The 72,089-nt window shown below is 39.4% G+C and overlaps 2 protein-coding genes and 1 long non-coding RNA gene across 5 annotated transcripts; 1 reads left to right on the forward strand and 2 right to left on the reverse strand.

The window, feature by feature from the left end:
- Positions 1-3,837: 3,837 nt before the first annotated feature.
- LOC143211182 (uncharacterized) lies at positions 3,838-44,918 on the forward strand. The gene is made up of 2 exons (XR_013009407.1): positions 3,838-4,250; positions 44,618-44,918. It is a non-coding gene; the product is annotated as an uncharacterized LOC143211182 (long non-coding RNA).
- Positions 28,685-43,310, reverse strand: LOC143211179 (fatty acyl-CoA reductase wat-like). 3 transcript variants are annotated; one of them, XM_076428643.1, is made up of 11 exons: positions 43,162-43,310; positions 35,653-35,939; positions 35,297-35,481; positions 33,891-33,984; positions 33,572-33,817; positions 32,730-32,875; positions 32,506-32,666; positions 32,367-32,403; positions 29,538-29,819; positions 29,188-29,451; positions 28,781-29,106 (listed from the first exon to the last, which is right to left on the reverse strand). In XM_076428643.1, the coding sequence occupies exons 3-11, from the start codon at positions 35,458-35,460 to the stop codon at positions 28,890-28,892; spliced, it is 1,611 nt and encodes a 536-aa protein (XP_076284758.1). In that variant the 5' UTR covers positions 35,461-35,481; positions 35,653-35,939; positions 43,162-43,310; the 3' UTR covers positions 28,781-28,889. The 3 variants fall into 3 exon arrangements, with proteins under 3 accessions (XP_076284757.1, XP_076284758.1, XP_076284756.1); XM_076428641.1 differs by having other exon boundaries at positions 32,367-32,666; positions 43,162-43,307; XM_076428642.1 differs by lacking the exons at positions 35,653-35,939; positions 43,162-43,310 and having other exon boundaries at positions 28,685-29,106; positions 32,367-32,666.
- On the reverse strand, positions 43,320-46,899 carry LOC143211180 (fatty acyl-CoA reductase 1-like). The gene is made up of 6 exons (XM_076428644.1): positions 46,412-46,899; positions 46,053-46,237; positions 44,902-44,995; positions 44,293-44,538; positions 43,524-43,669; positions 43,320-43,460 (listed from the first exon to the last, which is right to left on the reverse strand). Exons 2-6 carry the CDS (start codon positions 46,214-46,216, stop codon positions 43,409-43,411), a joined length of 702 nt encoding a protein of 233 aa, XP_076284759.1. The 5' UTR covers positions 46,217-46,237; positions 46,412-46,899; the 3' UTR covers positions 43,320-43,408.
- Between the last annotated feature and the right edge of the window lie 25,190 nt (positions 46,900-72,089).

Consider the following 72,089-nt stretch of genomic DNA (forward strand, 5'->3'; position numbering starts at 1 on the left):
TCAAAACAAAGCAATTACATTACGATCGACAAAACGGAATATTTAATAATAATACACCAACATTCTCACAAATACGAAAAGCAGTCATACTTATTACAACTTAATTGTTTGCAAGTACAATAATTTTTTTTTTTTTTTTTTTTTTTAACGCGGGAAGGTGGAAAAACCTTGAAAAGGCACGAGGCAGGGTCCGCACTGCCAAGTAGTGTGGGATTTTCAGCCACTAAAAAACCACCACCCGTTCTCCCGCTGGTTTTCCGCGACACTTCCGGTTGGAGCCGTTTGGTTCTCACTTCAATATTGTCGCTACGCCGAAGTCGGCGCGCCTCCTCGTCTCTGTTCTACTGGCGAATAACAACAACATTAATAATAATAACAACAACAATAATAGTAAGAATACTCTGATAACAATAACAATATAATTGATAAAAGTGATACATGCCTTTGCAGTACAATCTATGATTTCTGGTTGGCAGATACAAAACATAGTTGCTCCACTTTCTCCGATAATAGAGACGTCCTTCTCTCTGTAACTATATTGCCCGCTAGTGAAAATAGTCGCTCGCTATATGCCTGTGATGCGGGAATGCCAAATAAATTTCTAGCAACTACTGCTAACTCGGGAAAGCGTGTGGAATTTTGTCTCCACCACTCTAATATACAGGATTCCTGTGCAATCAGTTTTTCCGTCAAGTATGTCTCTATTTGGTGTTGCAAAATATTAATCGGTTGGCCTTCGTTCCGAGCAACATTTTTGAAGAAACTAAAAAGGCTTTGTGATGATTGTATTGATGATGCTTCTGCAAAAAAATATTATAAAATACGTACATAGTATTATATATTAAATACAATCTCGCTCAATTTTGTGATTCTTTTACACTCACCAACGTTTTCATCTGCAACGCCTGCATTATTTGTTATAGAAGATTTGCTATATTTTTTTGCAAATTTCTCTAAAATATCCTTTGCCTGTTCTTTCCTCTCAATTGGCAACAAGCGATTCTTTATTCGTGGATCCAAAATCATGCTCACTAGTAAGCTGTCCGTACTAGTTGCAAAATAAAATCTGCTGCCTAATTCAATTATAAAATTATTTTTTAATACTGAGATCTCGCTTGGATTGTCGTTCTCAAGCATGTTCATCAGAGTATCCCGAATTCCGTAGACTGTGGGAATGTATCGCGGGAGAGTAGGCGTATTTTCCACAGTCATGATTTCCGTGGCTTCCTTAAATAATTTCAGACACGTTGAATATTCTTCTATTTCGGCCCACTCGCGGCTTGTGATTGCGTCGGGCATCCGCGGTTCGCACAGTACGGTATGCAACGCTCGACGCACGTTCATTAATCTGTTCAACATATCGTACTGCGAGTTCCACCTCGTTTCACAGTCGATGATTAATTTCAACGGTGTCCTTCCCGGATACTGCGCCAACTGTTCACGTTTCAGTTTTTGATTGGCCGCCGACGACCGATGAAAATATCTAACTATCCTTCTACATTTTGTTAATAAAGTCACTAATTCTGAGCACGGCTTAATAGCATCCTTGATAACCAACTGAAAAAAAGTATTAAATTTAGCCGTTAAAACATATTGTTCATTGAGATAATGTCTACTTCGTTAAATAATTGTTATTAACATGTTTTTACTTGTAATGTATGAGCGAAACATGGAATTCGCTCCCATGTACGATTCAATCGTATAGCTTTCACTATATTTGCAGCGTTATCAGTTACAAAAAATGTATTGAATTCTTCATTATGCAGGTTCCATTCTCTCAGTGTATTCTTTAAAAATGAATGAATGTGTTCACCGGTGTGGGATTCCGTGACGTTGCTGATTTTCAGTGTCAAGTTTTGTATAACGAAATTGCTGTTCATATAGTGAACCGTTACGGACAGGTAATTTTCATTAGACCTTGACGTCCATCCATCCGTCGTGAAAGCAAAAGATTCCGTCTAAAAATTGAGAAGATTAATTAAAGATTACAAAAAACATATACACACTTCACTATTATAATTCAATAAAAATATTCTGACTTACAGTTTCGATATCTTTTTCTAGTATCGTCGCAATCCTTTTCTTCTCGTTCTCATATATGGTAGGTATAATGGTATCCGAGAAAGTGATACGACTAGGTAAATTGTACCGCGGCTCTAACAGTTTAATTAAATTTTTGAATCCGCTATCATTGACAATGCAGAACGGCTGACAATCACGTATGATCATCAAGGCAATGGCTGTAGTAATTGCTTTCGCCCTTGTAGAATTGCTATCCAGCATGACTAGGTTTTCATCCACATTTGTGACATCGCGTCTGGTGGGGACTTCTTGCTGCTGTACCGCGACATATACTTCACGATGCTGGCATTCTACATGCCGTTTTAGCGATGTTGTGCTAGCCCGCTTGCATTTAAATACCTTTTGACAAAGCTTGCACACACTTTCGTCCTGATTTATTTTGGTGAACCATTTCCAAACTGTACTTTTCCTTTGAACGCTGTTCACCGCCACATTTGCACTAGACGCAACTGCACCTATGTCTGCGTTGTCCACTTCCATCGCACTGTTTCCACTCGCGCTATCCATTTTGTAGAATTTCAAAAAAGACACAATTAATGATGCACTGCTCGTGATTCGGAATGACTGCACTCTGTGATCGTCAGCGAAAGACTGGCTCTTCGTTCGTTATTTCGACCATTCCTTCTTAAAAGTATGATACAATGTTGCACCGGCGTCGCCGAGTCGGCGATCATCGTCGAACTTCGATCGAGACGATCGCCAAGATAACATTGTATCGTACTCGAAGAGTTTAGTCATCACGAGCCGTACATCGTTAATTGACTTTTTTTTTAATTATACAAAATGGATAGCGCGAGTACAAACAGTGCCATAGAAGTGGACAACACAGAGATAGTTGCAGTTGCGTCTAGTGCAAATGCTGTGGCGGTGGACAGTGTTCGAAAGAGAAGAATGCATAGTTTGGAAATGAGTTACCAAAATAAATAGGGACGAAAGAGTGTGCATCGTGATGTATATTTCGCGGACTGGGAGGAAGAAGTTCACACCAGACGTAATGTCACAAATATATGTAGAGGAAAACTAGGCATGCTGGAAAGCAATTCTGCAAGGGCGAAAAAAACTACTACATCCATTGCTGAGATGATAATAGCTGATTGTCAATCGTTCTGTATGGTCAATGATAGTGGATTCAAAAATTTAATTCGAATGTTAAAGCCGCGGTACAATTTACCCAGTCGTACCACTCTCTCGGATATCGTTGCGACGATAATAGAAAAAGATATCCAAACTGTAAGTCAGAATATTTTTATTGAATTATAATAGTGAAGTGTGTATATGTTTTTTGTAATCTTCAATTAATCTTCTCAATTTTTTTGACGGAAACTTTTGCTTTCACGACGGATGGATGGACTTCAAGATCAAATGAAAATTACCTATCCGTCACGGTACACTATATGAACAGCAACTTCGCTATACAAAACTTCACACTAAAAATAAGCAACGTCACCGAATCATACAGCGGTGAACATATTAATTCATTTTTGAAGAATACAATTAGACAATGGAACCTGCTTAACGAAGAATTTAATATATTTTTTGTAACGGACAATGCTGCAATTATAGTAAAAGCTGTACGATTGAGTCGTATATGGGAGCGAATTCCATGGTTCGCTCATAATAATTTACAAGTAAAAATATGTTAATAACAATTATTTAACGAAGTGGACATTATCTCAATGAACAATATGTTTTAACGGCTAAATTTTATACTTTTTTTCAGTTGGTTATCAAAGATGCTATTAAGCCGTGCACGGAATTAGTGGCTTTATTGACAAAATGTCGAAGAATAGTTCGATATTTTCATCGGTCTTCCGCGGCCAATGAAAAACTCAAATGTGAATAGTTGGCGCAATATGCGGGAAGGACACCGTTAAAATTAATAATTGACGAACAGGTTAATCAACGTGCGTCGAGCGTTGCACACTGTACGGTGCGAACCGCGGATGCCCGACCCGATCACAATCCGCGAGTGGGCCGAAATAGAAGAATATGGAAAAAAATTGCTTCTTCCCAACGGAGAGGAAAGAAGAGGCAAAGGACATTTTACAGAAATTTTCGAACATATATAGCAAATCTTCTGTACCAAATGATGCAAGCGTTGCAGATGAAAACGTTGGATAGTCTAAAAGAATCACAAAATTGAACGAGATTGTATTTAATATATAATAGTATGTACATATTTTATAATATTTTTTTGCAGAAGCATTATTATCAGCATCATCACAAAGCCTTTTTAGTTTCTTCAAAAATGTTGCTCGGAACGAAGGCCAACCAATTAATATTTTGCAACACCAAATAGACACATACTTAACGGAAAAATTGATTGCACCGGAATCAATAGTTGCTAGAAATTTATTTGGTATTCCCGCAACACAAGCATATAGCGAGCGACTATTTTCACTAGCGGGCAATATAGTTACAGAGAGAAGGACGTCTCTATTATCGGAGAAAGTGGAGCAACTATGTTTTGTATCTGCCAACCAGAAATCATAGATTGTACTGCAAAGGCATGTATCACTTTTATCAATTATATTGTTATTGTTATCAGAGTATTCTTACTATTATTGTTGTTGTTATTATTATTAATGTTGTTGTTATTCGCCAGTAGAACAGAGACGAGTAGGCGCCGACTTCAGCGTAGCGATAATATTGAAGTGAGAACCAAACGGCTCCAACCGGAAGTATCGCGGAAAACCAGCGGAAGAACGGGTGGTGGTTTTTTAGTGGCTGAAAATCCCACACTACCTCGTGCCTTTTCAAGGTTTTTCCACCTCCCCGCGTAAAAAAAAGAAAAAAATATCATATTTGCACAGAATTAAGTTGTAATAAGTATGACTGCTTTTCGTATTTGTGAGAATGTTGATGTATTATTATAAAAGAATGTTGATATTACATTAATTACACATACGATTAAATAAATAAAAATTAATGTCCTAATAATAATTAATAACACTGTCCAACACCAAATTTGTTCCACAATTACGCTTATTCCGAATCTGTCCTTAATTTTTTTCCTAGACGCACAGTTTTTGAGGAACATGACTTTGACAAAACATTTTTCAACTTCGAACAAATATTCTGATATTATTATTAAAGATATTGAATTGTACTTTACAGCAAAAGATTCTGTAGACTTTCCCGAATACATTGATATCCAATATTAATACATTATGATTGTTTAAACATGTTTAGACAAGCATTAAAGACGGAGAGACACCACTTTTGCACAAATTTTTGAGGATATTTTTCAATTTATCTCAAAAAATAGGGGTCCAGCGGAAAATCGAACGATACCACGCGATAGAGAAGACTTTTATCTTGAGAAACCGCCCTATGAAGTTTGCAATGTCGACGTTTTTTTTCGAACCAGAAAGCAAGAAAATTTCGTCAAAATCGGTCGACGTTGCAATGAGCTACAAACGTTTAAAAAAGGTAAAAATGGCAGATTTCACGATTTTCAGCCTACATCTAAGAATTCTTACATCTTTCAATGCCTGTCGTTTTTTCTTGCATCAACCGATTTTGACGAAATTTTCAGAACATGTTCAATTGACACAGATCTACAAAACGTATTTTTTAAATTTTCAATACAGGCCCAAATAAAGAAGTTGTATAATACAACTTTTAGTATTTGTTCTACAATTCCGATCAGTAGCTATTTATGAAAAAAATTTGTTCTCAATCAGAATTTAATACGAAGTTTCAGTTTCGGAAGAACTGAACTGCGAATTCATATATCTACTGAAAACCACCAATAAAACAAAATTTTGTTTATAAATATCGTTTTTTAATGTTTAAATAAATACTATATTTATAATAATATCATATTGTGATTGCTCTCAATATAAATAAAAAAACCCACTTTGTTTCATGTCTCTATCATAAACAGAACAAAAGTTATTGAATTTTGTCCAAGAAACAGGCATTCCGGCGCACTGTGGATCGGTGCGAGCCGAGGTAAGCTCGACTGGATTGATCGAGCCGGTCGAGTACTCGCATCGATGCAAGTAACTCGCACCGATGCGAGCCGATGACGTCGGCGCGAGTAGCTCGCTTCGATGCGGGTAGCTTGCATCGATGCGAGCTACTCGCATCGTGCGAGCTACTCGCATCGTGCGAGCCGCTCGCTTCGTGCGAGTACTCGACTCGACTCGACCAATCGAGTCTCGACTCGACTCGACCAGTCGAGTTCGAGCTTAGCTCGGCTCGCCTGCAGCCCTAATTATAAGGCAATTACAGAATAGGTAATGTCAGCATTCTACTATATCATTCTTCTTCAACTTGACGAATATCTCGTCGATTGTGGAACTTTTAGCGCTGTGGTATATCAGATCACTGTAACTTTCACGTTATCCCCGCGCCCGTTGCGCCCGGTTACCGGGCTCGCTGAATAGCACAGGGGCTGGCAGTCTTTAATAGCAGAGAGTATATGAGAGTGCTCACGCCCGGGTTTTGGCCGTGCCCATATAGTGCTGCCCCCTAGTCTAGTACTTAGCCTGGATCAGCTCCTACATCATCTTTAGCATGGACAAGATCCTACATCATCTTTAGCTTGGATCAGATCCTACATCATCTTTAGCCTGGATCAGATCCTACATCATCTTTAGCCTGGATCAGATCCTACATCATCTTTAGCCTAGATCAGATCCTACATCATCTTTAGCCTAGATCAGATCCTACATCATCTTTAGACTGGATCAGATCCTACATCATCATTGGCCAGGATTATGACATACAATTTATATTGTTTTAAATAAAATATGTAACTAATATATAAATCTCTAATAATATAAATTATATTCATAGAAGTATTTTAATTTTTCCCGAGCTTTTGTTGCAAACTCTAGTTGTAAAAAATAAAAAAGCCGGAAGATTTCGAAGAAACACAGATTTTATATCGAAGCTTAAAAGCGACCATCTTGGAAATTAATTTAATGTGATGAAGTACTTACTGTCATCAATACTGTCTCCAATTTTTTTCATATTTTTAGGCACAGTTATTATTAATTAAACCAAAGTGAAAACCAATTTTTTCTACGAAAATTTAGAAGAATAACTTCAGGGTTACCCTGAAATTTTCAGAATATGTTTTAATTGACACAAATCTATAAAACGTATTTTTTAAATTTTAAGTATAGATAGACCCACATTAAAAAGTTGTAAAACGCAACTTTTAGTATTTTTTCTATAATTCTGATCAATTGCAATTTTTTAATAAACTTCTTTTCACATCCTGCAGTAAACTAATTGCTCTAGTTTCCAAAAAAAGTTCAAATCGTATAGTATATTAAAATAGTGGTAAATCTACGCTACAGACAGGGATTGGAACGGTTATGAAAATAACTGTTTAAACTGTTATTTTTCGGTTCTATTTGAAATAGTTATTAAGAACCGAAATGATGTTATGTTATAACACTTATAACTGTTACGAGAATATCGGTACTGGCTGGCAGTTCTGGCTTATATCGGTTACGGTTACGATTTAGGAGAACCGATATTATGTATTTCGGTTCAGGATTTCGGTTCCGGATTTCGGTTCTCTGTCATTCTGTATTCTATATTGTGTTCGACCTAATATTTATTATTTAAACAATTTATAAATAAATAAATTTTTATAATTTGTTTCTATAGTAATTATTTGAATTGTTATTTCAATAATAATTTATTGTTAAAATAATTGTTTAAATAAATAAATTTTTATAATTTGTTTCTATATTAATTATTTGAATTGTTATTTCTCAATAATAATTTATTGTTAAAATAATTGTTTAAATAAATAAATTTTTATAATTTGTTTCCATATTCATTATTTGAATTGTTATTTCAATAATTTATTGTTAAAATAAATAGATTTTTATAATCTATGCAAATTTGTTATTTGTTTTTATTTATTTAAACAATTATTTTCACAATAAATTATTAGAATAATATAATTCACAAATAGAAAAATATATAAATTTATTTATTTAAACCAGTGAGATGAGGAACCCCCGCGGACTGCAGTGGGCCAAAAGTGAAAACATAAGAATACGCGCGGGCCGCAACCGGCAACGGACGCAATTGTTGGAAGTAACAATTGAAAATCGGCGACGAAGGCCGCCTCGCCGCGCCACTGGTGGCTCATGTCGGGCGAAGTTATTTTGTTTTCTGGTTCGAAAAAAACGTCGACGTTACAAACTTGAAAGGGTGGTTTCTCAAGATAAAAGTCTGCTCTATCGCGTGGTATAGTTCGATTTTCCGCTGGACCCTAATTTTTTGAGATAAATTGAAAAATATCCTCAAAAATTGGTGCAAAAGTAGTGTCTCTTCGTCTTTAATCATTGTTTAAACATGTTTAAACAATCATAATGTAGTAATATTGGATATCACTGTATTCGGGAAAGTCTACAGAATCTTTTGCTGTAAAGAACAATTCAATATCTTTTATAATAACCACAATATTTGTTTAAAGTTGAAAAATATGTTTTTTTTTCAAAGCCATGTTTTTCAAAAACTGTGCGTATAGGAGAAAAATTAAGGACAGATTCGGAATCAGCGCAAAAAACTCTATAACAAGGACCCAACAGTATATTGAAAACAAATTTGGTGTTGGACAGTGTAATCGGTTCTCCAGAATCGTTAGGCCTGTTGCACAGTCGAGCGCAATTTTCCGGTCTCAAATACGTTCTAAAATTCTAAAAAAAATGTTACATATTTTGGATCCTAAGACGCATTTTATAGAATTTTTTCAGATTTTTTGGTTGCAAACTGTGGTCGTAAACAATGAAAAACCCCCCAAAAATCGGAAAAATGCAGATTTCTAGAAAATATGAAAACATGCTTTTTACTGTTTGGTTCCTTGATAAAGTACTACAGCAGGCAGTGTCGTCAATTTTTTTCAGATTTTTTTATTGTGGGACATCATTGTCAAACTTTTCTCGACGTTTCTGCTGTGAGGAGGAAAGTTATACTTATTGATTTTACCGCGGGTGTATATTAAGTAATTTTTAACGTTATTACATTTTACTTTATTATTACATGTTATTATACATTACAAAACGCAATTGTTTGACCTAAGAAATGCGATTTAATAGAAAGAAGAATTGTGTTCTGTGCGCGATATATGTACATACTGTGACTCGCAAAAATTTTCGGACGCTCTAAAAATGATAACTTTTTTAATATTGTACTATACGATTTGAACTTTTTGGGAAGCTAGAACAATTAGTTTAGTACAGGATGTGAAAATAATTTTTTCAAAAATAGCAACTGATCGGAATTGTAGAAAAAATGAGAGACACTTGGGGAAACTAAAACACCTGGCAGAAGACTGTGAAGGGGTAGAAAGAATTAACATAGGTATAGAAAAGATAGTACAGGAGAAAAGAGTGGGAGAAATTGTAGAATGGGTTAGGAGTATAGAGAAAAAAAGGAAAGAATTAATCACAAGGGATAATCAAGAGAGAGGCAGGATTAGCGGGGAGACATTGGGATAGATCAACATAGACAATAAGGTATTTGATGTGGCATGGGATATGGATGAATGGGTGGAGGAACGGATGAATGGATAAATAGAGGGATGAATGGCTTCGAGAATTATAATCCAAGTCCAATTTCTGGGCCACGAGGCTGAAATAAATAAATAAATACGTATTTATTTACTTACTAAAAATTGCATTTTACAACATCTTTATATGGGCCGACATTGAAAATTTAAAAAATACGTTTTGTAAATCTGTGTCAATTAAACATATTCTGAAAATTTCGTCAAAATCGGTCGACGTTGCAATGAGCTACAAACGTTTTAATATAAAATAATAATTCTTAAAAAATATTCTGTTATTTTACACCGATATACCCGACCCGACCCGTATCATGTTACAATGTTTCTCTCCACTCCACGGCGACCGAAACCCTCGAGCTTCACTTCCCTTTTCTCCGTTCGTCATCATAGAATAGTGTTTCCTGAAAATTGAATGTCTCTGGCCAGACTCGAGTTTTCGACATTTATAGCAAGCTTGCTATAATCGTATCTTATTTGTCAAAATTTACTTTTCCATTTAAAATATTTTGTTGTTAAAACTCATTAATAGTTTTAAATAGTACTTGAACAATATTAAAAATGATACTGAAATATTGGAATATTACAATTTGGAATGATGGGTCTAGCCGGACGAGGTAGTCCTCCGAATAATTTAAACAGCCGTTGCGCCATTCAATTTTCGGTCAATTTTTCCCATTTACTTGCATTAATTTAATCATATAATTGCATTTAATTGAAATTGATAATTGAGATTTTTTCCCGATTTTTTGGTTCAAAATGTTAATTACACAAACTGAAAAACACGCAAAAATTCGACAAATGCAGATTTATTAGAGAAACTGAAAAATAGCATTGTTCATATTTTTAGACTAGCAACATACCAGAACTTTTTTTACGACAGCGCGCAAACGACAAAGAGGGACTTTTCAATGACTCCAAGAAAAATGAAAAACTTAATGACTCCGAGAAAAATAAAGAACTTAATGACGCTGTGGAAAATGAAAAATTTAATAACTCCAAGAAAAATGGAAACTTCAATGACTCTATGAAAAAACTTGACGGCACTGAGGAAAATGAAAAATTTAATAACTCCAAGAAAAATGGAAAACTTAATGACTTTGAAAAAAATAAAGAACTTACTGACTCTGAGGAAAATGAAAAATTTAATAACTCCCAGTTAACAAGCAGTCTTAAAAATGCAATTAATCATGTAGGGATTGATCAGGTGTTTCTCGCTATATTAAAAAATATTTACAAATCCTCTGACAAATTCTGCTTTGTGGCGTCAGGATACTGCTTTCGACATTCCATCACAGTTTGTATAGTATACATATATTATTTCTCCTCTTTGTTTCTAGATAAAATTTTATTATGATCCTCCATTAGTTTAACGCCCCGTTCAGCGGTATCATTGACCACCTTCAGTCCATGTTTCAGTCAGACTACTTATTATTCATAATAACTTCTTTTTCCGATATTAGAACTATTTTTACCACGTTTTTATTAGCTCGCTTTCTTGTTCTTTTGTAGATTGGAGCGTATTAATGAATTTATTTATATATAATATCTCTGTCAGTTATGTATACATATATGAAAAAACTCTTCAAACAAAATTTTTAGTATATATATAAGGAGGTGGATATAGTATCAAAGAAAAAAAAATTTTTCAAAGTCATTATTTAAAGTTTTCAAGGTCACGGATGTTTTTTCTATCAACAACTGTTTATGCTATATATGGATTCTTAAAGAGAAAAAAGACAAATTCAACGATATATCATAACGTCTATTTATGTCATGATTTAAAAAATTCTCATTTTCCATTAAAAACTCATTTTCCCATGATCCTAACGGCCCCAAAATTTTTCCAGACCATTTTCTCAACATTTGTCACAATTCTGGTTTACGGGACCAAAAAAATTTCATGGTCGAAAAATAAGGTCCACCCTAATGTTGCATATACGTAAATTACGAGAAGCAGTAAAGAGTGCTTAACGTCGAAGAAGAAAATCCGGGTAACTAAAACTTAATATGTACTACATTCCACGTTATTAGAATAATTGTAGTTTAATTATGATATATTTTAAAATTGATATAATTATATCAACATTTTTTATTTACACCTAAAAACGCCACTGTCTCGGAAGGAAATGGACATTCGAGACAAGCAATGAAATTAGAGCATCATTGCGAAAAAAGATGAGTTTGCAATAACCTCAATATACATTTTATGAAATTCCATTATAATTATAGTTATGACTGTATTTTTTAATAAATAAACTTGTGTATGCTAGTATAAAATCAATTTATATATATTATGCAATTTATTTTATTATTTGTTTGACAACTAATAAATCTACAAATTGATTTATAAACTAAAAAATACTTCCTGCATTTTCGTATTCTCCAATCAGTCCAAATAAATACCATCAACCTGTTCTCGATCATATACCAATTTTTATTAATGCAATTATGACAGTAACAAAACGTTTCTATTTAAAATGAATACATATTTTGAACATAGTTTTTACATTTTTAATTTTTTGGAAGGTTAAAGAATGTAATTAAAAAACTAATGAAAAATAAAAATTAAAAAAAAATCCCCGCTGCACGGGGACCCGAATGCTAGCTCCAGATTGCGATTCATACGCTCGACGGCTCGACAGCCGAATTTCAGTTTCGCTTCCGCCGTAAAGCAATACAACATGGCAACATGGCAAGTGCTAAAAATAGATTGTGGCTGGCATAAGCGCACAAGCAGCGCACACGGATATAGTAAAGGTACGCTGGTGAGTGTAGCGCGCGGGCGCGTTGCTAACACGATACAGTGTCTTCTGTGGTGGCCTCTGGTGGCCTCCTGTTTCTCACTCCAGTCAGAATATATCCTAGAGGGCGTAAGAGAAATATTCGAGCGACACAGATGTCGTCAGATGTGCTAACAGTAAAGTGGGTTCTGTTTCTTGCTAAAGATGATGTAGGTTCTGTTCCATGCTAAAGATGATGTAGGAGCTGTTCCAGGCTAAACATGATGTGGAGACAAAAGCGGCACGGCCAAAACCCGGGCGAGAGCACTCTCATATACTCTCTGTTAATAGTATCTCGTCGGTGACCTTACCGGGGCGAGAGACCCCCTGCCCCCTAGTACAAGGCCTGTACGTGCCTGTACGGCGCTGCGTACGGCATTCGAAACATTGTGTAGGGATTATGGCGCTCGTGTCGCCATTCCCCTAGGTCGCGCCTAGGGAGATCACCGATAGGGAGTTGGCAGTCCTACTCCCAACCGTCTCTCGTAGCGACCGTTATGCTAGGCATCCCTAGCAGTTCAAAATAGTCAGTTCGTAGAGCCAGACGTATTGAACACCAATATCCAGTCGTACTGTGTTTTGAGGCTTACCTCTTTTTGTAATATATTCTCCGTCGTACGGTTACGACGGACGTCACTACCGGGTGAATAAAATATTATTAAATGGTTCTCGTTGAACTACAATTTCTGCAGTGAATTTTATCTCCAAGTCCTAACCACGTGTTGCAAGTAAAACGTAGAGTAGGCTACGTTCTTCGGTACCTTCCCCGAAGCTTCTGATTCTCTCCGAGAGTATCCATCTACATCCATCCCACAATTGGTGACCCCGACGTGATCTGAATCCGTCGGCCGTCGTGATCTCGCCGATCACCAGAAGGAAGGACGTCAGCACGCGGTCTTGGGGACATCCCGTGCCTGCAGCTATTCTGGCTGGCACGCACCTTCATCGAGGAGCGCCGAGGATCCAGCCAAGCAGAGTGCAGCGTCACGCCGACGCCACGATCTCTCAAGGAGGACGCACTCGAGTACCGGTTTGCTGTTTTGCCAGGCCACGCGGTCGGAAGGACGTTTCCTGTCCGCCATCTTTGCTGCTGCACGAGGCACGCCGCTGGGAAGCCGCCATCTTGGTCCTCGAAGGAGCTGTTCCACAGGTGGATTCCGGTGTGCATAGAAGATTGCGAGCGACTTCCGTAAGTGCGAGCGTCTAGTTTAGCCGTTAACATTCGTTATCGCGATTCCGGTAGAATCCATGGCACATTGCATCTCCGACGCGCGTTCAGTTCCGTCGTGATAGCGTAAGACCCATCGCCGCGGGTCCTGTGAATTAGCATCGCGTGCGCGCGCAGATAATCAAAATGACCGCGCCGGCACCACTTCCGGGTACTGAGGAAATCTTGAAATCGCTTCTCGAGAAGCACGTCGATTCATATCGCGTACCAAAGGTACCTTCGTTCTTTCGGGAGGATCCTTCACTATGGTTCATGCAAGTTGAATCGTCCCTCTCCGCTGCCCGCATAACCACACAAAAGACGATGGCTGACATTGTTATATCCGCGTTAACGTTTGAAGAAATAGCCGCGATAAAAGATATTCTCTCTTTGTCACCGCAGCCTCAGAATCTTTACGATCAGGTAAAAGCGCGTATAATTTCAAACTTCTCCACGTCGGCGGAAGCGCGTTTACGCCGACTTCTAAAGGGCGAGGTGCTAACGGAAGGAAAACCTTCACAAATATTGATGCGACTTCGCAACTTAAACGACGGGTCGTGTTCGGATGACATAATTCGCACGATTTTCATGGAGCAGCTTCCTGCTCAAATCAGGACAGTCTTGGCCATGTCCAAGATTACCGACCCGCAAGAATTCGCTGAATTGGCCGACAAAGTTGTCGAAGCATCGGGTTCCGTCGCGATTTCATCAATTTCGCCGCGAGACTCTTCTAGACGCGATGTCGAGGCATCGGATGCCGTCGCATCCGCAATTTCTTCTCGAGGTTCTTCAAACCGCGAGCTTGAAGCAAAAGTCGACCGTCTCGCGAATCAATTGGCCGAACTGACCAGTATCGTGAGACGCAGTTCCCGCGACGGGCGCCGTAGAACTACTTCCCGTGGGAGACAAAGTTCGCGTTCCAAGTCGCGCGGTTCCGCATTGTGCCGTCTGCACCGGAAATACGGAAGCGATGCACGTCATTTCGTAAAACCCTGCTCGTGGCAGGCGGGAAACTAATATGCACTAGCCGCGTGGAGGCGAGCGCGCTGAGTGCTACATCACATCGTCTCCATGTCCGTGACCGCGACCTCGGTCTTACGTTTCTGATCGACACGGGAGCGGATATCTCTCTGTTACCGGCTGATGAGGCCGCGAAAAAACGTGCGACCGGTTTAAAATTGTTCGCGGCAAACGAGACAACGATCAATACATACGGAGAGAAGCGACTCAATTTGAATCTAGGCCTTCGCCGTGCCTTCTCTTGGAACTTCTGCGTCGCCGCGGTACCGTACCCGATTCTAGGCGCGGATTTTCTAAATCATTTTAGCTTGTTGGTCGATCTGCGTCATCGTAAATTGATCGATCCGTTGACGCGAATTTCCACTGTCTGCACAGTCAGAACCTCGCCGGTGTTCAACGTGAAATCGATCGATCCCGCATCTCCGTTCGCGGGAATACTCTCCGAGTTTCCGGGAGTGATAGGACCATCGCAATCGAATTGCGATTCGCCGCGCGACGTCTTACATCATATTGTGACCGAGGGTCCCCCCGTAGCCGAGCGTGCGCGACGACTGACGCACGATAAACTGCAGGTGGCTAAGGCCGAGTTCCGACGGCTCGTTGCTGAAGGAACATGTCGTCCATCGAGTAGCCCGTGGGCTAGCCCCATCCTTCTTGTTCCTAAGAAAGATGGGGGTTGGCGGGTATGTGGCGACTATCGTCGTTTGAATTCGGTGACTGTTCCCGACATGTACCCAGTTCCTCATTTACATGACTACTCAGTCAATTTACACAATAAAACGATCTTCACCAAGCTCGATCTTCAGAGAGCGTATCAGCAGATTCCGGTTGCGCCGTCGCACATCGCGAAAACCGCCGTGATAACACCTTTTGGGCTCTTCGAGTATACCGTGATGCCTTTCGGCCTCCGTAACGCCGGGCAGACATTTCAACGGTACATCCATCGTGCCCTCGGAGACCTCGACTTCGTCTTTGCCTACATCGACGACATCCTCATCGCTTCTTCGAACCTCGAAGAGCATGAGCGTCACCTCCGCATTGTTCTGCAACGTTTGCAGGAACACGCGCTGCACCTGAATCTGGCCAAATGCGAATTCGGCAAGTCCCGTCTCGAGTTTCTGGGACACGTAGTTGATCGGAACGGGTCTGCACCTATTCCCGAAAAAGTTAAGGCCATTCAGGATTTTCCGAAGCCCAAAACAGTCTCTGACCTACGCAGATTTCTGGGTATGGTCAACTTTTACCGACGCAGTCTTCGTCGCGCCGCTGACGTGCAAGCACCCTTGCACGAATATCTTTGCGAGTCGAAGAAAAATGACAAACGTGAGATAGTCTGGACTTCTCAAGCCGAGGAAGCGTTTGCACGAGTCAAATCTGACCTCGCCAACGCGACCTTGCTAAATCACCCTGCTCCTGATGCAGTAACGCGTCTCGTTACCGATGCGTCCGATTTTGGAATGGGAGCGTCGTTAGAACAAAAATTCCAAAATTCGTGGAAACCTTTGGCATTCTTTTCTCGCAAGTTTACTCCATCTCAAAGAAATTACAGCGCGTATGATCGCGAGTTAACCGCTGTTCACGAAGCGCTCAAATATTTCAGGCATTTCCTCGAAGGTAGAAATTTCGTAATTGTGACTGATCACAAACCACTCGTGTACGCGTTCCGGCAACGCGCCGATAAAGCATCGCCTCGCCAACTTCGGCAATTATCATTCATATCACAGTTTACTACTCATATCGAGCATCTCCCTGGCTCCGAAAACGTCGTCGCCGACTCGCTGTCGCGTGTAGATACCTTGCACCTTGCCGCAGATATCTCCTTGGAGGAGCTCGCGAGATTGCAGGAATCCGACGACGAATTGAAAAGTTTATTGGCCTCTACCGATCACTCGTTAGCTTTACGGCGAATTCGGTGGGGACCCTCTCACATTGCGATTTTATGCGATTTAGAAGGAGAAGTATTGCGTCCATACATTCCGGGCCCGTCACGCTAGGCCATTTTTGATAAATTTCACAAACCCGCGCACCCGAGCGCGAAAATTACCGATCGCGTGATCCGAAAGCGGTATGTTTGGCCGCGAATGCATCACGACATCGCGAAATGGTCGAAAGAGTGTCTAGATTGTCAACAATCTAAGATAACGCGCCATAACCATGTAAAACCAGCGGAATTCGTTGCTCCCGATGAGCGTTTTAGTCATGTCCACATGGACATTATCGGCCCGTTGCCGATATCGGAAGGCTATCGTTACTGCCTGACCATGATAGATCGTTTCTCGAGATGGCCAGAGGCGGTTCCGCTCGCGAATATTGAAGCTACTACCGTATGTAGAGCGTTCGTAGATCACTGGATCTCACGTTTCGGCGCCCCTGAAACTCTCACGACCGATCAGGGCAGTCAATTCGAATCGAGACTTTTCACCGCGCTGCTACAATTATCCGGATGCCACCGTATTCGGACGACCGCTTTTCATCCAGCGTCGAATGGAATGATAGAACGATGGCACCGATGCCTCAAAACTGCGATTATGTGTCACGCGAACCCTACGTGGTCACGCGTGTTATCTACCGTAATGCTTGGTCTTCGAAATAACGTTATGGATTCGGGCTCGTCGCCCGCCGAATATCTATACGGCACCGCGTTGCGAATTCCGGGCGAGTTCGTACTCCCCGATGACGGTCCCGCGGATCCGCAAATGTTTATTGAAGAATTTCGAGACCACATGCGCAGTGTTAAACCTGTTCCCGTAGGACAGCGTCATAAAAAGCGTGTTTTCTTATTTAAAGATATAGACACCTGTTCACATGTATTCTTGCGCGCCGGTACGAATAAAAAGGCGCTCGAACGGCCATACTCAGGCCCGTACAAAGTAATAAGCCGCCCTACCGACCGCGTTCTAGAGATCGATGTCAACGGAAAACCGCGTTCCGTCTCGATAGAAAATGTGAAACCAGCGTATCACTTCCGAGAGGAATTAGCAACCTCGTCTAGCGAACCCTCCGACTCGAATCAACGGAATGCGCTGCGAACATATTCACGGGCGAAAACTGTGCAAACAGTCCCGCCGAGTTAATATCGCCGATTTAGTTGTAAGCCTGTTGTATACATGTAAATAGCAATCGCGTAGTTTGTAAGAACAACTTGTATAGTAGATGTAGTGCGCACTCATTGTAAATAGTTCATAGTTATAATATTGTTATATTGTTGCTGTATCCCCAGCGTTGCGAGCTTGTATATCGTTGTGTAGCGTCATAAGTTTGCACGTACACACTCGGGGGGGAGTGTGTAGGGATTATGGCGCTCGTGTCGCCATTCCCCTAGGTCGCGCCTAGGGAGATCACCGATAGGGAGTTGGCAGTCCTACTCCCAACCGTCTCTCGTAGCGACCGTTATGCTAGGCATCCCTAGCAGTTCAAAATAGTCAGTTCGTAGAGCCAGACGTATTGAACACCAATATCCAGTCGTACTGTGTTTTGAGGCTTACCTCTTTTTGTAATATATTCTCCGTCGTACGGTTACGACGGACGTCACTACCGGGTGAATAAAATATTATTAAATGGTTCTCGTTGAACTACAAATTCTGCAGTGAATTTTATCTCCAAGTCCTAACCACGTGTTGCAAGTAAAACGTAGAGTAGGCTACGTTCTTCGGTACCTTCCCCGAAGCTTCTGATTCTTTCCGAGAGTATCCATCTACATCCATCCTACAATTGGCGCGACTGTGTTGCCCTCTTACGGTGAGGCAAAATCCCCTACCGTTTTCCGTGCAGCCCAGGGTATCGCCACTCTAATAGGAGAACTGTTAGCACGAATTTAGTACTGTAACACGAAATATCACTACTTGCAAGAGTAATTCTCAAACAGTCCGCCAGATGGAATTGATGCCAGTATTTTGGTGCACGTTGTAAACAGTTGTAAACAAAAATATACGGTTTCAATGTATTAGGTTGGAGAATCTTATTATTCCGGTCGAATAAAATTCTGGAGCCTGGAGGTGACAAACTCGTTGAATGCCGTTTCAGCATCTCTCTGGGATTTGAAGCATTTCTCACGCAAGAAGTTGTCGAGATGCTTAAAAAAGTGGTAATCGGTGGGCGAGAGATCTGGTGAGTATGGTGGATGAGATAGTTTCGTAGCCTAATTCGTTCAACTTTTGAAGGGTCGGCCGGGCGTTGTCGTGGAGAAGGATAGAACCATTTCTGCTGACCAGTGCTGGACACAAACCTTGAAGTTTCTTGTGCATTTCGTCGATTTGGTGGCGGTACTTTTCAGCTGTAATGGTTTCACCAGGATTCAGGAAGCTGTGGTGAATCAAACCGGCCACAGACCACCAAACTATCACCATGACCTTCTTTTGGTGCAACTGTGGCTTTGGTAAGTGTTTTGAATCTTCGTCGTAGTCTAGCCACTGAGCCGATCGTTGATTGCGCAAAGAAAGGGCAGATGACCCTCGCGTTCTGCGATATGCGATATGCGATGTGTGTTGTATGATCTCGATGTATGTTCTGCGATATGCGATGTATGTTGTATGATCTCGATGTATGTTCTGCGATATGCGATGTATGTTATACAATGTTGATGTGTGTTACGAGATGTACGATGTGTGTTACGAGATATACGATGTGTGTGATGTGTGTTATACGATCTCGATGTGTGTTACGATATATACGATGTGTGTTACGCATCCACACACATCTTATATCTCGTAACACACATCGTATATATCGTAACACACATCACAGACATCGTATATCTCGTAACACATCGTACATCTCGTAACACACATCTTATATCTCGTGTTATACAATCTCGATGTATGTTCTGCGAGTTGCGATGTGTGTTGTACGCCTCGATGTGTGTAACGAGATGTACGATGTGTGTTACGAGATATACGTTGTGTGTTGCGAGATGTACGATGTGTGTTACGAGATATACGATGTGTGTTACGAGATATATGATGTGGGTGATGTGTGTTACACGATCTCGATGTGTCTTACGATATATACGATGTGTGTTACGCATCCACGCACATCTTATATCTCGCAACACACAACGTATATATCGTAACACACATCGTACATCTCGTAACACACATCTTATATCTCGTGTTATACGATCTCGATGTATGTTCTGCGAGTTGCGATGTGTGTTGTACGATCTCGATGTGTGTTACGAGATATACGATATGTGTGGATGTGTGTTATACATTGTTTTGCTTTTTATTGAGCCAGTTCATTGTTAATTGCTGTGATATGCATTTGATGTATTCTCATTGTGAAAAAGTTTGTAAATAATGTTTAATTTGCAATATTTGTAATGAAACAGTGTTATCGCGCTTGATAATATGGTTTGAATTTATTAATAAGTAGAAAATTGTACATATACTTTTTGTAAGTGTTACAATATTCAATATACTGAATTTAAAATGTATTAAAATGTTTTAATTTGTTTTATTTTCAAATAAAAATTATAAATTAGCAAGGAATGGGTAGTATGGATTTAAAATTCCCGCGTTTACCCGTTAGTTATGTAACACAAAATTCAGATGGCGTTCGATTTCCGTGCTAACAGAAAAATACATTGAGTGGCGATACCCTGGTGCAGCCTCGCGGCAGCAGGGATCCAAAACGCGACATTGCTGCCCGGTGCAGCCCTGGTTGTCTGGGGACATTCGAGAGAAGCAATAAAATTAGAGCATCATCGCGAAAAAAGATGAGTTTGCAATAATCTCAATATTTTATGAAATTCTATTGTAATTATAGTTATGACTGTATTTTTTTATTATAGGAAGACAGAAGATCAAATTGTGTGTATAAAATCAATTTATATACTGGGTGTCTCAAAATTAGGTCCGGAGCCGAAAATGGGAGGTTCCTGGGATCATTTCAAGCGACATTTTCCTTTGAAAAAATGTCGTCCGCGGCTTCGTTAACGAGTTATTAACGAAAAACACGGACCAATCAGAGCGCGAGCTAGACGCGTGCAGCCCGGCGCGCCGGCAGCCGAGTGTCGGTGGCACGCCGCGATGTCGTAACGAACAAGAGTTTCTCGATTATGTTAATGCTCTCCGATTTCAATGAGCTTTGGATATGTGGTCAAGATCATTATTCTGAACAACATTTCTCTTTAGACTTTTTGGCGATCGGCTTTGGTTTACGATATTATTGTAAAAATTTGTAGTTGTAAATCGATCGATGTACTATTTCCTATCCGATTTCGATAATCTTTGGATATGTTGTCAATACCATGATTCTGAACAACATTTCCCTTTACAGTTTCTGTCGATCGGCTTTAGTTTACCATATTATTGTAAAAATTTGTAATTGTAAATCGATCGATGTACTATTTCCTACCCGATTTCGATAATATTTGGATATGTTGTCAAGACCATGATTCTGAACAACATTTCCCTTGACGGTTTTTGTCGGTCGGCTTTAGTTTACGATATTATTGTAAAAATTTGTAATTGTAAATCGATCGATGTACATACTATCTCCTCGCCGATTTCGATGAGCTTTATTTCAAAGGAAAAAGATATTTAAAACATCGAATTTATAACATATTTCAAAGTCATTGAAATCGGTGAGGACCCACATCATCGGCAACTTTACCCGCACGATAGAAGAAGCACAAACTTATTGAATTAAAAACTCACTTATTCAGCCGTAAATCCATTTGACTACCACATACAACCACCACACTTTTAAATAATTGTTGAACTCGTAGCACACTTTTATAACTCGTATCGATATCGAACGAAATTACTTACTCCGACGCGGAAAGAGTTCGATGCTCTTCGCAATGCCGCGCGAAACTGTGCTCTCCCAGCGTACAATGTATTCGATGAAGGCGTCGTTTAAAACAAATGAAATCGTTCCCAAGGAGATATTGATTTTTCGAGAATCATATGGCATTGATTTTTCGAGAATCATATGATTCTCGCAAACGCCGATTCGAAGATTATGTAAAAGTGTGGTGGTTGTATGTGGTAGTCAAATGGATTTACGGCTGAATAAGTGAGTTTTTAATTCAATAAGTTTGTGCTTCTTCTATCGTTCGGGTAAAGTTGCCAATGATGTGGGTCCTCACCGATTTCGATGACTTTGAAATATGTTATAAATTCGATGTTTTAAATATCTTTTTCCTTTGAAATAAAGCTCATCGAAATCGCCGAGGAGATAGTATGTACATCGATCGATTTACAATTACAAATTTTTACAATAATATCGTAAACTAAAGCCGACCGACAAAAACCGTCAAGGGAAATGTTGTTCAGAATCATGGTCTTGACAACATATCCAAATATTATCGAAATCGGATAGGAAATAGTACATCGATCGATCTACAATTACAAATTTTTACAATAATATGGTAAACTAAAGCCGATCGACAGAAACTGTAAAGGGAAATGTTCAGAATCATGGTATTGACAACATATCCAAAGATTATCGAAATCGGATAGGAAATAGTACATCGATCGATTTACAATTACAAATTTTTACAATAATGTCGTAAACTAAAGCCGATCGACAGAAACTGTAAAGGGAAATGTTGTTCAGAATCATGGTATTGACAACATATCCAAAGTTTATCGAAATTGGCGAGGATTCACATCATCGAGAAACTTTTGTTCGTTACGACATCGCGGCGTGCCACCGACACTCGGCTGCCGGCGCGCCGGGCTGCCCGCGTCTAGCTCGCGCTCTGATTGGTCCGTGTTTTTCGTTAATAACTCGGTAACGAAGCCGCGGACGACATTTTTTCAAAGGAAAATGTCGCTTGAACTGATCTCAGGAACCTCCCATTTTCGGCTCCGGACCTAATTTTGAGACACCCTGTATATTATACAATTTATTTGATTATTTGTTTGACAACTAATAAATCTACAAATTGTTTCAGAAACTAAAAAATACTTCCTGCATTTTCGTATTCTCCAATCAGTCCAAATAAATACCATCAACGTGTTCTCATATACCAATTTTTATTAATGCAATTATGACAGTAACAAAACGTTTCAATTTAAAATGAATACATATTTTGAACATAGTTTTAACATTTTTAATTTTTTGGAAGGTTAAAAAATGTAATTAAAAAAGTAATGAAAAATAAAAATAAAAAAAAATCCTCGCTGCACGGGGACTCGAAAGGCTAGCTCCGGATTGCGATTCATACGCTCGACGGCTCGACAGTCGAATTTCAGTTTCGTTTCCGTAAGCCGTAAAGCATGGCAACATGGCAAGTTCTAAAAATAGATTGTGGCTGGCACAAGCGCACAAGCAGCGCACACGGATATAGTAAAGGTACGCTGGTGAGTGTAGCGCGTGGGCGCGTTGCTAACACGATACATACAGTGTCTTCTGCACCGACGAAATGTCGTCGGTGGCCTCCTGTTTCTCACTCCAGTCAGAATATATCCTAGAGGGCGTAAGAGAACACCGAAAAATTCGAGTCCCGCCAACTCCCGTAAGGCTGGCAGTCTTTAATAGTATCTCGTCGGTGCTAGAACCAATACGAATCGGGTTCGACTGGTAAAACTTCTACAGCCAGTGCCGGATTAATCCAGCACGGGGCCCGTAGCAAATGTAACGAGGAGGCCCTATGGTTTGCACGATATTATAATAAAACCCAATGAATGGCCTTTTTTGTAGCAAAAATATCTGCGAACGATATGTCTACAGCGTTGTCAAGTCTAAAGTACGAAACGTTGTCCGATTATGAGTTTTCAATACATCCGAAAATCATCGGATGCGTGCAATCGCGAAGAGGCTCTCTTCTGCCCGTTCGCCGTAAAGAGAGCGAATACGCTAATAAGAACGACAGGCACTGAAAGATGTAAGAATACTTAGATTTATTGCAGTTAGAGGCCGAAAATCGTGAAAATCTGCAATTTTTACCACCCTTAAACGTTTGTAGCTCATTGCAACGTCGATCGATCTTGACGAAATTTTCAAAATATGTAAGTCACGCAGATCTACAGAACGTGTTTTTTAAATTTTCAATATAGGCCCACATAAAGAAGTTGAAAATGCAACATTTAAAAAATTTCTTTTCACAACCTATAGTAAACCAATTGCTCTAGCTTTCACAAAAAATTTCAAATCGTATAGTACAATATTGAAACAGTTATCGTCTTTTTTAGAGTGTCTTTAAATTTTTATTCTCTACTGTATATCGAAATGTAATAAGAAAACTATAAAAACGAACACATTAGGAAGGCGTAAAAAATAAAATTTTTCAATTTAAGAATCATATTAAATACACGTAATGCGCGAATGGAGTGAATGAATGAAACGTGAAAGTTACAGTGATCTGATATACCACAGCGCTAAAAGTTCCACAATCGACGAGATATTCGTCAAGTTGAAGAAGAATGATATAGTAGAATGCTGACATTACCTATTCTGTAATTGCCTTATAATACTACTGTTACGAGCCAGGGCCGCGAGCAGCACGAGTGGCCGGCGAAGGGTTATTACGCTAGGAGTATGATATAAATTTGTTAGTTAAGGAACGCGGACGAACCCAATGTGAAATTGGGGAGCCGCTAGGATTATTGACAGCGAGGACGAACCTGACGCGAAGTCAGGGAGCCTCTAGGAATGGAGTCAAACGCAGACGAACCCGATGCAAAACCGGGGAGCTGCTAGGAGGTTGTATAATAGCACAGACGAACCTGATGCGAAATCAGGGAGCTGTTAGGATGCGGACGAACCCAATGCGAAACTGGGGAGCCGCTAGGTTGAATAAATCTCTGTTTGGACAATTGGAATGTCGCGAAAGAACCTGATGCTTAATCAGGGAATCGCTAGGATAATTAGTAAGCCTCGTAACTAGAATAATTTAATTGATACAATCCGAGCGGTAAGATTGTATCATTTGGGGACGTTCAATTACTTGATTAGGATATTGGACAATAATTATGGGTTTAATGAATTTGAGTTAATTATTAAAGAAGACAAATATATTCTTACTATAGAATTTCGTATTACAAGTGTATTTGTGTCGCGAATGGACTGAATTTAGAACATAAAGAAATTGAAAGGTGATATTACCTAAGCTAAGATGCACGGTGTTGACGCACTGGCAATGCGGGGGACTCGGAGCAACCTTGTCACCGCCCAACAGATTTTACACTGAACTCGCGGAATCTGTACGCGGTTAAACTTTGATTCAAAAGGAACGAACGTCCGATCTCACTGATAGTTGACTTCCGAGATGCAGCACGACGCGACACTATTCGCGATTACGACAGTACTAGCCCACGAGAGCAGAAATGTAAGGGCTTATATAGCCCTGCAATGACGGGTGGTACTTGTCAGTACCCTTCAAGTGAACATTCGTATTTTGTCAACGACCAGTTGGTCGTGCGTACGTTTGGGCCCTAAATTAACCTAAACAGTTATGTAGATTTATCTAGGGTAGCTCTGTTCGTTTATCTAGGACGGTTCCTGCCAGAGATGATATTGAACACCTGTTCGTCATCCCCGTAACACTATATATAATTCTCTTATTGCATTCTTATTTTCCTTATTATCACCATTGTAATAATTGTTTACAATATAATCGATAGTTTATAGATGTAGGAAAAATGAAAGTAATTACTATGTAATATTCTACAAATGTATTGGAATTTAAAAGTAATTTGAACATTATTGCGTTATATATAAAATAATGATTCTTAAAAAATATTCTGTTATGTTGTGTAATTACAAAATTCAATCGTTCTTATTAAGATCCTTAGTAGGAAACAGAAAATTAATTTTTTTACTTATTTATCCCATACTTGTAATGCTCGACAGCATTATTGACTGCAATTATTAAAGTAGAGGTAGTAACAAGATAAAAGTATTAACTAATTAAACTAATTTTCGACGGCTCCTATCCATACAATGTTATTTAGAGGCAGTATTTCGTACAAAGATATCTAAAAAAATAATTCTATTTGACTCTATACGAATATTTCTTGCACCATATACAGGGTGTTTACCTACAGGTGGGAGAAAATTTAAGGGGTGGTTCTCGACGATAATATAAGACGAAAATGAAGAATAAAAAAATTGCGATTTTGGCTTCGTTATTTAGTTATTAACAATTAAAAATCCGCCTAAAATGCTGCAACACTTCTAACAAAAGTATACGTTGCGTACGTCAGACAGGCGCGCGACAGCCTCGTATCAAGTGACAAACGCATGCATACCTTGGTTCTCATTTGGGGCCCCAGCGAGGTGAAAATGTTGGAATAAATAAATACTGGAATAAATGCTCTAGCACTATTTACAATATCATACACACGCACCACGAGTTTACAGAGTCATGCGATTTCTGCGAACGGAAATCTTCGACGCGTGCGAGAAGAGTCGTCCGTACAAGCTAGTATCCGTATGCACACTGATTCAAGACAGCTAATGTGGTCAATGCACACACATGAGATATTTCGCGGTCACAGACAGAATGAGAAAGAATCACGAAATTCGTGAAAACAGGATAGACAATGTATTGGTATAGCAACGCGCGATGTTTGGGCGGTAGTTTGCTGTAGATCTTCATTTGTTTTATCGATCTGGCATCGACCTCATCAGCTGTCTTGAATCAGTGTGCATACAGATGTTAGCTTGTACGGACGGTTCTTCTCACACGGGTCGAAGATTTCCGTTCGCAGAAATCGCATGACTCTGTAAACTCGTAGTGCGTGTGTATGATATTGTAAATAGTGCTAGAGCATTTATTCCAGTATATTAGGTACGGTGTTATGAACAATTATAGTGCAGGATAAGGATTTGTGAATATGTGTGAGAAGAATTTAAAAGTGAAAGGGCATTGACCCCTTCTACTCGATAATTCCATAGGGCGGATATTAAAAATGCCCTTGTGGATTTTAACGAGTAGGTAGGTTCAATGTCGTCCACCGATTTTTTAAACATTTTCACCTCGCTGGGGCCCCAAATGAGAACCAAGGTATGCATGCGTTTGTCACTTGATACGAGACTGTCGCGCGCCTGTCTGACGTACGCAACGTATACTTTTGTTAGAAGTGTTGCAGCATTTTAGGCGGATTTTTAATTGTTAATAACTAAATAACGAAGCCGAAATCGCAATTTTTTTATTCTTCATTTTCGTCTTATATTATCGTCGAGAACCACCCCTTAAATTTTCTCCCACCTGTAGGTAAACACCCTGTATAATTTTGGTACCATTTTCATAAAAAGAAACAAAATTCACAAAATATGTTAAGGAAACTACGGTCCTGCAGACACGCGTCGCGCAAATTGGCGCGACGCACAAACTATAAGAACTGGCCCATGGGTCTCGTTCACACCCAGGGCGAGCGCTCGCCACGGCGCCTCCCGCGTATGTGGCTGCCAGAGGGTGACCCGGTCTTCCGATAATCGGTATCGGATACCGTCGGCAAAACTGCCACGTCACAATGTATACCAGCATTGCCACATTGGTGACCCCGACGTGATTATTTGTCGTGAGCATTCCCACACTATGTGGGCTCGGCGCTGCACTCGTCCAATCACGAGGCTCCGCGCCTGCGCACAAGAGTCTTGAGAGTCAAACGCTCTCGTGAGCCATTGTGCTCGACTTGTTCGTTTCACGATCTCGTACATGAAGTACGTATTGTTCTGCGCTCCTGCGTTATCTTCAAGATTATATAATACTTGTTCACCACGTTGTGGTTTCTCTTTTTTCAAACTTTGTGTAATCATTCGGGTTATAGTATCTGTGTGCTATTGGTGACTTCACCACGAATAAATCGAGGTGATCGGTGATAACTGTGAACATTTACTTTCCTCCTCGACATTCCTCATAGAGAGAGTTTCCACGTAAGTGTGTAGGCTCACGACCACATTTACCTACACTGGTGACCCTGAGTCAAAATCTCGGTACACCGCGTGCGAAGAGACGGTGGATCGTCTCGTCACTCCACTTGGGTGACCCCTTCACCCTCTCATTTCTACAACTAGTTTCCCATAGACGCCATCTATGTCAAGATACGTCAACTATGTTAGGATGCGTCCGCAGGCCATGAACAGAGCGCACACTTCAACAGATTCGTATATATTACGAAAATATTAAAATACAATTAGCTTCGTTGAGTATTTTATTTTAATGAATATGGAAAACAGTTAAGAGTTTCAAACAAAACAATTTGTGACACAAGATCGTCCTGTGGAAAACAGTTAAGGGTTTCAAACAAAACAATTTCTAACACAAGATCGTCCCACATAAGAAAACAGTTAAGAGTTTCAAACAAATTTTTCAATTTCAATTCGTTAATTTCAACTCTTCAATTTCAATTTCAACATCAAATTTTCCATTTCAACTTCAATTTCAATATCAACTCTTCAATTTCAATTTTTCCATTTCTTACTTTAATTTCAATTTCAATATCAACTCTTCAATTTCAATTTTTCCATTTCAACTTTAATTTCAATTTCAATATCAACTCTTCAACTTCAATTTTTCCATTTCAACTTTAATTTCAATTTCAATATCAACTCTTCAACTTCAATTTTTCCATTTCAACTTTAATTTCAATTTCAATATCAACTCTTCAAATTCATTTTCAACTTCAATTTTTCCATTTCAACTTTAATTTCAACTTCAATTTTAACTCTCCCATTTCAACCTCAATTTTTCCATTTCAACTTTAATTTCAACTTCAATTTCAAGGCTTCCATTTCAACTTCAATTTCTACTCTTCCATTTCAACTTCAATTTTTCAAATTCATTTCGTTAATTTCAACTCTTCAATTTCAACTTTTCAATTTACACTAGCAAGTTAAACGCTAACGTCTTATTGTTAGTACGACAGTAATGGTGTTTTAGAGTTATTTAAATTGGAAAATCTCCTGAACTACTAACTTTTCGACATACATGGGTCAGTACTTTTTTATAACGAATGTCCAGCTGCATCGATTGAAGTATTAAAATGTACCTCATTCCATTAAAAAAAATACCAATGACCTTGAAATCTTGTAAAAAAATGACCTGGAAAATTTTTTCCCTTACACCGTTAAATGTGGCCATTCAAACAGTGTAACTTTGTCCGAAGAAGTTTTTTTGTACAACGAAAAGTAACGGAGATATTTAGGTGTTCTGTTTCTTCGGACTCACCCGGTATTACGACAATATTAAAATACAACTAGATTCGTCAAGTATTTTATTTTAATGAACATATGGAAAACAGTTAAGAGTTTCAAACAAAACAATTTCTAACACAAGATCGTCCCACGCATGAGAAAACAGAGATTAAGAAGAAGTGTTAAACATCTTCAATGTCACGTATTGTGCGATAGTGTCTCGTGCTTTGACGCTAATCGAGCTGGAATAAATAATTACAAAAACGACAGCCTTAATCGCTTGCGACAAAGAACAGATGGACCAAAGAAATGATACAGAAGATACGGCGATCCATAGAAGTAACATCGCATATAATGTAAATGCCGTGTAATGCGCGACCTGTAGCCTGAAATGTAAAACGATTATGTATAATTAAATCGAATGCATTATTAATCGTAGAAATTGTAGTACTGTTGGCATATATTACTTGGCATATTTAGCACGTCCTTTCTTCAGCGATTCTTCATTTATCGGATCATTGACCAAGTATACACGAATGCCTTTAATGTTGTTGTATAAATAGAATTGCCAATCCAAGTTCTCGACGTTGAAGTTAAAAAGTTTCCGATCGACACTGTTTAATTTCGACCACATTTTCCGAACGTTCTCGTTCCGGAAGTCCCACTCCAGCGTCGAGAAAAAATGTACCACGGAACTAAATTTATCTATTTTCCGGTAGGTATCTACTAACCTGAAAAATATAAAATTGTTTTTTAATGAAAATAACGAATCGTTTGTTTCGTGTATTGTTATACGTATATATAGTATCGAACATACATAGGTTTCCGACCCAGAAGGCGTGCAATTGTGTCCACAATATGCGCCGGTATTGTGTGCAAGAAAAAGACGAATATTTGATAGAGACTTATGTATCTAGTCGTCCATATCATGTAGTACCAAATTTGCTTAACGGAGCAGATTTCCAAGCCATATTGGATACCGTATTTCATATACGTCTGCCAATCGAGTGGATTTTGAGGTGAAGCCACCGAGTTGTAAACAGGTACCCTTTCTTCGTCCAGTATACTTGGCTTTTGCTCCAATTTCGCTGCAACTTTTCTACAAAATCATTTCACATCATCTCAAATCAAAAATTCACTTCTTTTGCCACTTAATGTCTTTAAAATAAACAAAAATTCATTTTTGCTTAAAGTTACATGGGTTTTACTTTATATTTTACCACTTTCAGTTGATTTTTCCGAGTGTCTCACAACCCAACCACTTTTTTCAGGAAGCCAAAAAACATGTCCCCGGAAAATTGGACATGAAATTTTACTTGTCGATCTAATCACTAAACATTTTCCGTACAAAAGCTGCGTATTTCCTTCGCGTTTCCAACGATATATAAAACTCTTTGATATCTTCGTCAAACAAAAGGTTACAGCCCAAAAACAAAACCCGTCTCACAAACAAACCACCTGCCTTACACCTTTTAACAACTAATAACAGTGTTAAAATTGGACCGAACCGTCTATTTAGGTAATGTAGGAAAAAGATTAATAAAAAATCACAATTTGTAACGAAAATTTAACAATCACAATTTCTATCTTTTTTATCCTGTGCCTGTAATGACAATTTCAAATATTTTCCTATCAAAATTGCAACGAACTGGAGGGAAATAGACATTTATTTTCGGTAATTATACAGAAAAGTACTGCCCACTCCGATTTTGACAAAATTTAAATATGTTATAGATATTGACATTTTGAACAACTTTTTCCTTTTCCAATATAGGGGGGTCGCTTTTAGTTTTCGAGATATTTGCAAAAAACTATCGCTAATACTGTATTGAATTTTTCGTATTCTTGCACGCTCCGCGGTAACTAAGCTTGTCCCGGCGCGGCGTTTGTTTACATATTGCTTGTAAAGACGCTGCGGAGATGAGAGAAAAAACAGGGTCTCACTCTGACCATACATACATATATAGGGTGAGCTTTCAGTTTTGAAAGACTACTCCTACATTTTCGTATGCCTCTACGCCCCCCACTACGTAACCCTAACTAATTCTGATCGCATAATCTTTTCATTCTATATAGCCGTCATACAGAATTTGAACCAGTAATGGAAGAATCATGAGATCAGAATTAGTTAGGGTTAGGTGGTGGGGGGCGGAGAGGTCCGGCCTTAAGGGGGCCGTCTCCTAGCAGATGACGGTCGAGCGTGAACACTCACACACCGCTAGAGTACACTCACACACCGCTAGACCACGTATACGTACGCGAGAATTGCTAGGATCAGGGAAATGGGTTCTGATTTCTCGCTAATGCAAAGACGGGGGTTTTTATTAGTCAAAATCGCTAGATAAAAGATCAATCTAGCGCGCTGTTTGCTTCAAAAGTCGTTCTTTTACGTTTCCGAGCAATGATTTTGCAATATTCGGCTGCATGTTGCCCGTCGCATGTTGCCCGTCAGATGGTGCTACAGTCACGCCGGCGTACTAGCCTCTCCGACGGGCAACATGCAGCCGAATATTGCAAAATCATTGCTCGGAAACGTAAAAGAACGACTTTTGAAGCAAACAGCGCGCTAGATTGATCTTTTATCTAGCGATTTTGACTAATAAAAACCCTCGTCTTTGCATTATCGAGAAATCAGAACCCATTTCCCTGATCCTAGCAATTCTCGCGTACGTATAAGTGGTCTAGCGGTGTGTGAGTGTACTCTAGCGGTGTGTGAGTGTTCACGCTCGACTGTCATCTACTAGGAGACGACCCCCTTAAGGCCGGCCCGACCACGCTCATGCGGAAATACAGAAGTATTCTTTCAAAATTGAAAGCTCACCCTATATATGCATGACCAGAGTGAGACCTTGTTTTCTCTCTCACCTCCACAGCGTCAAAATGTAAACAAACGCCGCACCGAGACAGGCTTACGTTGCCGCGGAGTGTGCAAGAATACGAAAAATTCAATACAGTATTCGCGATAGTTTTTTGCTAATATCTCGAAAACTAAAAGCGACCCCTCCCCCATATTGGAAAAGGAAAAAGCTGTTCAGAATGTGTTGCTGCATAACATATTTAAATTTCATCAAAATCGGAGTGGGCAGTACTTTTCTGTATAATTATCTTATTTTCTTTCTTAATATCTATATAATAAAAATCAAATGCTGTTCGTTGGTCACGACATCACGGGAGAACGGCTGGACCGATTTGGCTAATTTTTTTTTACATGTTCGTTGTAGTCCAAATCAGGTTTTTCCATTTTAAAAAATTGGAAAAGTTGCCCGGCCACATGAAAATTCGGGAAAAAATCAGACTACTCACACCGCGACCGCCGCAAGAGGGCCACGACGGCGTCACCTACCGCGGTCACCGCCAGATGGACGACGCGACGTAGCAAGTTTCTCGCAAGTAAACTGTTGCGCGGGCGGTATTAATGTGCGTAGCCGACGCGGATGTTCACCAATCGATGTTCGCTAATCGAGCTCGCAAAGCGAGCGAGCAACAACTCCCGCCTAGTGTTCAATAGATTGAAAATAATATCACGGAGGCTTCAAATTCTTCTAATGTCCCTATTGTTTTAAATTGCACCCGCCCATTTTTGTCATAACTGCATAAAATCACGAATGCATGAAATATAAAATGAATACGCGACCAAAATTGTTACCTATTCCAAATGTCCCAAGCAGCAGCAACAATGTTCGCTATAACATAATCCGCAGGTATGATTTCTGCTTTAGACTCGGGTACGCCGTAAGACGCACGCAGCAATCCAAGATAAGATCCCAGAGTTAAACCGGTAATACCATAGTAATTGTTTATCCATGCTGTCAGCGGTTCCTCAGCCGTTGATGTAACAATAGAAGGTCGAACGATCCCTACTGGAAAATCATCCGCGTATTTCAGTACAACATTCTCCGCGGCTGCTTTCGTAAAGATGTAGGTGTTCGGCCAATTCTGTAGCAATCTACAAGATACAACAATTGTAATTTATAGTAACCACTGTTGTCATTTTTGCGGGAATGCTTACGAAGGTTCTGCTGCTAGGAGTCTATCGTCGTCCAAGCAATCTATCAATGTTATCAATTTATCGGCGTCAATGGGAGGCGGGTAATGGATTTCGTCAATCGTTTTGTTAAGGCAGTTCGAGAATGCAGTCGACACGTAGATGAATGCCTGTAAACGGATTAATTAATGATAGATTATCTCATTATAAATGTTTCAAAAAAATGTGGGAATTATGCATAAAAGGTCCCAGCTCAGCGATTTCGATGGTATTTTAATATGATGTCAGGCTGAAGATTCTAAAAAACTTTTTCCGAATATTTGCGAAAAACTACAGCTACTACTATCGTGAATTTTGCCTGTACGTGCACGTAAAAATTCAATGCACAGTAAATCCTCTATAGTCGCAAAGGTCTCGGAGATCTTCGTTTGCAGGCGGAAGAGTTCGTAGACGGACACTATCTTTTTGACCTTCGAAGACCCCGAGCCGAACGTGGAGAAGGACAGCGCGTGTAAAGAGACACAGCATCTTTCTTTCCCATACACTGTCCTTCCTAGCGCCCGAAACTTTCATCGTCAATTAAACCACTAAATACAGTTGAAATTATATCGTCTTTAGTATTATTCTAATCAGAAAAATGCCACAAATAAGTGTAGTAGTAAATAGTGGTTCACACCGATGTACCCGAGCCGAGATCAAATTACTGCAGTGGACGTAGCTGCAGTTTTTCGCAAATATCTTAAAAACTAAGGCTCAGTTGTTCAGAAAAGTTTGTTCAGAATGTTGAGTTTTACAACATATTTAAATTCTATCAAAATCGGCGAGGTGGTACATTTTATGCATAATTACGAAAATTGTTAGTGTACCTTCAAGTTTGACAGCTGTTTCGCCCACAACAACAAGCTTTTTGTAGTTCTCACGTTCGTGTTCACACACTCACGAAGTTTTTCATTGAACCGAACATTTGCAGCAGCGTGAAAAATAATATTCGTATCCATCAACGTAGCTTTAACTTCCGGTGTCATGCCAAAGTCATCTTCGGCCGCGTCACCCTCTATCATCACGATTTTGCTTAGAAAATTTGGCTGCTCCTTCTTCAACCTTTCGTAGATCTAGATCCATAAAAGATATTGATTACTACTCTGTCGTTGTTCATACATATATTTGTTCCAGTACGTTACATACAACTTCCTCGAAGTTTTCTTTGAATCGTTCTCCCACGGATTTCCCCTTTTTCGGTCTTACGAACATGTAAATGGTTTTAATACCTGGGCACGACCTGCAATTATGTAACATAGACGAGTTCATGAAAATATAGATTATTTTATTTATATGAAAAGAATTTTAACGATTCAGCAACGTCGCGGTTTGTAATCCCAGGTTTTAGGCAAACGAATCTAGTGTTTCCATACCTCCTGTCCATAAAGCACCGGACACTCACTTATCTTCAACAAAATGGTAATTAAAGAATAAAATTTCCCAGCTTGAATTGATTGTTTTATTTTGATTAGATTTAGCTATTATACGATAATATTTCAATGGAAAATTAAATATATACATGTACCATTTGAGTAAATATAAAATGCTAGAACCAAATTGAAAAATATTTAGCGTACTTAAATTTCAAAAATTAGAAAATATAAAAACAATAATCAATATTTAGAAACAGTGCCGGCCATCTGGGGGGGGGGGAGGTGTGGCGGATGCTATGCACCGGGTCCCCGCGATTGAGAGGGCCCCGACACGATCAAGAACTAAAATAATCTAATTTTTCTGAAGTAATTAATGTATTAGCAAAAACAAAATCATGCAATAAATAAATTAGTAATATACAGGGTGAGTCCGAAGAAATAGAACACTTAAATATCTACGTTACTTTTCGTTGTACATACAAAACAACTTCTTAGGGCGAAGTTACACTGTTTGAAGAGCCACATGCAACGGTGTAGGGGAAAAATTTTTCGAGGTCATTTTTTAATGAGATTCCAAGGTCATCAATATTTTTTTAATGGAATGAGGTATTTTGTAGTACATCAATCGATGCAACTCGACATTCGTTATAAAAAAATACTAACCTATGTATTTCGAAAAGTTAGTAGTTCAGGAGATATTTCAATTTAAATAACTCTAAAACACCATTACTGTCGTATCAATATCAATGTCAATTTTTCAATTTCAACTTCAATTTCAATATCAACTCTTCAACTTCATTTTCAACTTCAATTTTTCAATTCAATTCGTTAGTTTCACTCTTCAATTTCAATTTCAACATCAATTTTTCCATGTCAACTTCAATTTCAACTTCAATAGTTTACATTCACATTAATGTATACGATTATGTGACTTGCACGTAAGTTCGGTCTGAATGTTTGGAAAGATTATGCCACCTCGTGAGACAATGTTTACCATATACATACGTAAGATTACTTTTTCTTTTCTGCTGAAGACATTTCACTGAACATTTCTCGTATAAAAAGGTAGTAGCCTATTTTTCGTGAATGTTCAAATTGAAATTATACTTGTTCACGTTATATCGAAGTATGGAAGATTAATATGAAAAATTGAATATGTCTGCCTTTGAGAAGGAATACCTCAGTAATTTTTCGATGAGTAATTTCCCCAGGAAACCTGTCCCACCTGTTACCAGAACCTTCGTCCCATTATAAAATTCGGCGATTTCGCTTTTCCCATTGATCTCCGAAACTAGTGAATTCGATTGATTCTTCGTTAACGTGTCGCTCCTGTTGGAAGTCATCGCCTCGGTATACCTGTTGCACTTGCACAATACTCAAAGTTTAATATGAGAACTTGTCAATTCTACGTTTTTCAATGCTATGTATAATACAGAGAGTGTCACGCACTCTAATCAAAGACAGAGTTCCATATAAAAGTTACTAAAGAATTTCAGGAATCAGGAAAGAAAAATGTTGATTTTTCGATCACTCACCTGGACTGAACTCTAAACTAACACCAAACGCGATAAATGACTCGGTGCGTACTCAACGACGAATAAATTTCAACTATAACTAAACCTCCTCGTAAGCAATAGATGAGTGAATGCACACATCTTCAAGAGTGCATATACAATGTAACATACGTGCAGTCCGGTCTCATCAACATTCTAATTTACATAGTTAATTCATTTCCTCGTTTCATTGAAATGTAGTCCCGAGTATTCATTATTTGATCCCATCATGATTTTCACTGACTTCAACGGAATTGGATGAAATAATCCTGTCGAAAACAGAATTTATAAAATTTATTTTTCTGGGATGTCTATTGTTTCTCGAATGTCTAATGTTCTTACATAGAACATCGCTTAAATTGTATTGTTTTTTCGACTCAATGAATACATGAACTCTGTAATTAAAAAATACTTTCACAGTGCATATAACTGACACAAATCTACAAAACGTATTGTTTAAATTTTCAATATAGGCCCACATAAAAAAGTTGTAGAATGCAACTTTTAGTATTTTTTCTACAATTCGGATGAATTGCAATTTTTGAACTAGAGGGTTATTGTTGCTCGCTCGCTTCGCTCGCTCGCGGGTAGGGTTATTTTTGCGAAAGGGTTAGTGGTACGCATGGTTAGTAGTACCTATAGCTATTAATGTTTTTTTTATTTGGTGTGTGACTCTCCACGAGCCACACAAAGAACTTCCCGATTCGTTAGTTGCAGTATATTATTATCATTATTAAGTGTACGTTTTAAGAAGATTATACGTTTTCAGCGAAATTCAATAGTTTTGTACTTATCAAAATGTTTGCTATATGGCGTCGCATTAAACGAACATCGCAGGCTCGTTGCTCGCTTGGTTTCTTGTTATAGCATACTAATGTTGCAAAATAAATTGTCTTAATTAGTTTTTCGCAAACGATACAACTCCTCATTATCCGGGTTTGCAGTATTGATCTTGGTTTTCTGCGATACTGTTAATTTAAATTGTCCCAAAATATATAAACCGCGCGCTCAATTTTGAAACTCTGCTCAGTGCTACATACAACATTTGTAAAGTTCGTTTTTCTGATGTTTTAAAATTCAAACATACTTTTCTCGTATGTTTGTCCCTGACTTTTATGAATCGTAATCGCTTCAGCAGGAACCACTGGAAATTGACTACGTGTGATTTGATATTTTTCCTCACTCGACATATTTACTTGATTCGAGATTTTTATTATTGGTGTTAAATTTTGATGAATATTTGCATTTTTCATATAATCACGATAACGAGTCCTTACTTTCACTCCTACTCTGGCCAATTGAAAATCTAACCACAATATAGACGAAATTTTAGTATTTTCTTGAAAAGTAATAAATTTTAATATTCCGCATGTGTGCTCCATTAACCAATCCGTTTTCAACATCAATGTTATTAATAATTATCATATAGATTACATTAATTTTCAATTTAATCTCAGTTAATAATTCGTTTTGAACTGATTGTTTTTTTAAAGATTGTAATATAAATTTTTTTTTGTACTTTCATCGATATTCTTTGAAAATGTATTCTTGGGAGTAGAGATGATTAACTCACTCCTGTGTTACGAGCCGAGGGCTGGCGGATAGACGTGGCCGAGGTTTGTTCGTATGAACAGGATTGTCGTGAACTAGCCGGTGCCTGTTTCATCACCGGGTGTCACAGTATAGGTTTTCGTGAACTAGCCGATGCCTGTTTCATCACCGGGTGTCACTAGGTGAGGAAAAACAGAGGGTGTCGTGGACTAGCCGATGTCTGTTTCACCACCGGTTCGCCACTAGATAGGAATTCATGAACTAGCCGATGCCTGTTTCATCACCGGGTGTCACTAGGTGAGGAAAAACAGAGGGTGTCGTGGACTAGCCGATGTCTGTTTCACCACCGGTTCGCCACTAGATAGGAATTCGTGAACCAGCCGAATTTCATCACCGGGTGTCACTAGGATTTCGGAAAGAGGTAAGGTATAGGAAGATCAGCTCTCGTAACTTTATTAAGGGGGTAGTCCACCCTCGATTTGTAACTAGAAAGGAACTAGAATCTTACTAGAAAAATGGCTCGAAACATGGGTTTGCGCGCTGTCGGTTTTCGTCCTTATTTCAGAAAATTTTGGGCTGAGCGAGGGCTTATTCTAAAGAGGAAGGTTAAACACACTGCGCCCTGGTTACGAGGTTAACGAGATTATGTTTATAACTAATAATATTAGTGTCCAAAGTAGAGAAAAAATCTAGGAAAAAAAACCAGCACATTTCAATGCATTTTTCTGTCTCCGAAAGACTTTATGACTTATGAGATGACCAGGGCGCAGCGCGTTGAACCTTCCTCTTTAGAATGAGCCCTCACACAGCCCAAACTTTGCTCAAATAAGGACAAAAACCGACAGCGCGCAGACCCACTTTTTCGATCGAAAATCTGGTAAGATTCTAGTTATTTGCTAGATATTTGCTATTTACTAGGATCTCACTAGATTTTGGGTCCGAAAAAGTGGGTCTGCGCGCTGTCGGTTTTTGTCCTTATTTGAGCAAAGTTTGGGCTGTGTGAGGGCTCATTCTAAAGAGGAAGGTTCAACGCGCTGCGCCCTGGTCATCTCATAAGTCATAAAGTCTTTTGGAGACAGAAAAATGCATTGAAATCTGCTGGTTTTTTTTCCTAGATTTTTTCTCTACTTTGGACACTAATATTATTAGTTATAAACATAATCTCGTTAACCTCGTAACCAGGGCGCAGTGTGTTTAACCTTCCTCTTTAGGATAAGCCCTCGCTCAGCCCAAAATTGTCTGAAATAAGGACGAAAACCGACAGCGCGCAAACCCATGTTTCGAGCCATTTTTCTAGTAAGATTCTAGTTCCTTTCTAGTTACAAATCGAGGGTAGACTACCCCCTTAACTTCCCGATTTTATAGGGAAGTTATTGTAATGACCCCGAAAATCGAAAATCGATTTTTTAGCAGATCTTCACGTTTCATGGTCATTGCAGTCATTTTAGACTATTTTCAGCAAAATGTTCGTATGTGTGTGTGTGTGTGTGTGTGTGTGTGTGTGTGCGTATGGCCGTTTCTATGTAATCAAATTTTTCGTTAACGTTTTCAGAAAAAGTAACAACGCGATCAGGATGATGAATGATGCAATCGATGTGCCCCGCTGTAACTTAGAGCTGATTAGATTTTGGTCCATTTTGGTCAAACAGTTTTTTAGTTTTTTCGAAAGAAGTTCATTCAACAATGCAATTTATACGAGAGAACGGAAAGTTTCCACCGAAGAAACAAACGTAATTACACAAAAAAATTTTTTTTCGATTTTTTTAAAATTAAAAAAAAAATTTTTTTTAAATTTTTTTTGTACCTTACGACGATGTTTCCGCTTACAATAATCGAAAATTATCCCAATGCAAGAGTGAGTTAATCATCTCTACTTCCAAGAATACATTTTCAAAGAATATCGATGAAAGTACAAAAAAAATTTATATTACAATCGTTAAAAAAACAATCAGTTCAAAACTAATTATTAACTGAGATTAAATTGAAAATTAATATAAACAATATGATAATTATTAATAACATTAATGTTGAAAACGGATTGGTTAATGGAGCACACACACATGCGGAATATTAAAATTTATTACTTTTCAAGAGAATACTGAAATTCCGTCTATATTGTGGTTAGATTTTCAATTGGACAGAGTAGGAGTGAAAGTAAGAACTCGTTATCGTGATTATATGAAAAATGCAAATATTCATCAAAATTTTACACCAATAATAAAAATCTCGAATCAAGTAAATATGTCGAGTGAGGAAAAATATCAAATCACACGTAGTCAATTTCCAGTGGTTCCTGCTGAAGCGATTACGATTCATAAAAGTCAGGGACAAACATACGAGAAAGTATGTTTGGATTTTAAAAAATCAGAAAGGCGAACTTTATAAATGTTGCATGTAGCACTGAGCAGAGTTTCAAAATTGAGCGCGGTTTATATATTTTGGGACAATTTAAATTAACAGTATCGAAGAAAACCAAGATCAATACTGCAAACCCGGATAATGAGGAGTTGTATCGTTTGCAAAAAACTAATTAAGACAATTTATTTTGCAACATTAGTATGCTATAACAAGGAACCAAGCGAGCAACGAGCATACGATGTTGGTTTAATGCGACGCCATATAGCAAACATTTTGATAAGTAGAAAACTATTGAATTTCCCTGAAAACGTATAATCTTCTTAAAATGTACACTTAATAATGATAATAATATACTGCTACTAACGAATCGGGAAGTTCTTTGTGTGGCTCATGGAGAGTCACACACCAAATAAAAAAAAAACATTAATAGCTATAGGTACTACTAGCCATGCGTACCACTAACCCTTTCGCAAGAGCAGTCCTATCCGCGAGCTCGCAAAGCGAGCTCGCAAAAACAATCCTACTCGCGAGCGAGCGAAGCGAGCGAGCAACAATAACCCTCTAGTATAGAATTGTGATAAACCTCAAGCGGTAAAGGTTTATCGTTATGAATGAAATACTAGCTACTGGGATTTAAAAGAAGTAGAATAAGATATTGAAGACTCTCAATTATATAAGATAAAGACTACAATATATTCTTTTAGATAGATGGAATACACTTGTACTGTATCGTATGTTTCGCGGAAGCTAATTCCCGAACTCTCGATTTTCACGTCCTGAGAAATGCGGGGGTAAATGAAATGACTTGCCTTTCAAACCGCGTTTCTAAACTTCTCTCGAGTTAAAATTATCGAGAGGGAATCAGACCCAATCTCACTAGACGCGTACAGTTACGTGATCAGTCTTCAACTAAGCCAGTGGTGGCCAAGCTCGATCCCTTTATGTACCAGTCACATTGCTCTAAAAATGGTAGTGGGGATAACCGAAAATCTGGAGGATTGTATAAGTTTCCCAGATGTACGCACTTTCCCATAAGGGGAAAACTGTTTATTTGGGCATGCGAGCTGGACCTCCTGGACGAACACGTGGTTGCAAGAAGGGAGTAAAAGTCACGTAGGCAAAGCCTCCGTACGTAACACCTGCATTGGGATAATTTTCGATTATTGTATGCGGAAACATTAGCGTAAGGTACAAAAAAAATATTTTTTTTAAATTAAAAAAATTTTTTTAAATTAAAAAAAAATGAAAACAAAAATTTTTGGTGTAATTACGTTTGTTTCTTCGGTGGAAACTTTCCGTTCTCTCGTATAAATTGCATTGTTGAATGAACTCCTTTCGAAAAAAACTAAAAATCTAGAAAACTACTGGACCAAAGTGGACCAAAATATAATCAGCTCTAAGTTACGACGGGGCATATCGATTGCACCATTCATCATTCTGATCGCGTTGTTACTTTTTCAGAAAACGTTAACGAAAAATTTGATACCATACTCACGGACATACATACGCACACACACCCACACACATACGAACATTTTGCTGAAAATAGTCTAAAATGACTGCAATGACCATGAAACGCGAATATCTGCTAAAAAATCGATTTTCGATTTTCGGGGTCATTACAATAACTTCCCTATAAAATCGGGAAGTTAAAAAATTTCTTCTCACATCCCCTAGTAAACTACTTGCTCTAACTTCCCAGAAAAGTTCAAATGTTATAGTACAGTATTAGAAAAAGTTGTCGAGTCACTGTATATGTATACGTGTGTACTTAGACAGAGTCTGCTTTCTTTCAACATTCTAGCCCGCAATTTCCATTGACGTTTGCGTGTATAAACAATGTAGAGACTTCTTAACCAGATTTTGCCCTCATTACTTACCTTCATTAATTCGTCGAGTAAGAATTTCCCTACAACAGCAAGGAAGACATTTTCAACATTTCTGAATTACTAGATTAAATCAACTGTTACAACTTACGGGTAGTTATTACTATTTAAAGTCATACGATGTCTTAAACGATACTGTTTACAGATGCAAGTCGACAATGGAAATTGCGGGCTAAACCGAGCGAACCAAGCAGACTCTGTCTAACAATAAGCAGGGGAAGAGGTTGGGTTGTGAGACAATCGTTTTTATCCATCGTGCAATCGCGATAATTCCAATCTGTCTGCTGTCAAATTTTTGTTTTGACGTTTGCTAGTTTTTGTGCTAGTACCGAGGTGTATAGACGTGTTGCTTATATTAGATACGGACATCGTGTGTAAACACATCGTGTAAAACTTTTACTCATTTTTTTAAGAACATTATTTTGTTGAGTGAATCAATTGAAAAAGTTGATTGTGATGCATTTTCATTTAGTGTTTTCCTTACATTTTACGATGCAATATTGAGTTTTGCGCATATACGACAAAAACATTGTTTTTTTCTGTCACATTCGCAATGGCATCATGGTTGAGTTATGAGACACTAGTTTTTTTTTACTAGAAACGAACTAGAACTGTCAAATATCGTTGTTTGTGTTAGAATTAAGTGTTTATTTGTCATTTCACGTTTGTTTTGGTTTATTTTTTGAATTTATAGTCATTGTAGGAACTAGTCGAGGAAACTCCAAGTCCTCGAAATTACCTAAGGGTAAAAAAACAGCTGAACACGATTTATGGTGTGCGTGACTAGACAAAGCAATTTTTGAGAGAACTGTTTAGTTCAAACAAAAAAAACTCTAACTCGAACTCTATCAAATGCAACACATGCCAGCGCCCTGTTCATTTGCAGTGTGCCGATATGGGCAGACGTTCGTTTTCCACATTCAAACATTGTGACAGCGACTTGGATGACGAAGAGGCAGATCATTATTGAATCCATCCATTCATTATATTTTTTTTTACTTTTCTTCGCCATTCTCTGCTTTTTTCAACTTTTTGCCATTCTTTTTAACTCCTTTGGTCACTTAATGTCTTTAAAATAAATAAAAATTCAATTTTGCATAGTTACATGGGTTCTACTTTATATTTGACCACTTTTAGTAGATTTTTCCGAGTAACTCACAACCCAACCACTTTTTTCAGGAAGCCAAAAAACATGTCCAAAACTTTTTACATACAAAAGTTGCGTATTTCCTTCGCCTTTCCAACGGTATATGAAACTCTTTGATATCTTCATCAAGCAGAAAGTTATAGCTCAAAAACAAAACCTGTCTCACAATCCAACCACCTCCCTTACACCTTTTAACAACTAATAACAGTGTTAAAATTGGACCGAACCGTTTATTTAGGTAATGTATGAAAAAGATTAATCAAAAATCACAATTTGTAGCAAAAATTTAACAATCACAATTTCTAGCTTGTTTATCCTGTGACTGTAATGACAATTTCAAATATTTTTCTACCAAAATTGCAACAAACTGGAGGGAAATAGACATTTATTTTCTTTCTTAATATGTTCAATAGATTGAACATAATATCACAGTGGATTCAAATTCTTCTAATGTTCCTATTGTTTTAAATTGCACCCGCCCAATTTTGTCATACTGCATAAAATCACAAATGCACGAAAATAAAATGAATACGCGACCTCAATTGTTACCTATTCCAAATATCCCAAGCAACAGCAACAATGTTCGCTATAACATAATCCGCAGGTATGATTTCTGCTATACACTCGGGTACGCCGTAAGACGTATGCAGCAATCCAAGAGAAGCTCCCGCGTTAAACCGGTAGTACCATAGTAATTGTTTATCCATGGTGTCAGCGGTTCCTCAGCCGTTGATGTAACACTAGAAGGTCGAACGATCCCTACTGGAAAATCATCCGCGTATTTTAGTACAACATTCTACGCGGCTGCTTTCGTAAAGATGTAGGTGTTCATCCAATTCTGTAGCAATCTACAAGATACAACAATTGTAATTTATCGTAACCACCGTTGTCATTTTTGCGAGAATGCTTACGAAGGTTCTGCTGCTAGGAGTCTATCGTCGTCTAAGCAATCTATCAATGTTATCAATTTATCGGCGTCAATGGGAGGCGGGTAATGGATTTCGTCGATCGTTTTGTTAAGGCAGTTCGAGAATGCAGACGACACGTAGATGAATGCCTATAAACGGATTAATTAAAGATAGATTATCTCATTGTAAATGTTTCAAAAAAATGTGGTAATTATGCATAAAAGGTCCCAGCTCAGTGATTTCGATGGTCTTTTAATATGATGTCAGGCTGAAGATTCTAAAGAATGCACAGTAAATCCTCTATAGACACAAAAGTCTCTGAGAACTTCGTTTGCAGACGGAAGAAGTTCATAGACGGACACTATACAATTTTTGAGCTTCGAAGATCCCGAGCCGAACGTGGAGAAGGACAGCGCGTGTAAAGAGAGACAGCATCTTTCTTTCCCATACACTGTCCTTCCTAGCGCCCGAAACTTTCATCGTCAATTAAACCACTAAATACAGTTGAAATTATATCGTCTTTAGTATTATTCTAATCAGAAAAATGCCACAAATAAGTGTAGTAGTAAATAGTGGTTCACACCGATGTACCCGAGCCGAGATCAGATTACTACAGTGGACGTAGCTGCAGTTTTTCGCAAATATCTTAAAAGCTAAGGCTCAGTTGTTCAGAAAAGTTGTTCAGAATGTTGAGTTTTACAACATATTTAAATTCTATCAAAATCGGCGAGGTGGTACATTTTATGCATAATTACGAAAATTGTTAGTGTACTTTCAAGTTTGACAGCTGTTTCGCCCACAACAACAAGCTTCTTGTAGTTCTCACGTTCGTGTTCACACACTCACGAAGTTTTTCATTGAACCGAACATTTGCAGCAGCGTGAAAAATAATATTCGTATCCATCAACGTAGCTTTAACTTCCGGTGTCATGCCAAAGTCATCTTCGGCCGCGTCACCCTCTATCATCACGATTATGCTTAGAAAATTTGGCTGGTCCCTCTTCAATCTTTCGTAGATCTAGATCCATAAAAGATATTGATTACTACTCTGTCGTTCCAACAACCGTAGTCCCGTTGAAAGCACCGGTTCTCGTTAGATCACCGAAGTTAAACAGCGTGGAACGTGACCGGCACTAGGATGGGTGACCGTCTGGTCAAAAACCGGAAAGTGACCCACCCGGGGTGTTTTTCACGTGTTGTTGGCAAAAGGTGGTTCGGAACCCACCATAAACAGTAGGTCCCGCTGAAAAGGCGATGGTGAGAGTGGAAAAAGGAGAGGATTGGTAAATGAATTTGAAACCCTGAGGGGACCAAATATCATGTCCATACCATACTACTCTGTCGTTGTTTATACATATATTTGTTCCAGTACGTTACATACAACTTCCTCGAAGTTTTCTTTGAATCGTTCTTCCACGGATTTCCCCTTTTTCGGTCTTACGAACATGTAAATGGTTTTAATACCTGGGCACGACCTGCAATTATGTAACATAGACGAGTTCATGAAAATATAGATTATTTTATTTATATGAAAAGAATTTTAACGATTCAGCAACGTCGCGGTTTGTAATCCCAGGTTTTAGGCAAACGAATCTAGTGTTTCCATACCTCCTGTCCATAAAGCACCGGACACTCACTTATCTTCAACAAAATGGTAATTAAAGAATAAAATTTCCCAGCTTGAATTGATTGTTTTATTTTGATTAGGTTTAGCTATTATACGATAATATTTCAATGCAAAATTAAATATATACATATGCCATTTGACTAAATACAAAATGCTAGAACCAAATTGAAAAATAGTTAGCGTACTTAAATTTCAAAAATTAGAAAATATAAAAACAATTATAAATATTTCGAAAACATAGGATGTCTTGATCAGTTTTGTTTTACTTGTTCCCTACATTAGAAAAAATCAGTAAGTCCCATATTTAATTCATAATATAGGTCCTTTAATAAAAAAGATCGTCTGCATCCTTTGAATAAGCGTCCGGAGGCTCATGGACGGGAATGTATTATGTATGAGCAATGACTTTTGAAAGGTTTTCCGAAAATAATATCGACATCATAATTTTTTGTAAACGTAGTGAAAAGAATAGCCTCTGGAAACGTGAGGAAATTGCACCTTCTTTCTCATTATTTATGAAAATACTAATTAATCCCAGTTACATATATTAGAAACGCTGTGGCATTGGTTTTTAATGACCGGATGTACCTCTTGAACTAGTACGTTACAATTGACGCACGAAATAATGTAACAGTTTGCATTTATACGATTATGTGACTTGTACGTAAGTTCGGTCTGAATGTTTGAAAAGATTATGCCACCTCGTGAGACAATGTTTACCATATACATACGTAAGATTATTTTTTCTTTTCTGCTGAAGACATTTCTCTGAACATTTCTCGTATAAAAAGCTAGTAGCCAATTTTTCGTGAATGTACAAATTGCAATTTTATTTGTTCGCGTTATATCGAAGTATGAAAGATTCATATGAAAAATTGAATATGTCTGCCTTTGAGAAGGAATACCTCAGTAATTTTTCGATGAGTAATTTCCCCAGGAAACCTGTCCCACCTGTTACCAGAACCTTCGTCCCATTATAAAATTCGGCGATTTCGCTTTTCCCATTGATCTCCGAAACTAGTGAATTCGATTGATTCTTCGTTAAAGTGTCGCTCCTGTTCGAAGTCATCGCCTCGGTATAACCGTTGCACTTGCATAATACTCAAAGTTTAATTTAAGAACTTGTCAATTCTACGTTTTTGAATGCTATGTATCATATAATACAGAGTGTCACGCACTCTAATCGAAGACGGAGTTCCATGTAAAAGTTACTAAAGAATTTCAGGAATCAGGAAAGAAAAATGTTGACTTTTCGATAACTCACCTGGTCTAAACTCTAAACTAACACCAAACTTGATAAATAATTCGGTGCGTACTCAACGACGAATGAATTTCGACTGCGAGTGGTCCTCCTCGGATAGAATATGTAAAAGAAGACACACACCTTCAAGATAGCATATACAATGTAGTACGTCCGGTCGGGTCTCATCAATATTCTAATTTGGGTTATACTTTGTTCATTTCATTCAAATGTACACCCGAGTATTCATTATTTGATCCTATCATGATTTTAACTGATTCCAACGGAATTGGATGAAATAATATATATTTGAAACAGAATTTATAGAATTGTTTTATACGGGACACACATATTTTTTATGGATTCTGCAAATGCAGCGGAATAAATATTTAAAGCAGATACCCTAGTAGCATTTACGGTTGGCCAACGGTGACCAACGGTTGGGAGTTTGTTGGGGAATGGTGGGGCATGGTTAGTGATTTTAGGTGGACACGGCGCAACATACACTCGAGGAGTGCCCGGCTTGGGCCGGACCGCGCCGTGTCCTCAGAGCCGCGGTGGAAGGGTGGGACCTCTCGCTTTCGGTCTTGTTCGACCACTTGACCGGGAGCCAGAGGTCGTGGAAAGGGGTCGCCTCCTTCTGCAAGACAGTAATGTCCCAGAAGGAGGAGGCCGAGCGGGCCCGGGAAAGAGACCCGGGCTCCGCGAGGAGGAGGATGGCGCGGGGACGTCCCCAGCGCCGTCGTGCGACGTCCGCCCCCTCAGGGAGAGGTGGGAGGGCGTCGGGGTCAGTTGTAGCGGCGCGGGGGACGTCTCCCCGCGACGCAGCGGGTCCCCCGAGTGGGGGGACGGGGACTGGGGGGAGGGCGCGGGGGTGTTCCCCTCCCCGCGTCAACTTATGCCTCCCCCTCCTGGGGGGGCTGGGGTTCCGTTAGCAGTGCGGGGTGTTCGCGCCCCGCGCCGTCGTGTGCCCCCGCGTAGGGGGGCGGTGGATAGAGGGGCCGGGGGCGTGAGCTGACCCCGGTCCCCGGAGGGGAGTTAATCTCCCCCCGAGTTGGCCCGGCACCCCGTGACGATAGTGGAGGGGTGCCGACCACCCCCCGGACGCTAGTTCCGGGGGAGGGCGCGTGGAGGGTGGGGTGGGGAGGGTCGGGGCGTCCGGATGCGCCTCCGACGACCCTTTCTTACCGGTGTCGGCGCCTTCCTGCCTTGGCCGGGCGAGGACCCTCGGGTCCACCGCTCGAGCAGGGCAGAAAGGCTCCGGGAGCTGTGGGTGGACCGAGCTGGGGCTCGGGAAGCCCAATCCGAAGGTTCCAGGGATGGGGACACCGGGCGGGTCCCTCCGCCCGGGGTCCGGTTAGAGCAGGCATGGGGGGAGCTAACCCCTCCCCTCGGGATGCATGTGAGCTGGGAAGTGTCCTGTTGAATACTCGCGTGATCCAGGCACTTCCCATGTAGCTTAGGGCGGGCGTGTGGTTTTAGTGGGTACTCTGGGGGAGGGGATCGGCGCGCCTTGTTGGGGCTCCCCCCCAGGGGGGTCGGGGTATGCGTAACGCATTTCCACACGATAAAAAAAAAAAAAAAAAATGGTTAGTGATTTTGCCGACAAATCCCCAACCTAGGGCCAACGAAGAAAAATTACGTCAGTTTGCCGACGAATACCCAACGTTGGGCCAACGACGAATATTCAACATAGGGCCAACGACAAATACCCAACATAGGACCAACGACGCATACCCGTCGTTCAAGATATTGTATGTAGCGTCGATCGTCATTTGGTATTTGTCGATTTTCACTATTTCATTCTTCTGTGCTGTGTCGAACTGTCGAAGTTGTCGTTCTTTGTGTCGCGTGTTTTATTTCATTTCATTAACAAAAAATTTTGATAATGTACAAAGTGGTGGAATTTAATTCAACACCATTAATTTAATTCAATTCAGCACCATCGTTCGGTAGAACAGCAGCCATATGGATGCAGCTACGCCAAATATTGGTAAGTGTACTGTTATATTAGTAATGAGTGTGGTTTAGTTTAACAATTATTTATACCAATACTTAATTATACGTGTTACCACGTATTGTAGATACTTTCTAAACAATGTGTGTAATTTATGCATGCATTCAATTGCAATTAACAATTTTGTTTCCTTTTGCTTTTCTTGTTGTAAGATTAATTTCTATGTCATTTTTCAGATTTTACTGATGCACAAGTGTTCGATGGATCATCAGCCATGCAGCTACGCCAATATCTATAACTGCGGAAAACAATTGTATTTTAAGTACGTCGCTATCCGATTCTTGTTTCACCATCTTAAGCGGAGCTGTTGTAATTATCAGAACTATTGAAGAGGTGTAATATGAATGTAATATCATATTACTAATGTGCAATATGTAATGTAAGAAATCGTGCTATTGTAATATGTAATATGTACAAAATAATTGAGATATAAAAATAAAAAACTCATAATACACATATATATATATATGTATATAATGGGCTTCCGTTTCCGGTTGTGTGAGAGATTGTGGTAGGTAATTAGCTGTGCGTGATTTTGATGTGTTAGAGTGGAGTGGAAAGAAGTGCGAGTGCTGAAAACTGCTGGGAGGGGTTAGGAGGACTAGGGATAGGTGGGAGAGAAAGGGATAAGGGTGTGGGAGTGAGAGAAAAAGCAATAGGAAAGGGATAAGTGAACGGAGAGAGTAGGTTAGGTTTGTGTGGAGATAGACAGGTGGGCGCGGGAAAAGAGAATAGGAGGAAGGTGGTGCGATCTGGAGAGAGAAAAGTAAAATAGGTGACAGGTAGAGTAAGAAGCGGGAACTTTTGAAAAGGAGTAAGAGGGGAAAAAGTTAAAAGTGTAGGAAAATGGGCGAGAGAAGAGGGGTAGAAAAGGGGATAGAGAGGGAGGAAGCGAAGGGTAGAATGGGGATGATTATGAGGGATGGTAATATAGAGCGGTGGTTCAGCTCTGAAAGTGTGGACACCGTGGGGAGGAAAAGGGGATTTGAGAACGTAGAGGAAGGGGGGGGAGGATGTTAACGCAATTTTTAAAAAAAGCGATACTACGAGGAGGTCTCCGCAAAAAGATAATAGGGGTGAGGGAGGAAATTATGAGGAAATGGAAGAAATGTTTAGAGGGTTAATAGGGGAGGTGAGGAGGATGAGGGATGAGATGAGGGGTGAAAGGGAGGAAGGGAAATTGTTAATAGATGAATGGAGGAGGGAAAGGGAAAAATGTAGGGAAGAGAGGAGGGAGGAAGAGCTAAATAGGGAAAGGATGAGGAATTGGTTAGAAAGCTTAGAGGGAAGAGTAGGAAAGGTAGAGGGGAGAATAGAGGAGTTGGTGAGGGAGGAGTGGGAAGGGGGTAGGAGGGAAAAAGCAGATAAGAGAATAGATTGTATAGAGGGAAAATTGGGAAAAGTGGAGGAATGAATAGGGGAAAAGGAAAGGGGGGAAAAGAGACGGGGGAGTATGAGGCAAGGGGAGAAATAAATATAGATGAGAATAGGAAAAGATTAAGGTCATTAGAAATTAAGCAGGACAAGAGGGATAGAGAGGAGAAGAAGAATAAGGAGGATAAAGGTGGAGGGTAGTGATATAAAAGTAGAGGTTAGAAGACTGTGGGAAAAGATGAAGTTGAAAGAAGAGGGTATTAATGAAATTAGGAAGATAGGGAAAGTAGGTAAAGACGGGAGGGGAATGGTTCTGGTGAAGTTGACAAGTAGGGAAATTAAAAGAAGGGTAATGGAGGGGAAGAAAAAGCTTAGGGGGCAAGAAGGAAGGGTAGAGGACGATTTAACAGAAGAGGAGAGGAGGGCAAGGTGGAAAATTGAAAGGGCAGCTGAGAAAGAAAGGAGGGAGGGAAAAAATGTTCAGATAGGATACATGAAGGTATGGGTAAATGGGAAAGTGAAAAGATGGGATGAGATTGAGGAAAAATTGATAGAGGGGCAGGGAAACGAATAGGGAAGGAATCAGGGGAGGATGGGCATAAGAGGAAGAGGGAAGGGTATAAGATTAGTTTCTGGAATGTGGCAGGGCTGTTAAATAAAAATAAGGATTTTTGGAAAAGGATTGAAGATTGGGATGTAGTATTTTTGATGGAGACGTGGCTGGAAGAGAAGGGGTGGGATAAAATCAGGGATAGGCTCCCAAAAGGGTATGTGTGGGAGGCTCAATGGGCAAAAAGAGAGGAAAAGAAGGGAAGGGCAAAAGGGGGTATGGTAGTAGGTGTGAGGAAGGAATTAGAAATAGAAAGGGGGGACAAAAAAGGAAGTGAGGGTATTATGTCGGTGAAGGTGAAGATAGAGGGGTGTTGGTGGAGGGTGGTGGGGGTATATGTAAATGGGGATTTAGACAAGAAGCCAGATGAGATGGGGGAATGGGTAGAGGCTTGAGAAAAAGGTATAAGGGTGATTGTACGGGGAGGATTTTAATGCGAGAACGGGAAGAGAAGGGGGAGAAGTCTTAGAAGAAGGAGGGGGGAGAGGGTTAAGAAGTTCTAAGGACTTAAAAGTTAATGGGGAAGGGAGGAGACTGTGTAATTACATAGGAGAAAGGGGGTGGGGAATTATGAACGGGAATATAAAGGGGGATGAGGAAGGGGAGTGGACGTACGTAGGGGCGAGAGGGAACTCGGTGATTGATTACGTGCTGGGGAATGAGGATACAAGGGAAGGTGTGGGAAAAATAGAGATTGGGGATAAGATAGACTCAGATCATATGCCCATAATAATATGGGTAAAGGGGGAGATGGGAGGGAAAAAAGGGAGGAAGGGAGGAGGGAAAAGAAGAATGGTGGGGAGGTGGTCGGAAGAAGCAGGGGAGGAGTTTAGGGAAAAATTTGCATCTAGAGCAAGTGGAGGGGATGGGTCGCAGAAAGACTGGGAAGGGCTGAAAGGGAAAATAAAGGAAGTTATAGGGGAAATGGGGAAAAATGAAAAAATAAAGAGAAAAGGATGGTGGGATGAGGAATGTAGAGTAGGAAAAAAGTTAGCGAGGGAGGAGGTAAGAAAGTGGAGGAAGGAAGGAGGGGATGGATTAGCTTTTAGGGAGAAGAAAAGGGAATACCAGAAACTGTGCGAGGAGAGGAAGAAAAAAGAGAGGGAAAAATGGGAAAAAGAAGTAGAGGGGATAAAAACGGAGAGTCAGGTGTGGAAGGTTGTAAATAGGGAAAGAAAAAGAAGATCGAGGATAGACGAAAGAATAAGGATGGAAGAGTGGGAAAAATATTTTAGGGATTTGCTGGGAGGGGTAGAAGGGAGGGTGGGAAAGTTAGGAAAAAGTAGAAGAGAGGGGGATGGAGAGAAAGAGTTAGAAATAGGGGAAATCATAAGGGTGGTAAAAGGGCTGAAGGATGGGAAAGCGGCGGGGGGAGACGGGATTCCAAATGAGATATGGAAGCATGGGGGATCCGAAGTGCAGGAGGAGCTATGGAGGATCTGCAATAGGGTGTGGAGGGGAGGGGGTTGGCCGGAGGATTGGGCAGAGGGGGTGGTGGTACCAATAGCAAAAAAAGGGGATAGTAGAAAGGTGGGGAATTATAGAGGGGTAACATTGACGCAGACAGCATATAAGATTTACGCGGCAGTATTAGCGGAGAGGGTGAGGGAGGAAGTGGAGAGAAAGGGGCTGTTGCCGGCAAGCCAAGCAGGATTTAGAAAAGGCCTAGGGTGTATAGATAACATGTATGTGTTAAATTATCTTATAAACAGGCAGGTGAGGAGGAAAGAAAGGAGGCTAGTAATTATGTTTGTAGATCTGAAGGCGGCGTTTGACTCGGTAGACAGGGAAGTATTATTAGAAGCGATGAGGAAAAGGGGAGTGAGGAAAGGGCTAGTGGAGAGATGTGAGGAGGTTCTGAGAGAAACAAAAAGTAAAATAAGAGTGGGGGAAGAAGAAGGGGAATGTTTCTGGACAGAAAGAGGGGTTAGGCAGGGCTGTCCACTAAGTCCCTTGTTATTCACGTTAATGCTGGCGGATATACAGGGTGTCCCAAAATTCGTGATAATCCCGAAAGGGGGTGGTCCCTGAGACCATTCTAAGAGACATTTTCCTTTGCACCAATGTCAACTGCGGCTTTGTTTAGGAGTTATTAACGAAAAACACGGACCAATCAGAGCGCGTCCTGGCCCGCCGCGCCGCGCCGCGCCGGCAAGCGAGTGTCGGTGGTACGCCGTGACATCGCAACGAACAAGAGTTTCTCGATAATGTGAATCCTCTCCGATTTCGATGAGCTTTGGATACGTTGTCCAGACCATGATCCTGAACAACATTTCTCTTTAGACTTTTTGGCGATCGGCTTTAGTTTACGAGATAATCGTAAAAAAAGAGAAGAAGCAGAAACTGATTGAATTAAAAACTCACGTATTCAGCCGTAAATCCATTTGCTGCTTCGAAATGTGTGTCACTGGGTCACTCGGTGACGAACTGCACAGATGTCTTCAGGTACACGGCAGTACCGAAAGCCAAGGGACGTACGGCCAGGTCGACGAGCTGCACAGCCGGTGGTAGAAGGCCTAAGGGATGCGCGGTCAAGTCGACGATCCAGAATTTAACTTTCACTTTCGAATCGATAAATAATTCGTATGTTTATTTTACACAGATGCCTTGAAATTTTTCCACACTCACAATCACTGTTCACATTTGTCAACACATAGTTATGCACTAATAATAATTGCCATATCCCTTGTACTGCTGCACAAATCACAACAATCAGGTAATGCAATCACTAGACTGCGGATTTCATGCATTTGTAGCAAATATGAGTAGGTGCATTTTAATACAGTAGAGAGATTAAAATAATTTCAAAACACCAATGTATTATTTTCAAATTCTTAAAATGATCACAGTAAGAATCAAATATCTGTCTGGCTCCTGTCCCTTGTAATAGCGGCAGCCAACATTCATTTTGCATAAAGATTCGCAGTCTAGTGATTAGTTTAAATATCACAGTCAAAAAAACAGCTAATACATAGCAACCGTTAGCTTTGAATTTACAAGTCTTTGGAGATGTTCTCTCTACCGCGGCTCGAACGACACTGATTTTCCGCAAGATTTTTCTAAAGAATTTAGGAAGGGCATTTAGAGTGTCGAAATTCGAAATGCACGCTGTAGCACGAGAACGACGGGGCGGTTGGACGAAAAACAGGATACGAGAAGGACCGCTTTAAGACTTATGGCAATCACATGTTTAGGTTTTCCTGTAGATTGGTACGCAGAGTCGATGGGTAACCGTTCGAAAACGTCGTCTGTCCTTCTTTTAGAAAGTTTCTTAAGGAAGGTATAGGACAATAGGGATGCTACGCTGACCTGACATTTTTACCCCTTGCTGGGTAAAAGGACGGATGACGTTTTCGAACAGTTACCCATCGACTCTACGTACCAACCTGCAGGAAAAACTAAACATGTGTTTGCCACAAAGCTTACAGCGGTCCTTCTCGCATTCTGTTTTTCGTCTAACCGTCCCGTCGTTCTCGTGCTACAGCGTGCGTTTCGAATTTCGACACTCTAAATGCCCTTCCTAAATTCTTTAGAAAAATCTTGAGGAAAATCAGTGTTGTTCGAGCCGCGGTAGAGAGAACATCTCCAAAGACTTGTAAATTCAAAGCTAACGGTTGCTATTAGCTGTGTTTTTGATAGTGATATTTAAACTAATCACTAGACTGCGAATCTTTATGCAAAATGAATGTTGGCTGCCGCTATTACAAGGGACAGGGGAGCCAGACAGATATTTGATTCTTACTGTGATCATTTTAAGAAGTTGAAAATAATACTATGGTGCTTTGAAATTATTTTAATCTCTCTACTGTATTAAAATGCACCTACTCATATTTGCTACAAATGCATGAAATCCGCAGTCTAGTGATTGCATTACCTGATTGTTGTGATTTGTGCAGCAGTACAAGGGATATGGCAATTATTATTAGTGCATAACTATGTGTTGACAAATGTGAACAGTGATTGTGAGTGTGGAAAAATTTCAAGGCATCTGTGTAAAATAAACATACGAATTATTTATCGATTCGAAAGTGAAAGTTAAATTCTGGATCGTCGACTTGACCGCGCATCCCTTAGGCCTTCTACCACCGGCTGTGCAGCTCGTCGACCTGGCCGTACGTCCCTTGGCTTTCGGTACTGCCGTGTACCTGAAGACATCTGTGCAGTTCGTCACCGAGTGACCCAGTGACACACATTTCGAAGCAGCAAATGGATTTACGGCTGAATACGTGAGTTTTTAATTCAATCAGTTTCTGCTTCTTCTCTTTTTTTACGATTATCTCGTAAACTAAAGCCGATTGCCAAAAAGTCTAAAGAGAAATGTTGTTCAGGATCATGGTCTTGACAACGTATCCAAAGCGCATCGAAATCGGAGAGGAGATAGTTCAGATAGTACATCGATCGATTTACAATTACAAGTTACTTATCTCGTAAACTAAAGCCGATCGCCAAAAAGTCTAAAGAGAAATGTTGTTCAGAATCATGGTCTTGACAACATATCCAAAGCTCATCAAAATCGGAGAGGGTTCACATTATCGAGAAACTCTTGTTCGTTGCGATGTCGCGGCGTACCACCGACACTCGCTTGCCGGCGCGGCGTGGCGCGCCGGGCCAGGGCGCGCTCTGATTGGTCCGTGTTTTTCGTTAATAACTCCTAAACAAAGCCGCAGTTGACATTGGTGCAAAGGAAAATGTCTCTTAGAATGGTCTCAGGAACCACCCCCTTTCGGGATTTTCACGAATTTTGGGACACCCTGTAGATGAGGAGCTTGAGAGGGGAGGTTGGGGAGGGGTCAAAGTGGGGGGAAGAAAGATTCATACGCTATCATATGCAGACGATATAGCCATGTTAGCAGAGGTGGAGGACGGGATGAGGGGAATGATGGGGGTATTAGAAAGGTACCTAGAGGGGAAAAAGCTACAACTTAACGTGGACAAGTCTAAGGTGATGAGGTGTAGGGTGGGAGGGGGGAGATGGAAGAAGGTATCATGGAGGTGGAAAGGGAAGGTAATTGAGGAAGTAGGGGAGTACAATTATTTAGGGTACACGATCACGAGGGATGGGGGTCAGAAGGCTCATGTACAGGAAAGATTAAGAAAGGGGCCGGCGGTTATGGGACAGGTCTGGGGAATAGGGAAGAGGAAGTTTGGTAAAGATTGGGGTAGAAGAGTGTGGCTGTTTGATAAGCTGGTATGGTCGGTAGTTAGCTACGGAGTAGAAATTTGGGGTTGGAAAGAGAGGGAAGGAATAGAGAAGCTACAGGAAAGGTATTTGAAATGGGTATTAGGGGTACCTAATCAAACGCCTCAGTCAAACTCCCCGCCTGGCAGTGTCCTCGAATCGGATCACGCGGGAGTATTGACGGCGATCAGCCGTTAAGCCTCACGCCACTCTTACACGCTTGGCTCTAGAACACCGTGACAACCGGGTCATAAGACCTCGGTGCACGCGCTCCGCCTAACCGAGTAAGTAAAGAAACGATGAAAGTAGTGGTATTTCACCGGCGATGTTTTACCATCTCCCACTTATGCTACACCTCTCATGTCTCCTTACAATGCCAGACTAGAGTCAAGTTCAACAGGGTCTTCTTTCCCCGCTAATTTTTCCAAGCCCGTTCCCTTGGCAGTGGTTTCGCTAGAAAGTAGATAGGGACAGAGGGAATCTCGTTAATCCATTCATGCGCGTCACTAATTAGATGACGAGGCATTTGGCTACCTTAAGAGAGTCATAGTATAACAACTTCAATTTCAATATCAACTCTTAACTTCAATTTCTACTCTTCCATTTCAACTTCAATTTTTCAATTTCAATTTCAATTTTTCAATTACAACGTCACTTTCTCAATTTCAACTTCAATTTTTCAATTTCCATTCGTTAATTTCAACTCTTCAATTTCAATATCAACATCAATGTTTCCATTTCAACTTCAATTTCAATATCAACTCTTAATTTTCATTTTCAATTTCAATTTTTCCATTTCATCTTTAATTTCAACTCTTCCATTTCAACTTCAATTTCAATTTTTCCATTTCAACTTTAATTTCAACTCTTCCATTTCAACTTCAATTTTTCAATGTCATTTCGTTAATTTCAACTGTGCAATTTCAATTTCAACATCAAATTTTGCATTTCAACTTCAATTTCAATATCAACTCTTCAACTTCATTTTCAACTGCAATTTCAATTTTTCAATTTCAACGTCAATTTCTCAATTTCAACGTTAATTCTAACTCTCCCATTTAAACTTCAATTTCAAGTCTTCCATTTCAACTTCAATTTCAATTCTTCCATTTCAACTTCAATTTTTCAATTTCATTTCGTTTAATATCAACTCTTCCATTTCAACGTCGATTTTACAATTTGAACTTCAATTTTTCAATTTCAATTCGTTAATTTCAACGTCAATTTTTCAATTTCAACGTCCATTTTAACACTCCCATTTCAACTTCAATTTCTACTATTCCATTTCAACTCCAATTTTTCAATTTCAATCTCAACATCAATTTTTCCATTTCAACTCTAATTTTATCTTCAATTTCAACTCTTCCATTTCAACTTCAATTTCTACTCTTCCATTTCGAGTTCCATTTTTCAATTTCATTTTGTTAATATCAACTTCAATTTCAATATCAACCCTTTAACTTCAATATCAATTTCAACTCGTCAATTTCAACTCTTCAATTTCAATTTCAACATCAATTTTTCCTTTTCAACTTCAATTTCAATATCAACTCTTCAATTTCATTTTCAATTTCGGTTTTTCCATTTCAACTTTAATTTCAACTTCAATTTTTCAATTTCAACTTCAATTTCAGCTTCAATTATCATACAAATTCAACATTTTACAAATAACTCATAAATTTACTTGTTTCAGAATTGGGATTCAAAATTGATCTATTATTATAGATCTGCGGCCATGTGCCACAGTCTTTTCAAAATTATGCAACAATCATCGGTCGCTAATGCGTTAAGTGGCTAATGGATCGGAGATGAAAATACGCAATGGCGAAAATTACTGGGCCGCGATGTCGGATAGGAGGAGAGACACGTGATCGCTAAAACTTGGCCGATTACGAGCTAAACGGTCGGCGTGGCACCAGTTTCGAGGCCTTCGTTTCGAATTGTACGTTCGCGCGTGCTTGCTCGTGGGGCAACCGTGGCTATACGAATTATTTGCATGCCGGGACGAATTTCACTGACTCCGAAACTCGCCTCCGACCTGCTCAAATAAAAAGAAGCACGCGAGCTCGCGAACCTCCCAAGCATAAATGTCAGTGTAGAGCGAGAATGGCGGGGGGAAGGGGAAGAAAAAAGGAAACAGACGGATTTGAACGCTGCTGCAACGCTGGATTATTGCGTGCGAAAATATTTTTACCCTTGGTCCACCGTATTTTCCGTTGCTCTTTTTTTTCTACTTTTCCGCGGATGCAATTTCGAATCCATTAGGTAATAAAAACATTTAACGAAAAATGATCGCCTGTGTTCCGTTTCGTTCTAACTGTTCGTTGGCGCAGTACCCTTTCAATCGCACCATTTTTCTCCGGTAATTTATATATTTTTTTATATATTTTACAGTGTTTTGAATGAAATTCTCTTTTCCTCGACAATGCCCATATACAGTGGGTGAGTCCGAAGAAACAGAACACCTAAATATCTCCGTTACTTTTCGTTGTACAAAAAAACTTCTTAGGACAAAGTTACACTGTTTGAAGGGCCACATGTAACGGTGTAAGGGAAAAAATTTTCCAGGTCATTTTTTTACAAGATTTCAAGGTCATTGATATTTTTTTAATGGAATGAGGTATTTTTTAATACATCAACCGATGCAGCTGGACATTCGTTATGAAAATGTACTAACCCATGTATGTCGAAAAGTTAGTAGTTCACGAGATATTGCAATTTAAATAACTGTAATACACCATCACTGTCGTACTAAGACGTTAGCGTTTACTTGCTAGTGTAAATTGAAGAGTTGAAATTTAAATTCAAAGAATGACGTTGAAGTTGATGTTGAAGGGTTGATATTGAAATTGAAATGGAAAAATAGACGTTAAAATTGAAAAATTGAAATTGAAGAGTTGAAAGTGAAGTTGAAGGGTTGATATTGAAATTGAAAAATTGAAGTTGAAATTGAATAGTTGAAGTTGAAGTTGAAATGGGAGAGTTAAAATTGAAGTTGAAATGGAAAAATTTAAATTGAAAATGAAGTTGAAGAGTTGATATTAACGAAATGAAATTGAAAAATTGACTTTGTAATGGAAAAATTGAAATTGAATAGTTGGTATTGAAGTTGAAGGGTTGATATTGCAATTGAAAAATTGAAATTGAAGAGTTGAAATTGAAAAATTGATGTTGTAATTATTGATATATGACGTCATTTATCTGTTCCTAGAACTATTGTATACATATATAATACATTCGAGGAACCATATCTTCGGGTGTCGATATGTGACGTCATGATACAGAAATGAATACGTACTGTTCCGAGAACCATTGTTTTAAACATTCCAGGGACCATCTCTGCCGGTCCTATTACATTAATCTCTGCGATATCTTAGGTTTATAAACAAAGATAGAGCGGCGGCCCTTTGAATCCGCATGACGACAATGACTCACGTTTTTGGTATAAATGTATCGGCAAGCTCCGGACCATCTTCAGTCTAAATCTAACTTCTGAAGAGAGAGCATCTACATAAATATCGTTTAAAAGATATCTGCCTGTTTTCTTTATTACCTTACTTCCCAAAAACCAACAGAAATGGAAATTGAAGTCGAAGTTGAAATCGATGTCGAAAAATTGAAGAGTTGTAATTGAAGTTGTAATTGAAGCTGAAATTGAAAAATTGAAGTTGAAACCGAATCGTTAAAATTGAAGTTGAGATCGAAGAGTTTAAATTGAAGTTGAAATCGATGTCGAAAAATTGAAGTTGAAATTGAATAATTGAAGTTGAAACCGAATAGTTAGAATCAGTTAAGTGTACAGGGTGTCAAGAAATGATGCGTAAAATCCATTACAGCGTGATTCTACAACTCAGCATAGACAAAGATCCGTCAAGAACTGTTTTGTGCAAAATTGACCTTGAAAGTTGACCTAGTAGAAAGGCAAAGGGTTAAGGTGTGGAATTTCTTGTACACGTAATTTCTTGACACCCTGTACATTAGTCCTATCAATAAAAATGACATTTTTCCACTGCTGAACCGCTTCATGCAGAAATAATTCGCACGGTTGACATCTTGTATCACTCAAACAGGGGAGATTTTTAAGTAAAGAATTCATTCGGTCGCGAGACGAACTAAAGAAATAATTAACTGTCCAATCGATCGATGAGAATTGTCTGAGACATCGCTTGAACTCATTGTTCTCCCATTATCAATTTATTGCTTCCCATTCGCCAATTTATCAAGCAGTGCATTTTATTTAACAATAAGAATATTTTCCCATCGTTAGCTGCATTCTGTAGAAATCATTGGCATGATGAACACCTTGTAATTAGACAAATACTGATTGAACGATTAACCATTTGCAGTCGGAGCTATTTTAACTGAAAAATTACACAATAATTTCATTTTGTATAATTTTTTGATTTTATATGTAGATATGAAATTGATATAATGCCTCGTACAATACTGAAATGTTTAGTAATTAATTAGATATGAACATATTTAATAATGTGGACAATATTTCGAACAATGGAACATCAATTTTTAGTGGCGCCCTCTCAGAGTTACCACTCGAGTGCTAAGGGTTAAAAAATTATGCCCATTTATATTAATTACACCCACAAGTAATATTAAACAACTTTCACTTGATTTTCTATTTTTGGGGAAGGTAAAAACGGACGAATAAAATTGATTTTCGAAATTGGCAATATGGCAACATCAAAGAGATTGCTTTCCTTTTCCTTTTTCATTGTCCATCGTCAGTGTAAAATTAAATTCAGTCGCTATGGAAAGTGAACATGCCAGATGATTTGGGGGGGTGGACGGTACCAAGCTATGTGTTTGCAACGGTCCCGAGAATTTGCCAAGGCCAACATTTGGCGACCAAACCTTGGATTTTCCAGCCATCTGGCAACCAGACACGCTGTAGTTGCAAAATATTAGCCATCCGCGCTGGACCCAAGGAGCGAACGTTTTTTAAGGGTTTTACGACAAGGACGGGATCGAGGGTACCCAGGTACGGACGGAAATCACGTGGCGATGACAGGCCCAAGCGCCGTAGCCAAACTACAAGACGGCACGTACCGGGCCCATGTTCAATAGGGGTGTCCCTACCATAAAATCCGTCCAGCGCGGCCGCTACATACCGCCCACCTTGAACTAACCGAGTTCAATAAAACAACAATGCCCTAATCTGACGGACAGAGTCTGCGGTACTAATCCAATAACTAAAAGGCGAACAAGTAAAACTATGATTTAAGACAGCTGATAAATTAGAACAGAACAAATAATTGTACGCAAAGTGAAATACCATTTGTGGCGATTGACGCGAATAAACGCACGATTGAAGCAACTAAGGAAAATGAGAACAGCGTAACGCAAGAGATTATAAATTAGATATAAGAAAGAAAACAACCGATAGCAACCCATATAAATGGGCATAATTTTTTAACCCTTAGCACTCGAGTGGTAACTATGAGAGGGCGCCACTAAAAATTGATGTTCCATTGTTCGAAATATTGTCCACATTATTAAATATGTTGATATCTAATCAATTACTAAACATTTCAGTATTGTACGAGGCATTATATCAATTTCATATCTACATATAAAATCAAAAAATTATACAAAATGAAATTATTGTGTAATTTTTCAGTTAAAATAGCTCCGACTGCAAATGGTTAATCGTTCAATCAGTATTTGTCTAATTACAAGGTGTTCATCATGCCAATGATTTCTACAGAATGCAGCTAACGATGGGAAAATATTCTTATCGTAACGCAAGAGATTATAAATTAGATATAAGAAAGAAAACAACCGATAGCAACCCATATAAATGGGCATAATTTTTTAACCCTTAGCACTCGAGTGGTAACTCTGAGAGGGCGCCACTAAAAATTGATGTTCCATTGTTCGAAATATTGTCCACATTATTAAATATGTTCATATCTAATCAATTACTAAACATTTCAGTATTGTACGAGGCATTATATCAATTTCATATCTACATATAAAATCAAAAAATTATACAAAATGAAATTATTGTGTAATTTTTCAGTTAAAATAGCTCCGACTGCAAATGGTTAATCGTTCAATCAGTATTTGTCTAATTACAAGGTGTTCATCATGCCAATGATTTCTACAGAATGCAGCTAACGATGGGAAAATATTCTTATTGTTAAATAAAATGCACTGCTTGATAAATTGGCGAATGGGAAGCAATAAATTGATAATGGGAGAACAATGAGTTCAAGCGATGTCTCAGACAATTCTCATCGATCGATTGGACAGTTAATTATTTCTTTAGTTCGTCTCGCGACCGAATGAATTCTTTACTTAAAAATCTCCCCTGTTTGAGTGATACAAGATGTCAACCGTGCGAATTATTTCTGCATGAAGCGGTTCAGCAGTGGAAAAATGTCATTTTTATTGATAGGACTAATGTACAGGGTGTCAAGAAATTACGTGTACAAGAAATTCCACACCTTAACCCTTTGCCTTTCTACTAGGTCAACTTTCAAGGTCAATTTTGCACAAAACAGTTCTTGACGGATCTTTGTCTATGCTGAGTTGTAGAATCACGCTGTAATGGATTTTACGCATCATTTCTTGACACCCTGTACACTTAACTGATTCTAACTATTCGGTTTCAACTTCAATTATTCAATTTCAACTTCAATTTTTCGACATCGATTTCAACTTCAATTTAAACTCTTCGATCTCAACTTCAATTTTAACGATTCGGTTTCAACTTCAATTTTTCAATTTCAGCTTCAATTACAACTTCAATTACAACTCTTCAATTTTTCGACATCGATTTCAACTTCGACTTCAATTTCCATTTCTGTTGGTTTTTGGGAAGTAAGGTAATAAAGAAAACAGGCAGATATCTTTTAAACGATATTTATGTAGATGCTCTCTCTTCAGAAGTTAGATTTAGACTGAAGATGGTCCGGAGCTTGCCGATACATTTATACCAAAAACGTGAGTCATTGTCGTCATGCGGATTCAAAGGGCCGCCGCTCTATCTTTGTTTATAAACCTAAGATATCGCAGAGATTAATGTAATAGGACCGGCAGAGATGGTCCCTGGAATGTTTAAAACAATGGTTCTCGGAACAGTACGTATTCATTTCTGTATCATGACGTCACATATCGACACCCGAAGATATGGTTCCTCGAATGTATTATATATGTATACAATAGTTCTAGGAACAGATAAATGACGTCATATATCAATAATTACAACATCAATTTTTCAATTTCAACTCTTCAATTTCAATTTTTCAATTGCAATATCAACCCTTCAACTTCAATACCAACTATTCAATTTCAATTTTTCCATTACAAAGTCAATTTTTCAATTTCATTTCGTTAATATCAACTCTTCAACTTCATTTTCAATTTAAATTTTTCCATTTCAACTTCAATTTTAACTCTCCCATTTCAACTTCAACTTCAATTTTTCAATTTCAATATCAACCCTTCAACTTCACTTTCAACTCTTCAATTTCAATTTTTCAATTTTAACGTCTATTTTTCCATTTCAATTTCAATTGTTCAATTTCAATATCAACCCTTCAACATCAACTTCAACGTCATTCTTTGAATTTAAATTTCAACTCTTCAATTTACACTAGCAAGTAAACGCTAACGTCTTAGTACGACAGTGATGGTGTATTAGAGTTATTTAAATTGCAATATCTCGTGAACTACTAACTTTTCGACATACATGGGTTAGTACATTTTCATAACGAATGTCCAGCTGCATCGGTTGATGTATTAAAAAATACCTCATTCCATTAAAAAAATATTAATGACCTTGAAATCTTGTAAAAAAATGACCTGGAAAATTTTTTCCCTTACACCGTTACATGTGGCCCTTCAAACAGTGTAACTTTGTCCTAAGAAGTTTTTTTGTACAACGAAAAGTAACGGAGATATTTAGGTGTTCTGTTTCTTCGGACTCACCCACTGTATATGGGCATTGTCGAGGAAAAGAGAATTTCATTCAAAACACTGTAAAATATATAAAAAAATATATAAATTACCGGAGAAAAATGGTGCGATTGAAAGGGTACTGCGCCAACGAACAGTTAGAACGAAACGGAACACAGGCGATCATTTTTCGTTAAATGTTTTTATTACCTAATGGATTCGAAATTGCATCCGCGGAAAAGTAGAAAAAAAAGAGCAACGGAAAATACGGTGGACCAAGGGTAAAAATATTTTCGCACGCAATAATCCAGCGTTGCAGCAGCGTTCAAATCCGTCTGTTTCCTTTTTTCTTCCCCTTCCCCCCGCCATTCTCGCTCTACACTGACATTTATGCTTGGGAGGTTCGCGAGCTCGCGTGCTTCTTTTTATTTGAGCAGGTCGGAGGCGAGTTTCGGAGTCAGTGAAATTCGTCCCGGCATGCAAATAATTCGTATAGCCACGGTTGCCACACGAGCAAGCACGCGCGAACGTATAATTCGAAACGAAGGCCTCGAAACTGGTGCCACGCCGACCGTTTAGCTCGTAATCGGCCAAGATTTAGCGATCACGTGTCTCTCCTCCTATCCGACATCGCGGCCCAGTAATTTTCGCCATTGCGTATTTTCATCTCCGATCCATTAGCCACTTAACGCATTAGCGACCGATGATTGTTGCATAATTTTGAAAAGACTGTGGCACATGGCCGCAGATCTATAATAATAGATCAATTTTGAATCCCAAATCTGAAACAAGTAAATTTATGAGTTATTTGTAAAATGTTGAATTTGTATGATAATTGAAGCTGAAATTGAAAAATTAAAGTTGAAGTTGAAATCAAAGTTGACATTGAAAAATTAAAGTTGAAGTTGAAGTTGAAATCAAAGTTGACATTGAAAAATTGAAGTTCAAATGGAAATTGAAGTCGAAGTTGAAATCGATGTCGAAAAATTGAAGAGTTATAATTAAAGTTGCAATTGAAGTTGAAATTGAAGTTGAAATTGAAAAATTGAAGTTGAAATGGAAAAACCGAAATTGAAAATGTAAATTGAAGAGTTGATATTGAAATTGAAGTTGAAAAGGAAAAATTGATGTTGAAATTGAAATTGAAGAGTTGAAATTGATATTGAAGTTAAAGGGTTGATATTGAAATTGAAGTTGATATTAACAAAATGAAATTGAAAAATGGAACTCGAAATGGAAGAGTAGAAATTGAAGTTGAAATGGAAGAGTTGAAATTGAAGATAAAATTAGAGTTGAAATGGAAAAATTGATGTTGAGATTGAAATTGAAAAATTGGAGTTGAAATGGAATAGTAGAAATTGAAGTTGAAATGGGAGTGTTAAAATGGACGTTGAAATTGAAAAATTGACGTTGAAATTAACGAATTGAAATTGAAAAATTGAAGTTCAAATTGTAAAATCGACGTTGAAATGGAAGAGTTGATATTAAACGAAATGAAATTGAAAAATTGAAGTTGAAATGGAAGAATTGAAATTGAAGTTGAAATGGAAGACTTGAAATTGAAGTTTAAATGGGAGAGTTAGAATTAACGTTGAAATTGAGAAATTGACGTTGAAATTGAAAAATTGAAATTGCAGTTGAAAATGAAGTTGAAGAGTTGATATTGAAATTGAAGTTGAAATGCAAAATTTGATGTTGAAATTGAAATTGCACAGTTGAAATTAACGAAATGACATTGAAAAATTGAAGTTGAAATGGAAGAGTTGAAATTAAAGTTGAAATGGAAAAATTGAAATTGAAGTTGAAATGGAAGAGTTGAAATTAAAGTTGAAATGGAAAAATTGAAATTGAAAATGAAAATTAAGAGTTGATATTGGAATTGAAGTTGAAATGGAAACATTGATGTTGATATTGAAATTGAAGAGTTGAAATTAACGAATTGAAATTGAAAAATTGAAGTTGAAATTGAGAAAGTGACGTTGTAATTGAAAAATTGAAATTGAAATTGAAAAATTGAAGTTGAAATGGAAGAGTAGAAATTGAAGTTAAGAGTTGATATTGAAATTGAAGTTGGAACGTCTTCTTAGTACGAAAGTAATGGTGTTTTAGAGTTATTTAAATTGAAATATCTTGTGAACTATACTAACTTTTCGACATACATGGGTTAGTACTTTTTTATAACGAATGTCCAGTTGTATCGATTGATGTATTAAAAAATACCTCATTCCATTTAAAAAAAATTTCAATGTCCTTAAAATTTTGTAAAAAAATGACCTGGAAAATTTTTCCCTTACACCGTTACATGTGGCCCTTCAAACAGTGTAACTTTGTCCTAAGAAGTTTTTTTGACAACGAAAAGTAACGGAGATATTTAAGTGTTGTGTTTCTTCGGACTCACCCTGTACATATATGTATAGTGTATATATATATGTATATATATATATACATATATATATGTATAGTGTATATATATATATATATATATATATATATATATATATATATATATATATATTCACCCTGTATATACCCTAGTAGCATTTACGGTTGGCGTTTCGTTGGGCCTACGTTGGGGGTTTGCGTTGGGCAACCGTTAGAGATGTCGCTCTTTTTTGCAGTTGGGCCAACAGTCAGGGCCAACGTTGGGCCAACGTTCAGCCAGCGTCGGGCCAACGGTAATACCCAACGTAGGGCCAACGATCACGTCGAATGTCGGGCCAACGGTAATAGTCAACGTAGGGCCAACGGTAATACCCAACGTAGGGCCAACGGTAATACCCAACGTAGGGCCTATGTTTGAGACTGGCGCGCTCGAGCGCCATATTGCCAAAGGGGCCACCGCGTGGCTCTGCCGCTGTACCGCCAAACAGCCATCAATGACCACCTGTCGTCGAGGCTCGCGCGGGCACGATCCCGTTCTCGTGATTCGCCGAATTCGCTCTCGATCCTTCTGGAAAGTTCTCGAACGCTAAACCGGAATCACCAACGCGTGACGAACTTCCAGAAGGATCGAGATAATAAAAAGGACGGAGACAACCGCCATCAAGCACTCTTTGTCTTACTATCAAGCAGCTGACTTCTGTCAAATCTCCGTATATAGCGATCTTTATTTCAATCACTCTTTGTACCTTTTGTGACTTTAGTTAATTTGTTAATTAAAGTGATAATATACAAGTTAATTATTGTGAATCCAAACATTCACTCATTTTCACTCCTTCCTCACTTCCATTCAAATTCGTCCGTTACACATTTGCCCTCAATCATTCCTCAATTCATTTCACTTATCCTGTTAACCGTTTCCATAGCATTTTCCTGTTAAGCTCATTCAGATCTTAACAGCCTACAATACTTAAAGCCAACTAGAGGATTTTTTGTGTAGGGTCAATTAATTATATACATATGAAATAATAACTTTATTTGATCCCCTTGGGGTTACAAACTTACACATTGCCTCCTATATAACATCGTTCATATAAACTTATTACTTATTTACTAATTACTTAAACCTAACTTATCAACTAATCTTAACTTAAATTACTATAGAGAAAGAGAGAGACACGCATAAATTGAGCTAGCATATCTGCTAGCTCACCCCTTTTCCCCCAGAACCTCGTTCCCGTAGCCCTTCCCAAACCCCCCTTCCCTAGCCGTGGACTCCCCTTCCCGGTTGCTCACTTCCAATCCCACTCTTCTCATTCATTCCCATTCTCCAATCATCTATCATCCTCATCCATTCCTCCCCTCCTCCTTCATCCTCCAACAGTTCCCACATACTCTCCTGCCATCCTTTACTTTCATCCATCCTCATACATACTTCCCACACATGCTCCCACGTTTCGTTTTCCCATCCACACACTCTACATTTTCTCCTGTCTTCATCCATCCAATATCTCTCACCCTTCATCTCATTCCCTAACCTGTACCTTGCCACCTACTCTCACCCCACCTTTTCCTTAAATACCCCGGCAGCCCCTCCCCCTTTACCCTCCCATACCACTTGTTCGACTTTGAGTTTTCTATTTTCTCCCACCTATCCTTTCTTTGCCTTTTCCCCTCTCTTTTTATTATCTCTCCACTAATTGACTCTTTCCTCCCCTCTACTATTTCATTCCATTCCTCCAACGACCACCCTTGCCCCCTTAAAAATTCCTCTCTCTCCCTTTCCCATCCAGTCCTTATCCCTCCCCTCCCATCCCTCCTCCTTATCTCTTCCCAACATAACTGTGCTAACTCCCCCCTTTACCCTCCCCTAACTTCTTCTCATACCCCCTGCCCTTAACCCAGCCCTACCCTTCAACAATTCCCTTTGTAACTCGTCCCTAACCATATATCCTGGCGTAAACCTACCTACCCCTAATACCCATTTCAAATACCTTTCCTGTAGCTTCTCTATTCCTTCCCTCTCTTTCCAACCCCAAATTTCTACTCCGTAGCTAACTACCGACCATACCAGCTTATCAAACAGCCACACTCTTCTACCCCAATCTTTACCAAACTTCCTCTTCCCTATTCCCCAGACCTGTCCCATAACCGCCGGCCCCTTTCTTAATCTTTCCTGTACATGAGCCTTCTGACCCCCATCCCTCGTGATCGTGTACCCTAAATAATTGTACTCCCCTACTTCCTCAATTACCTTCCCTTTCCACCTCCATGATACCTTCTTCCATCTCCCCCCTCCCACCCTACACCTCATCACCTTAGACTTGTCCACGTTAAGTTGTAGCTTTTTCCCCTCTAGGTACCTTTCTAATACCCCCATCATTCCCCTCATCCCGTCCTCCACCTCTGCTAACATGGCTATATCGTCTGCATATGATAGCGTATGAATCTTTCTTCCCCCCACTTTGACCCCTCCCCAACCTCCCCTCTCAAGCTCCTCATCTATATCCGCCAGCATTAACGTGAATAACAAGGGACTTAGTGGACAGCCCTGCCTAACCCCTCTTTCGGTCCAGAAACATTCCCCTTCTTCTTCCCCCACTCTTATTTTACTTTTTGTTTCTCTCAGAACCTCCTCACATCTCTCCACTAGCCCTTTTCTCACTCCCCTTTTCCTCATCGCTTCTAATAATACTTCCCTGTCTACCGAGTCAAACGCCGCCTTCAGATCTACAAACATAATTACTAGCCTCCTTTCTTTCCTCCTCACCTGCCTGTTTATAAGATAATTTAACACATACATGTTATCTATACACCCTAGGCCTTTTCTAAATCCTGCTTGGCTTGCCGGCAACAGCCCCTTTCTCTCCACTTCCTCCCTCACCCTCTCCGCTAATACTGCCGCGTAAATCTTATATGCTGTCTGCGTCAATGTTACCCCTCTATAATTCCCCACCTTTCTACTATCCCCTTTTTTTGCTATTGGTACCACCACCCCCTCTGCCCAATCCTCCGGCCAACCCCCTCCCCTCCACACCCTATTGCAGATCCTCCATAGCTCCTCCTGCACTTCGGATCCCCCATGCTTCCATATCTCATTTGGAATCCCGTCTCCCCCCGCCGCTTTCCCATCCTTCAGCCCTTTTACCACCCTTATGATTTCCCCTATTTCTAACTCTTTCTCTCCATCCCCCTCTCTTCTACTTTTTCCTAACTTTCCCACCCTCCCTTCTACCCCTCCCAGCAAATCCCTAAAATATTTTTCCCACTCTTCCATCCTTATTCTTTCGTCTATCCTCGATCTTCTTTTTCTTTCCCTATTTACAACCTTCCACACCTGACTCTCCGTTTTTATCCCCTCTACTTCTTTTTCCCATTTTTCCCTCTCTTTTTTCTTCCTCTCCTCGCACAGTTTCTGGTATTCCCTTTTCTTCTCCCTAAAAGCTAATCCATCCCCTCCTTCCTTCCTCCACTTTCTTACCTCCTCCCTCGCTAACTTTTTTCCTACTCTACATTCCTCATCCCACCATCCTTTTCTCTTTATTTTTTCATTTTTCCCCATTTCCCCTATAACTTCCTTTATTTTCCCTTTCAGCCCTTCCCAGTCTTTCTGCGACCCATCCCCTCCACTTGCTCTAGATGCAAATTTTTCCCTAAACTCCTCCCCTGCTTCTTCCGACCACCTCCCCACCATTCTTCTTTTCCCTCCTCCCTTCCTCCCTTTTTTCCCTCCCATCTCCCCCTTTACCCATATTATTATGGGCATATGATCTGAGTCTATCTTATCCCCAATCTCTATTTTTCCCACACCTTCCCTTGTATCCTCATTCCCCAGCACGTAATCAATCACCGAGTTCCCTCTCGCCCCTACGTACGTCCACTCCCCTTCCTCATCCCCCTTTATATTCCCGTTCATAATTCCCCACCCCCTTTCTCCTATGTAATTACACAGTCTCCTCCCTTCCCCATTAACTTTTAAGTCCTTAGAACTTCTTAACCCTCTCCCCCCTCCTTCTTCTAAGACTTCTCCCCCTTCTCTTCCCGTTCTCGCATTAAAATCCTCCCCGTACAATCACCCTTATACCTTTTTCTCAAGCCTCTACCCATTCCCCCATCTCATCTGGCTTCTTGTCTAAATCCCCATTTACATATACCCCCACCACCCTCCACCAACACCCCTCTATCTTCACCTTCACCGACATAATACCCTCACTTCCTTTTTTGTCCCCCCTTTCTATTTCTAATTCCTTCCTCACACCTACTACCATACCCCCTTTTGCCCTTCCCTTCTTTTCCTCTCTTTTTGCCCATTGAGCCTCCCACACATACCCTTTTGGGAGCCTATCCCTGATTTTATCCCACCCCTTCTCTTCCAGCCACGTCTCCATCAAAAATACTACATCCCAATCTTCAATCCTTTTCCAAAAATCCTTATTTTTATTTAACAGCCCTGCCACATTCCAGAAACTAATCTTATACCCTTCCCTCTTCCTCTTATGCCCATCCTCCCCTGATTCCTTCCCTATTCGTTTCCCTGCCCCTCTATCAATTTTTCCTCAATCTCATCCCATCTTTTCACTTTCCCATTTACCCATAACTTCATGTATCCTATCTGAACATTTTTTCCCTCCCTCCTTTCTTTCTCAGCTGCCCTTTCAATTTTCCACCTTGCCCTCCTCTCCTCTTCTGTTAAATCGTCCTCTACCCTTCCTTCTTGCCCCCTAAGCTTTTTCTTCCCCTCCATTACCCTTCTTTTAATTTCCCTACTTGTCAACTTCACCAGAACCATTCCCCTCCCGTCTTTACCTACTTTCCCTATCTTCCTAATTTCATTAATACCCTCTTCTTTCAACTTCATCTTTTCCCACAGTCTTCTAACCTCTACTTTTATATCACTACCCTCCACCTTTATCCTCCTTATTCTTCTTCTCCTCTCTATCCCTCTTGTCCTGCTTAATTTCTAATGACCTTAATCTTTTCCTATTCTCATCTATATTTATTTCTCCCCTTGCCTCATACTCCCCCGTCTCTTTTCCCCCCTTTCCTTTTCCCCTATTCATTCCTCCACTTTTCCCAATTTTCCCTCTATACAATCTATTCTCTTATCTGCTTTTTCCCTCCTACCCCCTTCCCACTCCTCCCTCACCAACTCCTCTATTCTCCCCTCTACCTTTCCTACTCTTCCCTCTAAGCTTTCTAACCAATTCCTCATCCTTTCCCTATTTAGCTCTTCCTCCCTCCTCTCTTCCCTACATTTTTCCCTTTCCCTCCTCCATTCATCTATTAACAATTTCCCTTCCTCCCTTTCACCCCTCATCTCATCCCTCATCCTCCTCACCTCCCCTATTAACCCTCTAAACATTTCTTCCATTTCCTCATAATTTCCTCCCTCACCCCTATTATCTTTTTGCGGAGACCTCCTCGTAGTATCGCTTTTTTTAAAAATTGCGTTAACATCCTCCCCCCCCTTCCTCTACGTTCTCAAATCCCCTTTTCCTCCCCACGGTGTCCACACTTTCAGAGCTGAACCACCGCTCTATATTACCATCCCTCATAATCATCCCCATTCTACCCTTCGCTTCCTCCCTCTCTATCCCCTTTTCTACCCCTCTTCTCTCGCCCATTTTCCTACACTTTTAACTTTTTCCCCTCTTACTCCTTTTCAAAAGTTCCCGCTTCTTACTCTACCTGTCACCTATTTTACTTTTCTCTCTCCAGATCGCACCACCTTCCTCCTATTCTCTTTTCCCGCGCCCACCTGTCTATCTCCACACAAACCTAACCTACTCTCTCCGTTCACTTATCCCTTTCCTATTGCTTTTTCTCTCACTCCCACACCCTTATCCCTTTCTCTCCCACCTATCCCTAGTCCTCCTAACCCCTCCCAGCAGTTTTCAGCACTCGCACTTCTTTCCACTCCACTCTAACACATCAAAATCACGCACAGCTAATTACCTACCACAATCTCTCACACAACCGGAAACGGAAGCCCATTATATACATATATATATATATGTGTATTATGAGTTTTTTATTTTTATATCTCAATTATTTTGTACATATTACATATTACAATAGCACGATTTCTTACATTACATATTGCACATTAGTAATATGATATTACATTCATATTACACCTCTTCAATAGTTCTGATAATTACAACAGCTCCGCTTAAGATGGTGAAACAAGAATCGGATAGCGACGTACTTAAAATACAATTGTTTT

This window comes from Lasioglossum baleicum, chromosome 8, assembly GCF_051020765.1.
Source record: "Lasioglossum baleicum chromosome 8, iyLasBale1, whole genome shotgun sequence".
Lineage (NCBI taxonomy): Eukaryota > Metazoa > Arthropoda > Insecta > Hymenoptera > Halictidae > Lasioglossum > Lasioglossum baleicum.

Excerpts from the sequence above, each read along its gene's own strand:
- LOC143211179 (XM_076428642.1), bottom strand. The coding sequence starts at position 35,460 with ATGACTTCCAACAGGAGCGACACGTTAACGAAGAATCAATCGAATTCA. Across the intron at positions 33,985-35,296 it reads CTCATCGAAAAATTACTGAG|GTCGTGCCCAGGTATTAAAA; the intron begins GTATTCCTTCTC and ends ACATAATTGCAG. Across the intron at positions 32,876-33,571 it reads AACAGCTGTCAAACTTGAAG|GCATTCATCTACGTGTCGAC; the intron begins GTACACTAACAA and ends ATCCGTTTACAG.
- LOC143211180 (XM_076428644.1), bottom strand. The coding sequence starts at position 46,216 with ATGACTTCGAACAGGAGCGACACTTTAACGAAGAATCAATCGAATTCA. Across the intron at positions 44,996-46,052 it reads CTCATCGAAAAATTACTGAG|GTCGTGCCCAGGTATTAAAA; the intron begins GTATTCCTTCTC and ends ACATAATTGCAG. Across the intron at positions 43,461-43,523 it reads CTCCTAGCAGCAGAACCTTC|ATTGCTACAGAATTGGATGA; the intron begins GTAAGCATTCTC and ends TGTATCTTGTAG.